The 72089-nt window shown below is 44.9% G+C and overlaps 1 protein-coding gene and 1 long non-coding RNA gene across 5 annotated transcripts; one reads left to right on the top strand and one right to left on the bottom strand.

Annotated features, from left to right (window-relative positions):
• Positions 1–19661: 19661 nt before the first annotated feature.
• On the bottom strand, positions 19662–53382 carry PRDM11 (PR/SET domain 11). Of its 3 annotated transcripts, XM_069965153.1 has the most exons (8): positions 53016–53382; positions 32550–32671; positions 30353–30456; positions 28982–29244; positions 27037–27104; positions 26546–26733; positions 24322–24951; positions 19662–24037 (listed from the first exon to the last, which is right to left on the bottom strand). In XM_069965153.1, exons 2-8 carry the CDS (start codon positions 32663–32665, stop codon positions 21876–21878), a joined length of 3531 nt encoding a protein of 1176 aa, XP_069821254.1. In that variant the 5' UTR covers positions 32666–32671; positions 53016–53382; the 3' UTR covers positions 19662–21875. The 3 variants fall into 3 exon arrangements, with proteins under 3 accessions (XP_069821254.1, XP_069821255.1, XP_069821256.1); XM_069965154.1 differs by lacking the exon at positions 32550–32671; XM_069965155.1 differs by lacking the exon at positions 24322–24951 and having other exon boundaries at positions 53016–53381.
• On the top strand, positions 53021–65141 carry LOC138787880 (uncharacterized). 2 transcript variants are annotated; one of them, XR_011362526.1, is made up of 3 exons: positions 53021–53463; positions 64649–64768; positions 64906–65141. It is a non-coding gene; the product is annotated as an uncharacterized lncRNA (long non-coding RNA). The 2 variants fall into 2 exon arrangements; XR_011362527.1 differs by lacking the exon at positions 53021–53463 and adding an exon at positions 62370–62465.
• The last annotated feature ends 6948 nt before the right edge of the window (positions 65142–72089 follow it).

The following is a 72089-nucleotide window of genomic DNA, read 5'->3' as shown; positions in this document are numbered from 1 at the left end:
TTGCTCCACTTGGGACTAATCCTGGAGCTGGTTAGTCCTAATGTTTGGAAGTATCCCTGGCATAGGAAAGGTGACACCCAGGTGACAGGGACCGCACCTCTGGGGTTAGCACGGCATAGTAGTTTCTCTCACAATCCCAACAAAACTCAGTCTCTCTGTCTCTCCAACTAACAAAAGACCCCAGGACCCCGGCCTAAGCCAGGCCTGACTGTAATCTGCAGCAACAACTCTCTCTGTATCTCCTCACTGCAGAATAATGGGACAAAAGACCCTCCCACCAGGAACTAACCTTCCTGAATAGGGGTGACCAGGACTAACCTCCTATTGGAGGGGAAAGTGCTAGAAAGAAGAGAAAGAAGAAGTGTAACAGGTGGATGGTGTGTGTGGTACCTGCACCAGAGATTGGATAAAACAGAACACAGAACAAACAGCAATTAACCCTTTACCTCCTTCAGCGGTGCCTAAAAAAGGGGAGAGTGAGACACCTATACTGGGACACTACATACTCCCCATTATAGAGGCCCTTCCTCTCTGTGCAGACCTCTGTAGTAATTGACCCTTCTTTCATGCAGACCCCATAGTAGAGGTCCACCCCCTTATAGTACATGACCCACACACACACACTATGCAGTCCCATAGTAGAGACCCTCTCTTTCTGTGCAGTCCCCATAGTAGAGGCTGCCCCTCTTTGTGCGGCACCTTATAGTAGATGATCACCCTAGTGCAGTCCCCTTTGTAGAGGTCTCCCTTTGTGTAGTCCCAAAAGTAGATGACCCACCCCACCTGTGCAATCCCCATAGTAGAGGCCCTCCCTCTCTGTGCAGCATCCTATAGTAGTCCACATAGTAGTGGTAATGGTCTCTCTGCTGCCACCTCTGTCCATATCAGGAACTGTCCAGAGCAGGAGAGGTTTTCTGTGTGGATTTGCACTCAGACTGGAAATAATATACCACTTAGTACTGGAAGAATTGAAATGTTTAAGTAGGAATAAATTACAAATTTATTTAACTTTCTAAACCCAGTTGATTACAAAGAAAACAATTTTTGCCCCTTTAAGATTTAGATTCTGATACCCTTCAGTTACACTGTTAGAATTATACTGGGTGTGTGGAGGCCTGTATTCTGTCTATGGCGGCCTGTATTCTGTCTATGGCGGCCTGTATTCTGTCTATGGCGGCCTGTACTCTGTCTAAGGCGGCCTGTATTCTGTCTATGGCGGCCTGTATTCTGTCTATGGCGGCCTGTACTCTGTCTATGGCGGCCTGTATTCTGTCTATGGCGGCCTGTATTCTGTCTATGGCGACCTGTATTCTGTCTATGGAGCAGCAGGTAGAGGCTCATAACACAGGATGCTTCTGAAGTCTTCCCTCTTACATTGCAGATGTGCCAGAGGTGAGGATAACCCTGGAAGAGACACCTGAGAGCGGCAATAGAGACATCACTGGAGAGGAGGCAGCAACCATCAGCCAATGAACACCAGGACATATAGATATCCTGACAGTGATGAAGGAGAGGATGGAGGAGACCACAATCATCATAGAGAAAATGGTCAATTTCCATCCTCAGCCAAAGAAATGAGAACTGGTGGCAATGACGATGTATGAGAAAAAGAGGGAAATCAAGAAAAAGAGACGATTTAATAGGTTCAGATTGTGGCTGAAATTACACAGAGAGAAATCTCTGACACGGAGCAAAAGGAGTAAGGAAAGGGATGAAAAATGCCGACAGGTAAATTTGTGGCTTCAAAGAAGAAGAACGACAAGATAAAGATGGAAGAAAAAACACGAAAAAAGATGAAGGAATCTTTGTGTCTGTGCTGTAGCTGAGGTTACACGCCGGCCATAGCCCCAGCCTTATATCCATTACTTATAGGCCGAGCAATAATAATAATAAACATCATCCATGGAAATACTGGTGACTTATGGCCGTTCCTTTTCCCATCTCACTCACTGATTTTTAAATAAAAGTAAATTATAAATCTATATAACTTTCTGACACCAGTTGATTAAAAAAAAGTTGACGGATTCCCCCTTTAAAATAAATGCGGTGCTATTATCTTGCTTTACTTTCTAGGGAACAGAGCTGACACGTAGTTTAGCGCCAGATCTCTAGAGGGCGCAGTAACTATTGCAGCCAGGCTATATACAGATAATAAGGGGAGGGCTGATATATAAACAGGTAAAAGAATTGTGTCATCTATATATGATTATCTAAGGACATTACTTTGTTTCAAAGCGCTATATGCAGTTTCCAAGACGGGGTGTTCCACTGCTGTTAAAGGGGTTATCCAGCGCTACAAAAACATGGCCACTTTTCCCCCTACTGTTGTCTCCAGTTCAGGTGCAGTTTGCAATTAAGCTTCATTTACTTCAATGGAACTGAGTTTCAAATCCCCACCCAAACTGGAGACAACAGTAGGAGGAAAGTGGCCATGTTTTTGTAGTGCTGGATAACCCCTTTAAGCGTGGGTCGCTCATTAACTTTATGAATGTGACATGCTCTGAAGGTGTATTCTGCACTCCCACCACCAGATGTCACTGTGTTTTATGTACTGTATGGCACAGCTGAAGGAGATTGTTTAAAAAGGGTTAACTGTCTAACTGTATGATTATCTGTGTCTATGCCACTGTTGTATGAGGTGATTCCCCCAACCAATCCCTGAGCTGGATCCCTCACACCACCTCACCAATCACAGGCCAGCGTTAAGGCCTTCCAGATTGTTCCTGCCAATCACAGAGAAGTTTCTACCCTGACAGAAATCTAGTCATTGAGTTCCAGTCAGGATTTCTCTGAGGGAGGTTCACACCAGAGGGAGCTCCTGCTTTGGTTTTCCTGTGCAGGACGGCCTGGTCTCCTTCCTCTTCGCTGTCTTCCACAGCAGTGAATGAGAGAGGAAAAGGCTGCACCAGCAGCCTTTTCATTGGCTGCAGCGCATCACATGGCTTCCAGTATGCTCAGCCCTGATTAGCTGAGCAAAGGCCCAGCCTTTTCTCACCCATTTACTACAGTGAGGACAGCGGCTGAAGATGGCGTGGACGCGGACGACGGAAAATTTGAACAGCGATTGTCACCAGAGGGATGGTAAGTATATATTCTGTGTGTGTCTGTGTTTTTGTTTTCTTTTGGGGGGGGCGCTGCACTACCCCTTTAAAAAATCCACTGCTCTGTCGTTGTCAGAAGCCAAAAAGGACAAAATTAAGACAAGTTGTTGTTCATAAACCAGATGATAATTACTATATCATAAAGGAGGAGGATGTGCCTTAAAGGGGAACTCTTGTCATTTTTTTTTTCTTAAAAAACCAACTGTTGTCAGAAAGTTTTGCAGACTTGTAATCTACTTCTATTTAAAACTCTCCAGTCATCCAGTACTTATCAGCTGCTGTATGTACTGCAGGAAGTGGTGTATTTTTTCCAGTCTGATCTCTGCTGCCACGTCTGTCCATGTCAGAAACTGTCCAAAACGGGAGAGGTTTTCTATGGGGATTTTTATTGTGTCAGACTGGAATGAATACACCACTTCCTGCTGGACATACAGCAGCTGATAATTACTGGAAGGCTGGAGATTTTTAAATCGAAGTAAATTACAAATCTATATAGCTTTCTAAAACCAGTTGATTTGAAAGAAAATAATTTTTGTTGGAGTAACCCTTTAAAATCTAGATCCTGATACCTTTCAGTTAGTGGCGTAGCACAGAGGCAGGCCACGCAGCTGATATGGGGCCCGCCCCTGGCAGAGTGTGGCCCGCCTCCATGGTACGGCGCTCAAAGTGGTCCCCAGCACCCTGCCTATCAGCACTCACAGACCAGCCTGTCTCCCCGGGACGGTGCTTAGAGTGGCTCCTCCCCTTTCCTCCGGACGGTGCTCAGAGTTGCCCTAATGGCACAGGAATCACCCCAGCCCCGTCCTATACGGCTCTCTCACACCACCCCTTTTCCCCCTGGGAGGCCACTCACCTGAGAGAGACACTCTTAGCGTCGTCCCAGGGAGGAGGGGTGGGGTGTGAGCACTTGTATTCTGTCTATGGACCAGAAGGAAGAGGCTCATAACACAGGATGCTTCTGAAGTCTTCCCTCTTACATTGCAGATGTGCCAGAGGTGAGGATAACCCTGGAAGAGACACCTGAGAGCGGCAATAGAGACATCACTGGAGAGGCGGCAGCAACCATCAGCCAAAGAACACCAGGACATATAGATATCCTGACAGTGATGAAGGAGAGGATGGAGGAGGCCACAACCATCATAGAGAAAATGGTCGATTTCCATCCTCAGCCAAAGAAATGAGAACCAGTGGCAATGACGATGTATGAGAAAAAGAGGGAAATCAAGAAAACGAGACGATTTACTAGATTAAGGCTATGTTCACACAACGTATGAGACCAGCCGTTCCGTGACCCTGGCCGGATCTTTCCGGCCGCAGAGCTCTGATGCGGGCGCATCAGCGCGCGCCCGCATCAGAGCTTACCATAGCCCACAGTGAAGCGAGCGGCCGGAGCCGCTCGCTTCACTGTGTGAACTGACAGGGCTTTCTGCGGCCGGAATTCACTGAATTCCACCCCGCAAAACTACGGCCGTAGTTGTACGTTGTGTGAACATAGCCTAAGATCGTGGCTGAAATTACACCGAGAAAAATCTCTGACAAGGAGCAAAAGGAGGAAGGAAAGGGATGAAAAATGTAGACAAGTAAATTTGTGGCTTCAAAGGAGAAAGAACAAGATAAAGATAAAAGAAAAAACACCAAAAAACGGGTGGGGTGTGAGCACCTGTATTCTGTCTATGGCGGACTAGAGTTTTTTAAATAGAAGTAATACAAATCTATATAACTTTCTAAAACCAGTTGATTTTTGTCGGAATGCCTTTTTAAAATCTAGATTCTGATACCTTTCAGTCAGTGGTGTAGCTACCATGGAGGCCAGGCAGCTGCTATGGGGCCTGCCTCCATGGTACAGCGCTCAGAGCGGCTTCCCCCCCATCCTGGGACAGTGCTCAGGGTGGCTCACTTACGGCGCTGCAATCTCCCAATCACCCTCCCGAACAGCACTCACAGACCACCCCATCTCTCCGGGACGTTGCTCGGGGTGGCTCCTCCCCCTTCCTCCAGACGGTGCTCAGAGCTGCCCTAACAGCGCATTAATCACCCCAGCCCCGTCTAGGACATCGCTCACACACCACCCCCTCTCTTCTGGGACAGTGCTTAGAGCAGCTTCTCCCCCTTTTTCCGGACGGCCCTCAGAGCTGCCCTAACAGCACAGTAATGACCCCAGCCCCCTTCCAGATGGCGCTCACACACCACCCCCTCTTCTTTAGGACGTTGCTCAGAGCATCCTGAGAGAGCCACTCTTAGCGCCCTCCCGGGGAGGAGGGGTGGGGTGTGAGCGCCTGTATTCTGTCTATAGGGCAGCAGGTAGAGGTTCATAACACAGGATGATTCTGATGTCTTCCCTCTTACAATGCAGATGTGCCAGAGGTTAGGATTAACCTGGAGGAGACACATGACAGTGGAAATCGAGCCAACACTGAGGAGGCAGGGACCATCGTCCAAGGAACCCCGGGGCACATAGTGATCCTGACAGTCATAAAGAACAGGGCCGAGGAGGCCACAAAACTCATCAAGAAAATGGCCGATTTCCACCTTTAGCCCAAGAAAAGACGACCACAGGCTCTGAGTGTATGAGAAAAAGAGGGAAATAAGGAAAAAAAAGACGATTCAATAGAATAAGATCGTGGCTGAAATTACACAGAGAGAAATCTCTGACAAGGAGCAAAAGGAGGAAAGAAAGGGATGAAAAATGTAGACAAGTAAATTTGTGGCTTCAAAGAAGAAGAACAACAAGATAAGAACAGATGAAAAAACACAAAAAAAGATAAGTACTTATAGGCTGTGCAGTCATCATTTGCGGATACATAATAAAAATCATCCACGGAAATACTGACTTATGGCCGTTCTTTTCCCATCACTCTCTATAGATTAGATCACTGTGATTCCTGCAGTTTTTAGGAAGCCATCACTATAGCTGGTGAAACACGTAGAGAGGTAAGAGCAGGATCCAGAGCGGGGCCTTTTGTTTTCAGGACAATCTCACCACTCAACCAGAGGGAGAAGGATCAATGCGATTGCAGCATCTATAGGGAAGAACAGAGGGAGACGTCTCCCCCTGTTCACGATCAGCACTCCCTCCATTGTCAGAGGTACGGTCTGATCTGCTCTGCCTGTGACAGGCACAATACAAAGCTGTACAGATCAGCACTGCTATGTATTATACACTTATGGTCTATTTATTTATTTATTTTCAGATCAACTGGTGTCAGAAGCTGATAAGGGGAGAGCTGATACATGAACAGGTAAAATCATTGTCTCATCTATAGAAGTTTATCTAAGGACGTTACTTTGTATCACAGCGCTATATATTGGTTTCAGCGCTGGCGCTGTCTAAAGCCAGAAAAGGCAGAGTTAAGAGAAGTCGATGCCCATAAACCAGGTAATACTTACGATATCATAAAGGAGGAGGATATGTCTTAAATAGATTTGTATAGATTTGTAGACTTGCAGTACTTATCAGCTGCTGTATGTCGTGTAGGAAGTAGTGTATTCTTTCCAGTCTGATCTCTGCTGCCACCTCTGTCCATGTCAGAAACTGTCCAAAACGGGAGAGGTTTTCTATGGGGATTTTTATTGCGTCAGACTGGAATGAATACACCACATACAGCAGCTGATAAGTACTGGAAGGCTGGAGATTTTTAAATCGAAGTAAATTACAAATCTATATAACTTTCTAAAACCAGTTGATTTGAAAGATAATAATTTTTGTTGCAGTAACCCTTTAAAATCTAGATTATGATACCTTTTAGTCAGTGGCGTAGCTACCATGGAGGCAGGCCATGCAGCTGCTATGGGGCCCGCCCCCGGCAATCTCCCCTGCCTCCCCGGGACGGTGCTCAGAGTGGCTCCTTCCCCTTTCCCGGTTGGTGTTGAGAGCTGCCCTAACAGTGCAGAAATCACCCCAGCCCCGTTCCAGACGGCACTCACTCACCACCCCTTCTCCTCTGGGATGGCGCTCAGAGCGTCCTGAGAGAGCAGCTTTTAGCGCTGTCCCGGGGAGGAGGGTGTGTGTGAGCGCCTGTATTCGGTCTATGGCGGCCTGTATTCTGTCTATAGGGCAGCAGGTAGAGGCTCATAACACAGGATGATTCTGATGTCTTTCTTCTTATAATGCAGATGTGCCAGAGGTGAGGATAACCCTGGAGGAGACACATGACAGTGGAAATCGAGCCAACACTGAGGAGGAGGCAGCAACCATCGGCCAAGGAAACCCGGGGCACATAGAGATCCTGACAGTCATAAAGAACAGGACCGAGGAGGCCACAAAACTCATCAAGAAAATGGCCGATTTCCAACCTCAGCCTAAGAAATGAGGTGGCAATGACTATGCATGAGAAAAGAGGGAAATCAAGAAAAAGAGACGATTTAATAGATTTAGATCCTGGATGAAATCTCTGACACAGAGCCAAAGGAGGAAGGAAATGGATGAAAAATGTAGACAGGTCAAGATGTGGCTTCAAAAAAGAAGGAAGGACAAGATAAAGATGGAAGCAAAAATCACCAAAAAAGATGAGTAAATCTTTGTGTCTGTGCTGTAGCTGAGGTTACACACCGGCCATAGCCCCAGCCTTATATCCATTACTTATAGGCCGAGCAATAATAATAATAAACATCATCCATGGAAATACTGGTGACTTATGGCCGTTCCTTTTCCAATCACACTCTATGGATTAGATCGCTGTGATTCCTGCAGTTATTAGGAAACCATCACTATAGCTGGTGAAACACGTAGGGAGGTAGGGGTAGGTTCCAGTATGGGGTGTTCTTTTTCAGGACAATCTCACCACTCAACCACCGGGGCATAACAGGGTCTAGATCAGAAAGATCAATGCGATCGCAGCATCTATAGGGAAGAACAGAGGTGGAAGTCTTCCTCTGTTCTAGTGATGTCACAACACCAGAATTTTTTGTGCTGTGATCCGTAGTTTTATTTAGTACCATGTTTTTGTGTGGTGCTGAATTTGGTGGTTTCTGCGCTTGCACCGTGTAAACCGTGCGTGATCAGGAAGGTGACAGTCTTAGGCTATGTTCACACTACGTAAGTCTCCGGACATAGCACGTTCCGTGAATAAGCGGCCGGAGACTTACGTAGTTTGCGTACAATGGAAAGTATACGATCAACGGCTGCACAGTTCACACTACGTAAGAACTTACGCCAGGATCATACGCGGCACCGTAAAAAATGAACCAGACCGTTGTTTGAGGACGAAAATGCCGTAACTTACGCCCGTAGCGTAACATGTGGTCCCGTTCGTAGTGGTGATTTCTTCATTTTTGCACTTTTCTTTGCCGATCCAAAAGGTTCTTTGGGGTGTCCGGGGCTAGGCGAAGATTTCCAAGTAAAAGACCACTGTCAGATCACTACGTAGGGCGCTCGGGAAATGTAAGTAGACTGCGGGCGTAAGTTCGCGGACCGTACGTAGCCGGCCGCAACTTACGTAAATCCCCGGCCGGAGTTTAACACGTATATGTCCGGCCGCAAAAATATGCGCCCGGACATATACGTAGTGTGAACATAGCCTAATAGTATGGACAATAACACTTCAGCTATCAGGGGAATGAAGGGAATTGGAGTCATGTAACACACACTTCAGCTATCGGGGATGATGGGGGTTATAGTCATGTAAAACACACCAGCTATCAGGAGGATGATGGGGGGGTAGTCATGTAACACACTAGCTTTCAGGGTATGATGGGATTTTAGTCATGTAACACGCACTTCAGCTATCAGGGGGATGATGGGGGTTGTAGTCATGTAACACACATCAGCTATCAGGAGGATGATGGTGGATGTAGTCATGTAACACACATCAGGTATCAGGGTATGATGGGAATGTAGTCATGTAACACACACTTTAGCTATCAGGGGATGATGGGGGTTGTAGTCATGTAACACACACCAGCTATCAGGGGGATGATTGGGGTTGTAGTCATGTAACACACACCAGCTATCAGGAGGATGATGGGGGTGGTAGTCGTGTAACACACAGGCTATCAGGAACAATACAATGCAGTACAGATCAGCACTGCTATGTATTATACACATATAAGCTTTCTGCAATAAGGTTAACCCTTTCAGATCTAGGCTAATTTTTAAAGCTAATGTATTATTAGCATTATACAGTGTTATTCTATGGCTATACACTATGCTATAGTACAGTATACAGAGTGATGGCAGAGCAGCAGTATACAGTGTTATTCTATGGCTATACACTATGCTATAGTACAGTATACAGAGTGATGGCTGAGCAGCAGTATATACAGTGTTTTTCTATGGCTATACACTATGCTATAGTACAGTATGCAGAGTGATGGAAGAGCAGCAGTATATACAGTGTTATTCTATGGCTATACACTATGCTATAGTGCAGTATACAGAGTGATGGAAGAGCAGCAGTATATACAGTGTTATTCTATGGCTATACACTATGCTATAGTACAGTATACAGAGTGATGGCAGAGGAGCATTATATACAATGTTATACTATGGCTATACACTATACTATAGTACAGTATACAGAGTGATGGCAGAGCAGCAGTATATACAGTGTTATACTATGGCTATACACTATGCTATAGTACAGTATACAGAGTGATGGCAGAACAGCAGTATATACAGTGTTATTCTATGGCTATACACTATGCTATAGTGCAGTATACAGAGTGATGGAAGAGCAGCAGTATATACAGTGTTATACTATGGCTATACACTATGCTGTAGTACAGTATACAGAGTGATGGCAGAGCAGCAGTATATACAGTGTTATACTATGGCTATACACTATGCTATAGTACAGTATACAGAGTGATGGCAGAGCAGTAGTATATACAGTGTTATTCTATGGCTATACACTATGCTATAGTACAGTATACGTGACTATGTATGACCTTCTCGCCCTCTGCCCGCTGGATGGCCAGGCTGACCTCCTTATAGCTGCCCTTGCCCACCACTCCATGTAATTCTCCATTTTTCCATCCCGTTCCCAGTTACTGCGTCCCCATAGAAGAGTATGGAGCGCGGCTCCTGAGCACAGCATCCCAGTAACCAGGCAACCGGGGACCATAGAGCAGAAAACTGCTACAACAGGTTCAAACTGTAGATCTGTAGATCACAGCGACATCTGGTGGACACAATCAGTAGTGCTGTACTAATGTGTACTCTGGGAGATATGTTCAGTGTGTTGCATTTAATGAAGTAGTTCAACAAACAAAAAAATCTTTTAAATCAACTGGTGTCCGAAAGTTCTATTTGTATTTACTTCAATTAAAAAAAATCTCCAGTCTTCCAGAACTTATCAGCTGCTGTATGTCCTGCAGGAAGTGGTATATTCTCTCCAGTCTGACGCAGTGCTCTCTGCTGCCACCTCTGTCCATGTCAGGAACTGTCCAGAGCAGCAGCAAATCCCCATAGAAGACCTATCTTGCTCTCCAGACTGGAGAATATACACCACATCCTGCAGGATATACAGCATCTGATAAGTAATGGAAGACATGAGATTTTTTTTAACATAGAGGTAAAATACAAATCTCTGGCACCAGTTGATTTAAAATATATATATATTTTTTTTTTTTAACTACCCCTTTAACTATAAGTACTCACTATGAGCGCTCTACAGTTAAAGGGGAACTATCAGCAGGTAAGACAAATCTAACCTGCTTATAGCTCCCTAGTGCACGCAGGGCGCTGAGGACAAAGGTAGGTCTGTTGCCCCCCCCCCCATTGATCTGGCCCACCACCTCTATTGATGATCATTGGGGGGGGCATGACCAGGGGTGGATCACGCCCCCTTAATCCTCTTCTCTGCAGAGGGCCTGTCCCTTCTAATGATTATCAATTGAGGGGGGGCTTGATTGGTGCTCAGGGGGATGGTAGCCCTGCCCCCAGGGCTCCTAGCGGCTTACCGGGTAGAGGATTTCTGGGTCATGAATTGCCGCTTACAGATTCCCTTTAACCCCTTTAAGCAAATGCAGCAACTGGCCAGGGATTTACTATCACTCTTATTGGTTTACTAAGACATAAAGCGGCAAACTTTGGAGCAGAGTATAAGTCATGCTACCTCTCCACCTAATACAGAGCCCCTTCCTGATAAGCCACACCCCCTTGTCGGATAAGGATCATTTTACTGCTAATTCTGAGATTTATCAAGTAGTCTTAAAATAAAAACAATCTTTGTTGCTCATAGCAACCAATCACAGCTCAGCTTTCACTTTATCACGGCTCATGAATCTGAGCTGTGATTGGTTGCTATGGGCAACTGAGGCCTCTCATGTATAATTGATAGGCCTCAATTACTATATACCACAATATGGGCCACTGTGTTATGACTAATGCAAGGGGGGCGGTGCATGACAAAGGGGTCAGGCTCCACCCCCTTTACATTAGGCATAACATATTGTCCCTTTAAGTTAGTGTTCCCCAAGCTGCGGCCCTGCAGCTGTTGCAAAACTACAACTCCCATCGGCTGTCAGGGCACGATGGGAGTTGTAGTTTTGCGACCACTTGGGGGGACGATACAGATCTTTACACAGGAACGTACATTGTGCAGGAAATAAAAAAAAAACATGAAAAATGTGTCGCCATGGAAACAATGATGCAAGCAGCAGCCGCTCATTAGAAAACCAGGCACAACACATGATCATGACTGCGGCCTGGATGTGCGCGAAGAGCGAGCGCTCTCATTAGGGACGATGTGATCATTTATCCCGAGACGGGAATAGCAGCGCGCGGCGACATGAATGCTAATACCTGCCATCCAAAACTGGGTCAGAGAACAGCAGGATTCACAGGCAGCTGGTTCATATCATACGATGCTGGAGGATCACAGGTCCCAGCATGCCTTGCAATCCTATAACATCTGTTACATGTCTAGGATTGATGGGCACCATAGCCGCTTTCTTCCATAAACAGCGCCACTCTTATGCTCAGTTTGGATGTGGTACTGCAGCTTATTTCCATTGAAGACAAATTGTAATACCACACACAACCTGAGGACACGGGTGGCGCTGGATAACCCCTTTAAAATCTGCTGCATTACAAAACAATCTCTCAGGCCATGCAATGCCAGGAGGAATAACAGAGGGACGTCACAATGCAGACTTCAGGAAGATTCAATATATAACAGGTCAAAAAAGATGGCAGCTCCTGTATACACCCAGTGACTCACAGCTCGCGTCTCCTCTCATTGTCCATGTTCTCTCTCTTCTTCTCCATCCTCCCCAGACCACCATAAAGTCTTCTTGTCACGTCTCTCCACTGCGGAGTTTTCTGCAGATCACTTCGGCTCCTTTTTTTTTCTCCAGCACCCCTCCCAACCTACAAAACTCTGCAGCCCTAATGCCCCTGCTATTTACCCCACACAGAAAATTAAACACCCCCTCCCCCTTTGCCCCACACTGTATTAGTGCCTCCTTTAGTGTAGCAGCATCGTCTTTACAATTTACACATTAAGGCTATGTTCACACTACGTACAACGGCCGTGATTTCCACGGAACTTACGTAGTGCTGCAGGCTGAAGGGATCCCGTCCGGAGTGTATACACATGGTTTACACTCCGACCGGGATCTCTAGAGGCGCAGAAAACCCTGTCAGTGCACACTATGGAGCAAGCGGATGCACCCCCATCAGAACTCTGCGGCGCTAAAGATCATCCGGCTGGTACTGGCGGATGATCCTCTCAGACACCGGCCGTTCCGTGACCCGTACGGGTCACGGAACGGCCGGTCTCTTACGTTGTGTGAAAATATCCTAAGACTATGTTCACACAACATACTTTTAATGCAATGAATTCAACTGCCGTTGTTTCACGGCCATTAAAATAATATTTATGTCATTTATTTTTGGCTGTTGTTTACACCTAGTGGGAACGTAGCTCATAGTGCCACCACATAGTAACACTTCCCCTTTGTGCCCCCCTTGTAGCAGTAGTCTCCCATAGTAGTTGCCTGCTTTCTACACCCTTTTTACCAGGATAAAAAGGAAAAAAAAAAAAAAAACAGTCAGTGTCAGACTGGCCCACCAGAGGAGCGGAGAATCCTCCGGTGGGCCCCCAGCTCAGAACCTGCAGTAACACTGACTGACATGTTATTTCTCACTGGTTCCTCATTCGTGGGCCCACAGAATCATTTCCTCTGTGGGGCCCCAGATACCCCAGTCCAGTCCGGTCCAACCATCCGTGAGCCTCTAAAGTGCTGAGGGCTGTAACGCCTCCTCGCTCCTCCTCCCATCCCTGCTTGACTGACAGTCAGCTGGATGCCAGGCCCAGTTTCCAAATCTGGTTCCTGCTTCATCCATACAAACTATGTACAGGTGTAAGATTTGGCAGCTGGCCTCCACTGACTGTCAATCAAGCTGGAACAGATGGAAAGGGGAGCAAGGAGGCATTTTAGCCCTCAGGTCTCTTTGACACTTCGATAATAAAAACCTTTTTCTGTGTTCTGGAAGCACAGCCAAATACATGAAAGCTACCATGGGGGGCGATTTATCAAACTGGTGTAAAGTATAATTGTCTTAGTTGCCCCTAGCAACCAATCAGATTCCACTTTTCATTCCTCACAAATTCTTAAAAAAATGAAAGGTGGAATCTGATTGGTTGCTAGGGGCAACTAAGACTACACCATTCTACAATTCTTCAATACTTCTACACCAGTTTGATAAATCTCCCCCTATGTGTCTTCTTGACCTAACAGCTATTTTAGAGTGTCAGCAGTTTGAAATATAGGTGCAACTATAGGTTGATTTAAAGGGGTACTCCAGCGAAATTTTTTACTTTTACAGTGCTCTCTGCTGCCACTTCTGTCCATGTCAGGAACTGTCCAGAGCAGCAGCAAAACTTCATAGAAAACCTCTCCTGCTCTGGAGAGAAAGAACTGTGTCAGATTGGAAAGACTACACCACTTCCTGCAGGACATACAGCAGCTGATAAGTATGGGAACATTTGTGATTTTTAAATAAAAGTAAATAAGAAATCTATATAACTTTCTGAAACCAAATGATTTGAAAGAAAGCGATTTTCATCGGAGTACCCCTATAAGATAGGGAAAAGCTGAAAAATTCCTTTAAGCTGGCATGGATAGACCCTATCGGGTATAAATGGGTGTAGAAAACAGAAAATTATATAAAAGTCGAAAATCTGAAACCCCAAATTAGAATTTTAACACCAAATTTAATCGGAAGAGTTATCTGTTTCCGGTCAGATCATCGAATGTTATAAAATACGGGTGGCCGGATTATATTTTACACATGCTCTATGAAATTTTTTTTTTTTTTATTTATTTATTTTTTCAGAAAACTTCCATCTGTCTCCATTTTTATTCCCGGGAACTCACTGTGCAAATGCAAAGTCCTGCCGCCCACCACCACCATCCGCGCCGCAACCGCGTGACACCCGGCGCTCCCCACCATGTGTTACCCGGAGGAACACGAGCGCAGCGTCGTGACAAAAACATACAGACGTTCTCAGGAAACCGATTTCCTTTTTATTACCATTTTTTTTCTTCTTTCTTCTTATAACAAAATTAGGGAAAAAAAAGGAAATTTCGGAGTACATAACCATTCTCCGGAAAACTGCTTTGTCTGTAGTCGGCGTCACTATAGTTAGCTGGCCGGACAAAGAAAATATGTTAAAAAAAAATAATAAAAATCGTGCTTTACATGTAAGGGTCCATTTACACAGAAAGATTATCTGACAGATTATCTGCCAAAGATTTGAAGCCAAAGCCAGGAACAGACTATAAACGGAGATCAGGTCATAAAGGAAAGCCTGAGATTTCTCCTCTTTTCAAATCCATTCCTGGCTTTGGCTTCAAATCTTTGGCAGATAATCTGTCAGATAATCTTTCTGTGTAAATGGACCCTTAGGGGCCCGATTCGCCTGATTATCGCTCCGTGGAATAGAGACAACGATCAGCCGATGATCATGTCATCGGCTGATCGTTTATTTAGGCTCCAATCTAAATCCAATCCAATCTGCGTGAAATAGCGGTGCACGACGGGCGACTGACGATTCCACAAACAGCATACTTTACCTAACCATGTTGCAGGTCTTCTCCTGCGCTCCTTCTTCCTCCCGGTCCCGCGCGCAGCAGCCGCTTCGGTGTGGCCTGTCTGAGCTGACAGACCGCTCAGCCAATCACTGGTCAGGACCACCACGGCCAGTGATTGGCTGAGCGGTCTGTCAGCTCAGACAGGCTGCTCCGAACTGCTGCTGCGCGCGGAACCGGGAGAAGGAGCGCAGGAGAAGCCCTGCAGCATGGTTAGGTAAGTATGGTGTTTAAACAAGGGCTGCAAGGACATCGGTAACGATGTCCTGCAGCCCTTGTTAAACAATTATCGGTCATGGAATAGGCCCAGTAAACGAGCACCAATCTAGCAGATCGGCGCTCCTTTACATTATTGATCGGGCCCCCATCGGCCCGTGGATGTACTGCTTGCTACCTCAGGTCAGTGGCAGCAACAGGTAAGTACTACTGGGTGCTGCGTCTGGCCCTTTAAATATATGCGCTCCTAATCAGGAGCACATACAGTTAAACATGGCCCAGTGTGGCGTATGAGTGATGTCACTCAAGCACTTGCAAAGCAGGTAGGGAGAGGAAGAAGCCGAAGGAGGGCACCACTGCAGTAGGTGAGTATGTTTTTTTTGTTTGTTTTTTAACTCTACTTTGCGTGTGGTTTCCTAAAGCGAGAGATTGCTCATTTGCATACCCCTTTTCCCCATAAAGACAGAACGTGTGATACCAAGGACAGCCGGATCTAACATAACAAGAAGTATTTATGTCATACAACTGCAGAGTCTTTGATGTTGAACATTTTGTAGCCAGCAACAGCGCCACCTGGAGGGGATAATTATACATTACACTGGTTCGGAAAATTCTTGTATTTCATCCTTATGTGACATACAATCTTACATATATTCACCAATAAAAATGCTTTGATTGTTCAGGACAAGTCGTTATATATATATATATATATAATTTTGTTTAAAGCTGCCACATAGCAAGATTATAATGACTGTATTATAGCATCAGTTGTACCTAAAACTAATGCCCCCCATACAGTGGGGATAATACGTTTTTAAGGAGTATTCCAGAAAAAAAATCAAGTATTTAAAGGGGTATTACAGGAAAAAAAAACAAAGTAGGACCTCTGTCCAACCTCGGTAATCCCCACTGATGTCCATATGGGGCCCTGGCTTCTGTGTAATGAATAGAGCTGTATGCCACGTGACCCTATGGAGCGATGGAAAGAGCTGAGTACACCAGAGGAGCGCTGTACTTGGCTTTTTCTAATGGCTCCATAGAAAACACAGTAATCACTGAACTCAGGGAGAACAGCGAAAAAAATTCCAATGAAGTACTCAATCAAGAGTCTCCAGTGATGCCCCCAAAAATTTAAATATGCAAAACAAGAGTCCGTGGAGTCTCAGTTACGAGTCTCAAAACACGGGATAGCCAGATATCTCTAGCCTGTTGCCACGGGGTGCCTCCATGATGGGGAGAGCACCACACCACCCTGATAAATAACCCCTTAAGTCCCACTTGGTTGCGAGTATTGGAACATAGACAGGGAAACAACAGGGTGGCCCCTTTTTGTCAATGTCTAACTCAAGGTGCGAGTATTGCAATCATGACAAGGGCTTGCCAAGGCAGGCTTCCATCCACAGACAGCCGTTTCAGGGTTTTTGCCCCTCATCAGTGTGGAGTAGGATTCTGGCTAGTTGGGGCAATGAAAAATCAACCAACAAAACACAGTAATCACTGAACTCAAGGAGAACAGCGAAAAAAATTCCAATGAAGTACTTAATCAAGAGTCTCCACTGATGCCCCCAAAAATTTAAATATGCAAAACAAGAGTCCGTGGAGCCTCAGTTACGAGTCTCAAAACACGGGATAGCCAGATATCTCTAGCCTGTTGCCAACGCCAACTGTTTTGCATATTTAAATTTTTGGGGGCATCAGTGGAGACTCTTGATTGAGTACTTCATTGGAATTTTTTTCGCTGTTCTCCTGTTCTCCTAGAGCTGCGGGTCACGTGGCATACGGCTCTATTCATTACAAAGAAGCCGTTCCTATGGAGCGACCGAAAGAGCAGAATACAGGGCTCTTCTGGCGAACTCGGCTCTTTCCGTCATTCCATAGGAATGAATAGAGCCGCCAGTCACATACCGACCCATACTGGCTCTATTCAGAATAGAACCGTCGGGGTCCGATACGGAGATCGCTGGGGGGTTCAGAGGTCGAATCTGCTGCGATCTCCTACTTCTCCCCTCTCTTATGGAATGGGGAAAAGTAAAATTTTCCCAGAATTTCCTTCGAAGTGATAACTGTGTTACGATGCCCCTGCACTTTATACTAACGTCTTCTGAAGCCACCACAGCCGCTGGGATAGGCTAAAAGTACAAGGTGTATGGGGGCCGTACGATACCCCAACCACAGATAATGTTGCTGTAGAGAAGAGTTTGGCATGCTGGATTTTTGCCACCTGATCCTTTTGTTCTCAGAGAGATAAGCCCCAACAAAAACTGTCTATGGGGAGGACAGGAGAGGTAACTGTCAGCTGAACAAGTGTATTGAAGGTGTCTGGCACCCTAGGGGGTGGGTAGAGCATGACACAATGTTCAATGATCACCAGAGAATCTTTTTGTCATGCTCCGCCCCCTTTGGGCATTGGCATAACATAGCACTGTATTGGCGCTGATCATTCCTTTAAACTAGTACATGTGATCAGTTCGGGTCATCGGCCTAATTGTAAAGACCCAAAATTCATGAAGTGCACCGAATCTGTCAAATACTCTTAGTAATCTGAGATAGGGAATGTCAGCTTATTCTCCTCTGCCGTCACCATGGTGCCAATCTAGCTCGGTTGTGTGGGACAGGCTGGTTGCTATGGACACATCACTGGCCATAGCAACCAATCACAATGCAGTTTTTATTTTACCTAGAATTTTGAGAAATGATAGTTCTGTTCTGACTGGTTGCTATGGGCAACAAAGTTTTAAGAAGAATCAATGCAGGAGGTTGGGTTGTCAGCAGGGCTTCCCTAGCAACCAGTCTGTCTCCAGCTATCTATTACCTGGTGTCATAGTAACCATATTATCTATCTAAATGCCATTTTACATTGGGGGAGATTTATCAAACATGGTGTAAAGTGAAACTGTCTCAGTTGCCCCTAGCAACCAATCAGATTCCACCTTTCATTCCTCACAGACTCTTTGGAAAATGAAAGGTGGAATCTGATTGGTTGCTAGGGGCAACTGAGCCAGTTTCACTTTACACCATGTTTGATAAATCTCCCTCATTGTGTCTAATGAATTAATCTACTTACAAAACTGAGCCCAGAGCTGTATTCACAATTTTTCCAGTTCATTGACTCCCAAACAGCTTAAAGGGGTATTCCTACATTTTGAAAAATGCATATATTGCTGGGGTTACAGAAAAAAAAGCTATAAACGCTATACTTACCTACCCGCAATCCCCTGCGGTCCTGTTACCTCTGTTGCTCATGCTTTCTATCTCTTTCTGAGAAGAGAAATTGGAGCAGGACCTGCCCCCTTAGCCAATCACTGGCTGTAACGGAGTCCTGTCTTGGCCAGTGATTGGATGAGCAGGCAGGTAGAGGACCGGCAAGAGCCGAGCAGTAGTTATAGTGGTATCGGGGTAGGTAAGTATAGCTTTTTTTCTATTTTTCTACAGTCCCAATAATATATAAAATGTTATTAATACAATTGCCGCATACGAGAAAGTGATTTATAAGCACAGAAAGTGCCCTAAGAAGTATAATAAAATATGGGATCCATGGTGTCAATCCCCACTGACAATAGCCTCGGAGGGTGCGGGTCCGACTTAATTTATGCACGCTGTATGTGCACAGTTTTAGACCTACTGCTAATGTGACATTTGTATTCTGATTTTTGGATAATATGTTGCTCTGTTACCTGACTGTTTTTGTATGTTGTTGGGCGCTGGTTGCGTCCTTCATAGCTGTATAGAACTCCTGACGCTACTGTTGATCTGCTCTTAATACTAGCAGTTATGTAATATATGTAACAATGTTCTTATTGTTTGGATCCTTAATAAAACTGAGTTTAAAAAAAAAAATATATAAAATGTTTGCAAACACCGCTTTAACGCAGATCCTATAATGCAAAGGCTGTTAGTTTTTCCCACAATGATAAATACGAAGAAAATTATTTCCTGCTAGAGGATTTCAGCTCTGAAGCTTGCAGAATTATAAACCTTAGTAACATAGTGTAGTGGGGCTTTTTTTTTTTTTTTTTTACTTATATATACTGTAATTTCCTTCCATCCTTCGAGGGACTTGTCATGAAGCCAGGATGTTCTGTTATTAAATATTATTATGAGTCTTATCTATTATTTGTGAATTTTCTGAAGTCGAATGAACATCCTCTATGTGTGGAGAGTCCATACCTTTTTCCAGGGATTCTATGTACAGTGACATCACTATCCATCGGCCTGGCAAATGAATGGGTATAATAAATTGCTCAGCTGGGTGCCAAGACACACTGACACAGACGTAAAATACACATATGGGACACAAAGAACTTACTGTAGGCATTTTATGTCTTTTTATTAATATTTTTTTTTTATAAAGGGTGCCTGCGTATTGCAGCATGCTAGTAACCAGGGTGACAGAGTCCGGCCTCACATCTTACATTACAGGACAGAACATAGCTGCTTTGGAAAGGATTCGAGTTCTCAGTCAGTCGCAGTTTAATGGGGCAAACTGGGAAAGCTTATATTGGTTCTGTCACTTTTCTAAACCTTTGAGGTGTCGTCCAGACATGTCAAGAGTTTCGATTGCACCGGGTGTCGGTCAACATGTCAAAAGTTTAGAAAAGTGACAGTGCTGCTTTAAAAGGGCGGAGTCACGAGGACAACCCCTTTTTATAGGCCCTAATAGGGCATACAGACGTCCCCCGAGGAGACTAGAAAAGACAATCTTTTTAAAGGGGTATTCCAGCCTTAAAGGAGTTATCACAAGGTAACACTCTTATCTTCAGCAGTTCCATCCATCCATGAATAAAGTGGTGGCTGAGCATGTATGGTGCTGATCCATTTAATCGTGATCAGAGGAGGTCACAGCAATAAGATACTTATGATCTATCCTCTGCACAGGTCCTAATCTTATGATAACCCCTTTAAACATTTATCACATATGCACTGGGACCCCCACCAACTGCTAGCATTAGGGACTGCGAAAAGTCTATTGTAGATACACTGGGGTTAAAGGGGTTCTCCAGCTTTAGAAAACATGGCCACTTCATTCCACGACCCTTGTCTCCAGTGGGTATGGCTTCCAATTAAGTTCCATTCACTTCAATGAAGCTGCGAAATTCCACCCAAATTGGAGAAAAGAGTGGCGCTGTCTCTGGAAGAAAGCGGACATGTTTTCTAAAGCTGGATAACCCTTTTAAGGTCCCCTGTTTCATCTATTGCTGAAGGTCCCGAAAGTTGGAACCCTGCCACTTTTATCCAATACAAAACCTGGTGAAGGGCCCAACACGGACTATGTGGAGAGGCAGCAGTCGCACCTTGTGATGGTCCGAGTGAGGCGACTACCTCTGCACCCCTGTAGCAAAATCCTTGCTTATCGACTATTTTGTGGTAAATGTTTACGTCAGGAAAGCCCCTTTAAGGGATTTTATTTTCTATATTTCTTATAAACGTAAAAAAAAAACTTCCTCAACAGTGATAGGAAACATATGAAGGTATTCATAGACGGCACAACCCAGAACTCATCCTTAGCTTATTCTTCTCTTCACAAAATGAATTCACTCTGCAGCAATATAGAGACGTTGCAGAGCTGAGTTTGCTATTTAACGTTCTGTTCCGAAAGCTACAGATACTGCTTCTCCGTAATATCACCGTAAATTGTGTCAAATAGCAAACTCAGCGTCGCTACATCTGTACAGATGAAGACAGTACAACAGGATTAAGAAAAAAAACTAAAACTCAACAAAAAGTTTTTAGAACATAAACTCTGCCATAAAATTCCCCCCAAACAATACAATAAGTATACATTATGTGTGATTACAAAACATTGTAAGTGTCGGAAAGGAAAGTGATTTCGTCATAAACATTGGGGTGACCTCTACAGTGTTTGTCCTTAGAACGGAGAGTCTCCCCGAGGTGCGGTTAGCTTGCTTTGGACCCGAAAGCACCCCCATTGTACCCAGGGGGACAGAGAGGCAGTGAGAAAAAAAAAAAAGTTTGCCCATTCGGTGATACTATATAGTAGATACATATTTCTGAACATAATACAGAATACAAATTAGGATAAAACATAGATTAAATTATATATATATAAAAAACAAAATCCTCATGATTTATGTGGATTTGGACTTTCCAGGGTCTCGATATACAACCTTTGTTCTGACCTATAAACAAACTGGAGGGGTTAAAAAAAATAAAAATAATAAAAACAGCAAAAAAGGGGCTTCAAAAAGGTACCTGGTGGGGATATACATGCTTCGGGGTAAAGGGTTTCGGGAGAGCTGTGGGTTCTCTGTCCTGTTTTGGCCGTAAGGAAACCGTGCCCCTTAATTCCAGCTGCCATAGATGAAAAATGTGATACGATCTGTGAGGTTTCCTAATAAAAGGCTCAGTCTTTTTGTAAATATTTAGTGGGATTTTTTTCTATTAATATATATATAATATATATTTATATATATTTATTTTTTATAATTTTTTTTATAATATACCAAAACCTTAGAGTATAGATAGAAAAAAAACATATCCAATAGCTTCAGGGCTGTAGTAACGTTAAATGTCTTGGTAATACTCAGAGCCGAGTTCCATAGAGTGAAGCATGGGTTTCTGGTCGAGGGAGGACATCTTGCTGAGCATGTCGGCCGACAAGGAGTAGCTATTCCCTGACTTTTCCTCGAACCAGCTGTCCAGAGCTCTCTTGGCATCGAAATTAGAGATGGATGGCCCGTTCACCGCTATGGTCAAGAGGTCGCTCAGCTGTTCTAACGTTAGCCTGGAGCGGTTGTTTTTGCGTAGCCTCTGAAGGGCATTGCGACCTTTTTCGCAACAGGCCGTAGAAGTGGGAAGGACTTTTAGGATTTGTACTATCTTGTTTAAGAGGTGGAATCTTTGTTTGTACTTACAGATATGGCCTATCAAATCTTTGAAACCGTTTTTGGTACAGTAGTCAGCCTTGAGCTCTCGCCATTCCATCAACAGACCGCTCCTGGTGTCGGTACCCTCCCTGCAGTCCGAAAGAAATGACGGGATGCCACTCAGGTGTTCGTATATTTGCAGCATTTCTTCCTCTCCATAGCTTATGAGCTCCTCCGTGCTCCGGGGCCACATGGACAAGTCGAAAACTTGGCAAGCTTTGACAAATATTCGACTACGGGAGTCAAACCGTTGGGCGAGGGTAAGTTGGGTCTTCTGGCAAATCTTCTCGCGGATGGACTGAAACTTTGCTTCGGCCACGCGCAAATTCTTCAAGGAGATCCCGTTGAAACTTTCCCTGAAGTTTTCTTCGAACTCCTGCAGATACTCGCCAGGAGAATCAGTCAGGCGACTAACTTCTTGAATGGCTTCTTCTATTTTCTCATCCACCTGGGACACCAAGAGGTATTCACCCTGGAAGACATAGGCCAGACGGGACAAAACCGCAATCACATCCAAAAGGAAGTAGATAAGCTTAATCGACTGATAATCCATGAGAAACTGAAGGAGGGCTAATGCGATAGCTGAGGCGTCGGCTCGTTGGGTCTGACCGCTGACGTCTTTCAAGTGGGCCACCACTTCCAGGTAGTCTTTGATCAGAGCATTTAGCACGTTCTGCTCCCCTATAATCCATTTTACTGCCCGAATATCACCCAGAAATTCTGTCTCCTCACAAAGTGTTGCGGCAGTAAGTCGAAGTTCACACATCAGGCGGGGAGAGTACCGATAGAAACTGAGTAGCTGCTTCAGGTTGTTTTCTAATTCTTCTAAACATGGAAGTTCTTTTCCACTTATTGCATCCAAAATTTCTAAGTGGGGCCTATGCACCATGAATGGTAAACACAGTAGCCAAGGCAAGGTTTTCCTGATTGTCATATACATATTTGCTCTTAGTCCAGCCGTTATGTTGGCTCCGTCAACTCCTAACCCAACAGTGGGCCTCTCATCCTGCAGACGGATACCAAGAGCTGAGAAGGCCCTGTCGACGCCTTGAAGATAGCTTTCAGTGGTAGGCAAGCCCAGCTCTTGAAGAGAGAGAAACTCTGTGGCAGGTGGACCGTCATTACTTGTGTACTGGACGTAGACTGCCACCGTATCTGCCAGAAGGTCTTCGCTTTGCCCATCCAAGATAATACTTAGGAAAGGGGATTGTCGAATACGCTCTACTAAGTCTTCTCGAAGTGCTCTGGCGATGTGATGAATCAAGATTTGACAATCGCCTTCGTTCATATACTGGTCGACTACACGGAGTTCACACTTTCTCAGTAGTTCTGCTAGAGGTCGGAAGTCATAATAAGGCCTGCCTTCCATAGCCAAGTGGTATGCTGTGTTGAAAAGAAGAGTCATGTTCCTGCACATCTCCTCTGTCTTTTCGGGGTGCATCCTGAGCTTGTAGAGCTGCAAACACTTTTTGTGGAGGTTACTTTGGCTGTGGAGCTTTATCGTGTGAATCTTAAACTGTTTCGAACCAATGATGAAGGCTGAAGTCCTTGAGGACTGCACCGTGTACTGCCTGCAAACGTGACACCACATCTCGTTCAACGTAGACGAGTACCTCAGGAACCAGAACTTTTTTAACCATTCTTGCTTGAAACGCCGGATCCGTCTACCGGAGGCCGCGGACATCTTAGAAGGCTCATCGGCAGATGCCAGTATTTCATTGGAGACCGACTCATCTGCAGAGTCTACTTCCTGATCATCATCTTCCATCATGGTGGGGGCGATGGACATGTTTTCCGGAGCTGGGAACAAAAACAAACACATCAACCCAAAAGAATTCACTTGGATGTGGAAAGAAAAAAAATTAAAGACAGGTAGTAAAGAGATTAAGAAGCATGTTGGAATGTATTTATTATGCACCATGTGACCCTGGAACACTAAAAAGTTTTTAATTACGAAAAAAAATTGACAAAAATACAAAAACATCTAGCCATAAACTAGTTTATCCTATAAAATTGTACAGCCTACGACACTGACAGAACTAACAATACTAAACATAAACTGTAGGCAAGTGCCGAGTCCATACCTGAAGTATCTGAAAACTCTGGAACCTCAGTTTTCTGAGGAAGCATCTGAGGAACTTCTGGGACCTTTCCAGACCTCAGCATTTCCACCTCGGCCTGAAGCTCCCGGATTTTCTTCTTTAACCTGATGCAGTTTGGGCAGAAGGAAGTGGTGGGGATCTCGTCTGTATCTCCAACGGCCAAGAATTCATCAGGACTCTCCACTTTGATAGAAGAGCGGTCTTCCAGGTCATCTTCCGTTAAGTTGGTCTCCCTGTCTTGACCTTGAGCAGAGGCATGAGGGACCTTCCACTCAATTCTTGTTTGGTTTTGGGCAGAAAACTTTTGGTTTGTTTTACATCTATCTCCGTGGTCCTCATATTGATACTTAGGAACCTTCTTCCCCAGTATAGGACTACTGGTCACCAAGGGATGATCTTCCATCTTAGCGGACTCCAAAGAAGCCTCTAAGACGTCTTTGAAGATTAAATCTATTTTTTTCTTCTTGGCATGAGGGTTTAGCTCCCCCTCCTCACAGCTCCGCTTGTACAGGCTCTTCCCTTGCTTAAGGGCTGTGAGTGGAAATGGGCCCTTCACATCTTCCTGGTTTTCCAAGAGTCTGTCATTGTTTTCCCTTAACAAACCTCTTTCTCCTAGAAAGGAAAATTAGGTGTGTTACCAGTTTGCCACATGTTCCCCTATTAAAGTCTTAGGAATAAAGATAAATTCTACAGGTTGACTCCAGAGGAAATGGCCATCATTTCTCTTTAAGAAAATGCACAGAAATTTTATTTTAAGCATACCTGTTGTTTGTGACAATTTTTCAGGATAACCTGATGCTGCCTGGGCTAGCTACAGGACTAAACTGATTTATTTAGCACAATTTAGCAATTAATATTCTTGAGCATCTTTATCTGATAAGATATATTACAACAATTCTTATATTTGCGTATATACGTTATTGCTGAAAGAATTAGTTTTCTAGATGCACAATACTTATTTTAAATCTAAAACACGACAAAAGAGCTATAAAAGTATAGAAACAATTATGTAACAGTAAATAGTTAAAGCCCTTTCTGTTCTTAGGGTTCAAGTCCCCAGAAAGCTGAGCCAATGCTAGGCCCTATTCCCTCCCAGCTGCAATCTGGGAAGGAATAGGTCAGCATGTGATTAATTATGCTTCAGCGCCCCCACAGGAGAAATTAAAAATTACACAGCCGTGAGGTCTGTGCAATAATATAAGGGGCAGAGCATGACAGATTCTCACTTTGGAGTCTTTTGAATCTCTTTATTAGGCACCGCCCCTGAGGTTCTCAGAAACAGACATACATAACAGAACATATACATAACATTTGGTTTCCAACTTATTGATTGATTATAAGAAAGCTAGGTACACATGGTGCATAACTGTAAAACCATTACATATACAGAGAAGAATCAGAGATAAAGGGAATCTATAATGCATGTTATTCCCACTTAATTGTGAGCCAATGAGCAGGGTAGACGTGATATGAAGCTCACCATACAGCTATGTAGTAGAAGTGCATGTTCCTTTAATATGCATTGCAAACAATGTTGAACCTCATAGGCACTTTAGGGACTTGATTCCATTATTAGGTATCGATCCACCTGGGGATTGCCCTGTCCTTGGATGGGTCAGTCCAACTCTGAATTACCAGTATCTATAGTACTGGAGTGTAATTTAAAGTGACTTTTAGCGTATTATATTAAATCGAGCACACATCACTAAATCAGAAGTTAAAAAAAAAATCCAAAGTTTGGTAATTTTATGACTTCTACTTACAGAGATATTGACATTTTTTTGTTTGTGTTCCAGCAGCCATTTTGTTAAAGGGATAAGAGCAAGTGCAAGTGGTTGTCACTTTTAATTTAGGATCTCAGATGATAAAGTGTTACTTTCTAAATCTTGGAACAGATTGACTAAATTACAGCTAATATAAACCTATAGAGTGGCACTTCCTGTGGATGTTGGCACAAAATGGCCGCCTCCACCGAATAGAAAAATGCTTATATCTCTGCCCTTTTACAATGAATATAATTACAAAAGTTTTTTCCTCAGTTGTTACTTCTGGTTTACAAACATTTGGCCCATTTTAAGCTTTGAGTGGAAATCACTTTTAAATATTCAAGTTCTAAAACATCCATATTAGATTCCCTTTAATTTAGATACATTCAAAAAGAAGGGAGAGATCAAGATGGATAAGGGTTCTAGGTGACGTTTCTTACCTCTGCTGAGGTTGCGGATGATTGTCTCCTGAGACATGCTATGCAGCCTTTTCATGTAATCCTCGCTATACCACACCCGCAGCTTCTCCCCGGGCTGAATATCACGACACGCACGAAAGTAAATCTTCTCTCTGTGCTGGAACGCCATGAGGTTTTGCTCCCGCTCCTCTCGAGATATCACCACGAATCTGGAGAACAGAGGTGTGATTGGTTCACGTTAAGAGGATTATGAGGGCTCCAATGTATGGCCTTTAATTCCTATAGAGCCCAACTATTTTACATCTATAAATGTCTACAGAATATTCCTTTAAAATCCCTTTTGGCTGATCATTAGTGAATTACACATACAGACAATCCCAGATATACTCTTAGACTCCTGAAATACAAGATTTACGATCATCAGAAAGCATAGAAAAATGTGAATGTAACAACAGCTAATAGCAATAGGAATCATAGCAACTCGTAATGATACAATGTAACAAAACACTGACCTCATCCAGTTGGCACAGCTCTCGTCGGTTCCATCGATGGATTTATACCTGTTGTCATTATCCACTATCTAGGAACAAAAATAAAAAAGTATACAGTGAGCTCCCCCTAGTGGTGACTATAGACAATGTGAAATTGATTGTCTAAGGATGCGTTCACACGTACAGAATCTGCAGCAGATTTGAAGTTGCAGATTTAAAGCAAATCCAATCTGGGCCATCAAATCTGCTGCAGATCCTGAATGTGTGAACTCACCCTTACTCTATAAAGGAAATTTAGAGGGAAACTGTCAGCCGGGAGAGCGGAGCTGAACCCTCCCTACCTCTTGATTGAGCCCCCCATACTTCCCTCTCCTGCCGGTCCCGTCGCTGTTAAATCGCCACAGCTCCTCTTCTCGCTCATTATGCAAATGAGCAGAGAGGAGTCCAATGTCCATAAGATATAACTGCTGGAATTTCCAGGTGACGGGAACGGCCGGAGGGGGTAAGTATGGGGGGGGGGGGTGTCTCTATCCAGGTGTAATGTGAGTTCAGCCCCGCTCTCCCGGATAACAGGTTCCCTTTAAATCTTAGTATCAGAAATATCGAGAAGGGATAGAGAGAGAGGAATATGCAGAAAGGAAAAGAGAGACAGAGAAATGAAGAGAGAGTGAAATAAAAAGAAAGAGAGAGGAGAGGGTAATCTATAGAGAGAGAAACAGAGATAAAAAGAAGAACTCTCTAGTTAGATGGCTGATGAAATCTTTGTGCAGCCATTAAAATCCTTTCCTATTGAATGAGGGCAACTCTAGCATGCTCCAGTCCTATTGTACCGCATTTGAATACCGGGGCTGAAGAAGTTGGATACACTCTATGGCCTATGGCTGTATCCATGTTTTCCTGGACTCCCTAGGGCTGCATCCAACTTCTTCAGCGACCGGTTTTCAAATGTCGCATGATCGGACTTGAGCATGCTTGCTTTGCGCTCATCTCCACTGGCCATACATTGCTCTTCAGCCCGATAACGATGAAATTAAAGGGCCACACCTGCGATCCTGTGACAGTCCAGCTTGGAGCTATGCGGAAGCTCATTAAACAAGGGCTGATCTTGATCAGTGCCCCGTAGGCCGTGTTTCCACATCCGCAATCATGAATGATGCAGAAACCATGTCACAATAGCATTGCCATGCGCCCAGGAATATTGCATTTGTGACCGCATGGTGGTGCTGTTTCTGCCGCATTCATAATTGAAAATGTGGGAACAGGGACTTCTCCATGTTTAAAGAGACTCTGTCGGCAAGCTTAGGCCGTCCTATCTCAGGGTAGCATAAACTAGGGTCTGACAAGCTGAACAGAATGATGTATCACTTACTGATCCAGAGATCTCCTCCTGAATAACATGGGCAATAAGTAGTCCTCTCCATTATGTGCGTGAGCTCAGTAGTCCTGGATATTCATGAGAAGCAGAAAACTCAGCCCACCAGCTGCTGATTGGCAGTTACCTATCCATGCTGTGTATAGGCAGTTAACTGTCAATCAGCAGCTGGGGGCGGAGGGAGGGGTGTGGTAATAATCCCATTATCCTGCATATTAGGAGAACGGCTGAACAGAATGATGTAGGTAATATACCGATCTGTTCAGCATTTGTCACTAGCTTATGCTGCCCTCATTTAAAGTGGCATAAACCTAGTGACAGATTCCCTTTAAAAAATAGTCATCCATTGGCCGCACATCGCTCTCTACCATAGAATGTGCGGACAATGGCTGATTAAACCAAAGGGTGGCAAGATTGAGCTAGTGGTCACGCATGGTTACCAGGGACTAGATACCAACATTTTTATGTGAACAATTGCTCAAAAAATTACATAAATATACACAAAATATATTAGAAAGTTGCAAAAAACTAATTCATAACATCCTATATGGGCCAAAACCCCTTTAAGACTCTACCGCACTTATCAGAGCTCACCAGCCAGGAGAAGAATCCCGATGACTTGTCCTGAGAGGAGATCTTCCCCTCGTACGGCCCATAGATGTGCCCTTTGGGTATGACCTCGTTTACACATCGCACTTCACTCTCTCCGGTGTCATCCTTTACCACCTCAATCCCACACGGCGCTGTCAGTGCTGCCCGGTCAGCCACGCCAACGGGAACCAGTGTGTCCGGCACCAAGATGGGGGGACCATGGCTGGGACACTCGTCTACAAAGTATTCCTGGCACAGCTCACAGACTGAAGGGGAAAAGGACCAAAATTAGCTAAAATTCCCAATACTAACTCATCATACATGTCTAGGCCACACTTACATACAACTAAACTATTAAGGTTTCAATTCAATGACTACAAGCAGAGATCCTGAAAATCTAGAGATCATCGGTACCCCCAGCGATCAGACATTTATCACCTATCCCAGGGATGGGGAACCTTGGCTCTCCAGCTGTGTCAAAACTACAACTCCCATCATGCCTGGACAGCCAAAGCTTCGGCTGTCAGGGAATGCCTGGAGTTGCAGTTTTGCAACAGCTGGAGAGCCACAGGTTGGGAACTACCACTCTTTATTACTGAGAGTAGAACAAGCAGGCTGTCAGGGCATGCTGGGAGTTGTAGTTTTGCAAACAGCTGTAGACTCTCACGTTGGAGATCACTGCTCTGTGATGACATAAGTATAACACATTCTAAGGGGAGAGGGAGAAAGCTGTAAGGGCATGCTGGGAGTTGTAGTTTGGAAACTGGGGAACTAACACTCTATAGCGCTGCTATATTTTACTAGGCGAGAGGGCATGCTGGGAGTTGTAGTTCTGCATCGGCTGGAGAGTCACGAGTTGGAAAGGTCTAGTGTCAGAAGAACAGAGAGCACTCTGTATAACACAGGATGGAGATAATGACAGGAATCCCCGCTCTAAATGGGTGTTTCCCGTGGCGGACAGGCAGAAGCGGGACCGCTGAAGCATGGGCTCTGGCGGCCAGAGAGCACTCCCTGCAGCCCTCGCCCCTGTTCATCCTGCAGCTGCCGTTATTCCCCAGGCGGTGCACAATAAGTACAAACAGCTGCCCTGCTCCTGCGGGAAACACCCATATAGAGCAGGGATTCCCGTCATTATGAGGGGGATCCCCGCTCCAAGGTTTTACTGTAGATAGTATAGCGGTGATTGTCAGTGTGTAATACATTACCTCTGTTACGCCTTCTAGAATTGTATACCTTACTTCATTTATAACATTCCTTTGGTCAATAGGGTGTGCTCTTTACACTCAGGACATATGGTACTGACAAGAGGAAGTTGTCAAATTTTCAGGAGAAAGAACTGAGGGATGGCACAACTATATGAACGGAAAAACTTACACCAAAAATCCACCTGCTGGAGGCTCTTAGACATTGCAGCGTCCCTCTTCTCCTTCAGTCTTTTGGGTTCCAAGTCCATGCAGCGCGAGTTGGACCCTGCAGAGCTGAACACAACAGAGAGAAATTAACAATCCGGATCATCATTTTTTCTCTTGGATGGTCGTCATATACATATAGACACATAGGTTAGAAGTCCGTGTAGGTGACATAGTGGTAGTTGAGCAGTGCTGGGACCCCTCTAATCATAAGAATAAAGGGGTACCCTGGCTACTCATTGCAGTGAATGTCTGTTCTGAATAAGGATGACAGTGGTTAATAGGGCATGATGGGAGTTGTAGTCTTATAACAGCTGGGGAAAAGCCCTTAAGAAACTTGCATGATGGGACATTTCAGTTCAGAATATCACAGAAACCTATGGAGCCTATAGAGGGGATAAGAATAAGTCTATTCTACTCATATCAAACCAGAGGTGTCTTTTTATCATGTGTCCATTAGGTGGCAGTATCACACCACATATAAGAATTAAAGGGGAAGTCCCACAAAAGTGTACAAAGGCAGGCAGGCAGGGTTTATTGCTGGAAAATAACAAACAAGTAAACTCACCCCTCCTTCGTAGCGCCGCTCCAAGGTCTCGTTCACAGCTGCCGATGACCTGCAGCTCTCCTAGCTGCTACATCACGTACCTGGCTGAGTGATTGCCCACTTAGCCAATGAGTGATTGGGGCGGGACACCACCCAAATCACTGATTGGTTGAGCGGGCAACTGCTTACCTGAGCCATGACGTTGTAGAGCCGGGTACATTACGTACCAGATTTCCAGCTATAGATGACATCCTGCTGCTGTGATCGGGACTGGGGAGAAGCCCAAAGGAGGTACAAGGAGGGGTAAGTTTAATCGTTTGTTATTTTCTCGTACACCCCCATTTGCAGTTTTTTTTTTTATTTTCTCAGGATTTCCTATTTAAAGGGCCAGTCTGGCAAAAAAATTTTAAGTGGTGTCAGAAAGTTATAAAGATTTGTAATTTACTTCTATTTAAAAATCTCTAGTCTTCCAGTACTTATCAGCTGCTGTATGTCCTGCAGGAAGTGGTCTATTCTCTCCAGTTTGACACAGTGCTCTCTGCTGCCCCCTCTGTCCATGTCAGGAACTGTCTAGAGCAGGAGCAAATCCCCATAGAAAACCTCTCCTGCTCTGGACAGTTCCTGACATGGACAGAGGTGGCAGCAGAGAGCACTGTGTCAGACTGGAGAGAATACACCGCTTTCTGTGGGACATACAACAGCTTATAAGTACTGGAAGACTGGATATTTTTTAGTAGAACGGCCCCATACACCTTAGATTGACGGCTGCATCTGCTGCAAGTGGCGGGTTCAGTCATCTAAAGTCTAAGGTTTATGGGGACCTTTTCTGAGCCCCCCCCCCCTACAGATAGAGCAGATAGAAGCACTGCTTAAAGGCAATCTGTCAGCGGTTTTCAGAACTGCTGACAGATGCATAAAAAGGAAAGGAAGAGAATATCAAACATACCTATAATTCAGGTCATGCAAAGTGCATCCCAGCCATCGCTATCACAAGTGCCCAGGAGGCGGAGCTTTTTCAAATCAACTGGTGTCAGAAAGTTATATAGATTTGTGAATGACTTCTATTTAAAAATCTCTGTACTTATCAGCTGCTGTATGCTCTGCAGGAAGTGGTGTATTCTCTCCAGTCTGACACAGTGCTCTCTGCTGCCTCCTCTGTCCATGTCAGGAACTGTCCAGAGCAGTAGAGATTTTCTATGGGGATTTCCTGCTGCTCTGGGCAGTTCCTGACAGGGACAGAGGTGGCAGCAGAGAACACTGTGTCAGACCACTTCCTGCAGGACATACAGCAGCTGATAAGTACTGGAAGATGTGAGTTTTTTTTTTTCCAGGGTAGCTGTCAGCATGCGGCTCAGCGCTTCTCTCTCTGGCTCGCAGCAGGATAGTTCCACTGCCAAGCAGGGAGAGAACAACCTTACTGAGCGCTTCTCCCCAATGGGACGGTTTGAGCACCCAGACCAAAACTTTTAATATGTCACTAAAACACATCAAAGGTTTTTTTTTTTTTTCTAATTTAAAGTTACAGTACCTATTTAAGACTCATCCCTCTAGCCATAGGAATAAGTGTAGAATCTGGATCCCCCATAGGACCCAATGCACTTGGACATGGACTCACCATTGCTTGTTGTACTTCCTCTCTTCCACCGGTGACCCCAATTCTGTCTTCACCCTCACAAGGTCCCCTAGGTTGGGGCTATAGGCCACCCGGCACTCCTTGCCACTTTCGCTCATGATGCCCTAGGGGAGAAGAGACAGCCATGTTACAGGTGCTGGTGGCCCTGGATGGGACGGGCCGGGGGCTCGCCATTACTCAGTAGTCAGGGGCCCATGTTAGTTTTTAAGCACACGGGTTGTAATCAGCCAGACATGGAGGAGGAGGAGGGGGGGATGGTTACCGCTAAGGTCTGGTATGTGACATGTTACAGCGCAGCCCATGGCTTATTTTTACAGCGCTCAGGAATGCAGCTTCCAACTTCTCTACCTGTAGCAGCTCCCAACATGTCTATCCCGCCCGCCGTACACTGGCACCAGGTGACCCCGCGGCCCGGTGCACTCCCGCTTAGAAAGGTATTACCCACCAGTGTACGCCTGTCTACATACTCAAAAAGGAAGAATCATTTTACAGCACTCATCCCCAGCTGTTGCAAAACTACAACTCCCAGCATGCCCTGAAGGGTGCAGGCTCTCCAGCTGTTGCAAAACTACAACTCCCAGCATGCCCCGATGACTGCAGACTCTCCAGCTGTTGCAAAACTACAACTCCCAGCATGCCCCGATGGTTGCAGGCTCTCCAGCTGTTGCAAAACTACAACTCCCAGCATGCCCGGATGGCTGCAGGCTCTCCAGCTGTTGCAAAACCACAACTCCCAGCATGCCCGGATGGCTGCAGGCTCCCCAGCTGTTGCAAAACTACAACTCCCAGCATGCCCTGGTGGCTGCAGGGAGTTGCCCTGATGGCTGCAGGCCCTCCAGCTGTTGCAAAACTACAACTCCCAGCATGCCCTGACAGCCTTCGGCTGTCCGGGCATGCTGGGAGTTGTAGTTTTGCAACAGCTGGAGGGCCACAGGTTGGGAACTACCACTCTATATTACTAAGAGTAGAACAAGCAGGCTGTCAGGGCATGCTGGGAGTTGTAGTTTTGCAAACAGCTGCAGACTCTCACATTGGAAAACACATTCTAAGAAGAGAGGGAGAAAGATGTCAGGGCATGCTGGGAGTTGTAGTTTTGAAACTGGGAAACTAACACGCTGCTATACTTTACTAGGCGATAGGGCATGCTGGGAGTTGTAGTTCGGCATCAGCTGGAGAGTCACGAGTTGGGAAACACTGGTCTAGTGTCAGAAGAACAGAGAGCACTCTGTATAATACAGAATGGAGATCCCCTGCTTTATTGTGTATTAAGAAGATGAGGACATGTTGGCGGTCCAGGCATGCTGGGAGTTGTAGTTTTACAACAGCTGGAGTGCCACAGGTTGGGAACCACCACTCGATATTACTAAGAGTAGAACAAGCACAAGCAGGCTGTCAGGGCATGCTGGGAGTTGTAGTTTTGAAACTGGGGAACTAACACGCTATTACTTTACTAGGTGAGAGAGTATGCTGGGAGTTGTAGTTCAGCATCAGCTGGAGAGTCACAAGTTGGGGAACACTGATCTAGTGTCAGAAGAACAGAGAGCACTCTGTATAACACAGGATGGAGATCCCCTGCTCTGTGGTGTCGCAAAAAGATGAGGACACGTAGGTTGTCAGGGCATGCTGGGAGCTGTAGTTCTGGAACAGCTGGAGAATCACAAACAGGCTGCCGGGGCATGCTGGGAGTTGTAGTTTGCAACAGTTAGGGATCACTGGTCTATACTATTATACCAATGACGATGTAAGGGAAGAACAAGGGACCCGTTAGGGCATGCTGGGAGTTGTAGTTTGCAACAGGGATCCCTGTCTTTAGTGTTATAATGACGGAAGAACAAGGGCATGCTGGGGGTCCGGCGTGTTAGATTTTTCCTGCAGGACCCCCGTGTTTTTGGATAGGCTGGGACATAGATGTCTGGCTTTAAGGGAAACTTTCACTATTTTTTTTTAGACTGTTATATATATATTTGTAATTTACTTATATTTAAAAATCTCGTGTTCCAATACTTATCAGCTGCTGTATGTCCTGCAAGAAGTGGTGTTTTCTCTTCAGTCTGACACAGTGCTCTCTGCTACCACCTCTGTCCATGTCAGGAACTGTCCAGAGCAGCAGCAATTCCCCATAGAAGACCTATCTTGCTCTCCAGACTGGAGAATATACACCACATCCTGCAGGATATCAGGAACGTTCCAGAGCAGGAGAGATTTCCTATGGGGATTTGCTTCTGCTCTGGATAGTTCCTGACATGGACAGAGGTGGCAGCAGGGAGCACTGTGTCAGACTGGAGAGAATACCCCACTTCTTGCAGAACATACAGCAGCTGATAAGTACTGGAAGACTGAATATTTTTATACATAGAAATAAATTACAAATCTGTATATCTTTGTGACACCAGCTGATTTGAAGGAAAAACAAAACACGAGAGTACCCCTCTAACTCCCCTCTCCTAATTCAGAACACTGCAGATTCATATGAGGTTCTAGACATGTAGGCCCGAATCAATAAAGTCAACCTGCGTCTCGGCTACTCGACAAAGACGTAACGTATCTTGTGACACAGATTTCACAGTGTGGACTATGTTGTAGATACCCACTTAAGGGGGAAAAAAAACAAAAAACTTTTCTTCTAGTAACAGCACCTCCTTGTCCTCAGTTTCCAGTGAAGTGAATGAAGTTGAACTGTAATACCACACACAACCTGATGACAGGGGGGCGCTGTTTTAAGGAGAATGCAGCCATGTTTCTCTAATCCTGGATATTCCCTTCTATACTAGGCTGGGCCCACATCTCTATCCCGCGTCCTCTCTATGCAGCCCGCACATACACAGCAGCCACACACATGTACAGGATGGATGTATCTCACCCCGCTCTCTCCACGCGGGTTTTCCTGTTGTAGACACACAGAACCTGTTTCCTCTGTCAGTGTTGCACGGCTCACCACAAGACAGGGGGAGAGGTGACACTTTCGGCCTTCCTGTTCACTTACTTCCCCCTTTTAGAGGTGAGAAGAACTTTGGCTCTTGAGCCAAATAAGTGATTCATCTAGTATATTGGGGGGGCTGTGCCATTCCTTATTACATGAGGGGCGCCCCCATCACCATGTATTGTCACAGCTGGCAGGACGTCCTGTGACCACTTTAGTCCAGGATGCTATGGGTATTCAGATGGTGGTCATCCAGGTCAGCTCCAGCGACTACACCCTGCAGGATATACTAAAGGGTTTACATATATGCACGCTCAGCTTAGCCGGGGGTACAAGTGTTCATATTGAGGAGTGGGAAGTAAGGGACCCCTCTGCCCCCCCCCCCTCCAGAGTTCTCTGTCACAAAGAATCTTCTGTCCCCTGGATTCCTCTATCCTCTTCTGATCCCCCTGTTGCTTCCATACTCATGTATCCTTCAGACCTCTTTATCCCCTTTAGACTCCTTAGTATTCTCCAGACTCCTCTAACATCCCTGTTCTGGATGTTATCTGCAGACACCTCTGTTCTCTTCTAACAAATCTGTCCACCCTCAAGACTCCTCTATCTCTTCCATACACCACTCTCCTCCCTCCAGACTCCACTGTCCCTATCCAGAACCATATGTCCGCTCCAGGCTCCTCTGTCACCTCCCTCGAGACTCCTCTGTCCCTCTCCAGAGTCCATCCCCTCAAGACTCCTCTATCTCTTCCATACACCACTCTCCTCCCTCCAGACTCCACTGTCCCTATCCAGAACCATATGTCCGCTCCAGGCTCCTCTGTCACCTCCCTCGAGACTCCTCTGTCCCTCTCCAGAGTCCATCACCTCAAGACTCCTCTATCTCTTTCATACACCACTATCCCTCCCCCAGACCCCTATGACCTTCCTCCAGATCCCTCTCCGGACCCCTCTGTACCACAACAGACTGCTCTGTCCCTCTCCAGACCCCCCTGTACCTCACCAGAGTCCTCTGAACTTCCTCCAGACCCCTCTGTACCTCACCAGATCCCTCTGTACCTCACCAGACCCCTCTGAACTTCCTCCAGATCCCTCTATCCATCTTCAGACCCCTCTGTACCTCACCAGACCCCTCTGTACCTCACCAGACCCCTCTGAACTTCCTCCAGATCCCTCTATCCATCTTCAGACCCCTCTGTCCCTCTCCAGACCCCTCTGTACCTCACCAGATCCCGCTGTCCCTCTCCAGACCCCTCTGTACCTCACCAGACTCCTCTGTCCCTCTCCAGACACCTCTGACCTTCCTCCAGATCCCTTTGTCCCTCTCCAGACACCTCTGACCTTCCTCCAGACTTCTCTGTCCCTCTCCAGAACCCTCTGACCTTTCTCCAGATCCCTCTTCACACCCCTCTGTACCTCAGCAGACTCCTCTGTCCCTCTCCAGACCTCTCTGACCTTCCTCCAGATCCCTCTGGTGAGGTACAGAGGTGTCTGGAGAGGGACAGAGTCCTTTGTCTCTCTCCAGACTCCTCTGACCTCCCTTCAATTCCCTCAGTTGCTTTCAGGCTACTGTTTCCTTAGGATTACTTTATCCCCCAGACCCCTCTGTACCTCAGCAGTCCTCTGTACCCCACCAGACTCCTCTGTCCCTCTCCAGACTCCTCTGACCTTCCTCCAGACCCCTCTGTCCCTCCCCAGACCCCTCTGTCCCTCTCCAGACCCCTCTGTACCTCAGAAGTCCTCTGTACCTCACCAGACTCCTCTGTCCCTCTCCAGACTCCTCTGACCTTCCTCCAGACCCCTCTGTACCTCACCAGAGTCCTCTGTCCCTCTCCAGACTCCTCTGACCTTCCTCCAGACCCCTCTGTACCTCACCAGAGTCCTCTGTCCCTCTCCAGACTCCTCTGACCTTCCTCCAGAGTCCTCTGTCCCTCTCCAGACTCCTCTGACCTTCCTCCAGATCCCTCTGTCCCTCTCCAGACTCCTCTGACCTTCCTCCAGATCCCTCTGTCCCTCTCCAGACTCCTCTGACCTTCCTCCAGATCTCTCTGTACCTCACCAGAGTCCTTTGTCCCTCTCCAGACTCCTCTGACCTCCCTTCAAATCCCTCAGTTGCATTCAGGCTACTGTTTCCTTCGGATTCCTTTATCCCCCCAGACTCCTCTGTCCCCATCCAGACTCCTCTGGTAGCAGCTTATCTCAAATGAGGCAGCACATTATTCTCCTGAAATACTTTGTGCTGCTGATCCCTTTCATTATCACACTATCCCTATCACATGCAGCCACAGCCTTATTCTGATCACATGGGCAGGCAGGTCAGAGGCCCTTCAAGATCAGCACCCCTATCCTGAAGTACTCTGTGCTGCTGGGCATCCCCTGCCTTTCTCTATGAAACAATCAGTGTATTCACACTGATGCCGCCATCTCCCATAACTCATAGCATTTATGAGACATTAATGATTCTATGATGGAATCGCAGCCCTAACAATTCCCTAATGTGCCGTCATTATCGGGATAATTCCCTTTACAAGGAGAGCCGGATGAGAATGATATAAAGCAGGTCTGGCAGGTCGGAAACACCTGAGTGGATAACAGATCTGTCAGCAGCATTGTGCTTTATCCTTTATCCAGAAACCAATGATATACAGTGGTACCTTGGTTTAAGAGTAACTTGGATTGAGAGCGTTTTACAAGAAGAGCTCACAGTTTTTAAAAATTGTAACTTGGTTTAAGGGGGGAGGGGCATGGTCTGCATAGCGGGGTCTACAGCACTGTGCTCTGACCCAAGAAGTCTCCCTCACCCTCCAAATCATAGCAGATCCACTTCAGGCTGGGGCTTACATCAGGGGACAGGACTGTGGAGGTAATCTCTCCATAGCTGTAACCCCTCTCTCCCTGGACAGAGAGTGCTGCTATACTATGCTCACCCTATATGCTGCTCATTCCTTTCTGCAGTCTGTCAGCCCTTGTGTTTCCCATCCTCTCCATTAGGGGCGGTCTTGGCATTTCTGGGGCCCCAAGCGAAGTTATGACTGGGTCCCCCCCCTCGACATGCGCTCCACAACAATAGACCGCTGTGTGCTGTCCCCAGTAGTATATACTCCTTGTGCGCTGCCGCCAGTAGTATATACCCCTTGTGTGCGTTCTCCAGTAGTATATAGACCCCTGTGTGTTCCTCCAGTTATGTATATGGACCCCCTGTGTGCTGCCCCTGTTGTATATGGACCCCCTTTGTGCTGCCCCAGTTGTATATAGACCCCCTAAGTGCTGCCCCAGTTGTATATAGACCCCCTGTGTGCTGCCCCCAGTCGTATAGACCCCCTGTGTGCTGCCCCCAGTCGTATAGACCCCCTGTGTGCTGCCCACTAGTATATAGATCCCTTGTGTGCTCCCCACTTGTATATAGCCCCCCTGTGTGCTCCCTCAGTGGTATTTAGCCCCCCTGTGTGCTCCTTCACTTAGATATAGACCTCCTGTGTGCTCCCCCACTTGGATATAGACCCCTGTGTGCTCCTCCAGTAATTTATAAAACCCTGTGTGGTTCCCCATTAGTATATAGACTCCCTGTGTGCCCCACCAGTATTATATAGACCCCTGTGTGCTCTCCCAGTAGTATATAGACCCCTGTGTGCTCCTCCAGTAGTATACAGAACCCTGTGTGCTCCCCCAGTTATATATAGACCCCCTGTGTGCTGCCCCAAGCAGTATATAGACCCCCTGTGTGTCTCACCAGTAGTATATAGACCCCTATATGTTCCCCCAGTAGTATATAGACCCCCTGTGTGCCCCACCAGTAGTATATAGACCCCCTGTGTGCTCCCCCAGTAGTATATAGCCCCCCTTTGTGCTCCCCCAGTAGTATATTGCCCCTCTTTGTGCTCCCCCACTTGGATATAGACCTCCTGTGTGCTCCCCCAGTTGTATATAGACCCCATTCTGCTGCCCCAAGTAGTATATAGACCCCCTGTGTGCTGCCCCAGTAGTATATAGACCCCTCTGTGAAGCCCGAGTAGTCTATAGCCCCCCTGTGTGCTCCCAGTTATATATAGCCCCCCTGTGTGCTCCCCCTGTTATATTATCCCCCCCCCCCGTGTGCTCCCCCCATTTATATAGACCCCCACAAGGACAAAGCGGCCACTTGTGACCGCAGGGAAAACACTTTCTGCGGCCACAAGAGTGACTGACAGGAAGGGAGACAATGGCTCCCGCCCTGTCAGTGCTGCTGCTGCATGTAACTATGAGCGCTCATTACGAGTGCTCATAGTTACAGTTCAGATCGCATTAGCGAGCGGGGCAGCGGCCCTGCCCAGCAGTCTTGAGCACAAGAGAGGGGCATGATGTTGGGGGCCCCAAGCGATTGCTTGGGGTGCTTGGTGCCAAAGACCGCTACTGCTCTCCATTCATACTATAATGTGCCTGCTCTCACACTCAGCTATACACACTGCTGCTATAATGTGCCTGCACTCACACTCAGCTATACACACTGCTGCTATAATGTGCCTGCACTCACACTCAGCTATACACACTGCTGCTATAATGTGCCTGCACTCACACTCAGCTATACACACTGCTGCTATAATGTGCCTGCACTCACACTCAGCCATTCACACTGCTGTACAGAAAATTTTCTGTCACTGTCCTCCTGCACAGCTCTGTAATTCTCACTTCCTGATTGGTCCATCCGGAACACCCCCTTGCTATATATTGCTATACTGTACAGTAACTTATATATCACATATCCAGCTGCTGCTGTGTTATCAGGGTTATACAGTTACTAAACATTATACACCACATGCTGATTGCTATACTGTACAGTAACTTATATATCACATATCCAGCTGCTGCTGTGTTATCAGGGTTATACAGTTACTATACATTATATACCACATGCTGCTATACTGTACAGTAACTTATATATCACATATCCAGCTGCTGCTGTGTTATCAGGGTTATACAGTTACTATACATTATATACCACATGCTGCTATACTGTACAGTAACTTATATATCACATATCCAGCTGCTGCTGTGTTATCATGGTTATACAGTTACTATACATTATACACCACATGCTGCTATACCGTACAGTAACTTATATATCACATATCTAGCTGCTGTGTTATCAGGGTTATACAGCTACTATACATTATACACCACATGCTGATATACTGTACAGTAACTTATATATCACATATCCAGCTGCTGTGTTATCAGGGTTATACAGCTACTATACATTATACACCACATGCTGATATACTGTACAGTAACATATCACATATCCAGCTGCAGTGTTATCAGGGTTATACAGTTACTATACATTATACACATCATACTGATAGCTATACTGTACAGTAACATATATCACATATCCAGCTGCTGCAGTGTTATCAGGGTTATGCAGTTACTATACATTATACACCACATGCTGATATACTGTACAGTAACATATATCATATATCCAGCTGCAGTGTTATCAGGGTTATACAGTTGCTATAAATTATACACCACATGCTGATTGCTATACTGTACAGTAACTTATATATCACATATCCAGCTGCTGCAGTGTTATCAGGGTTATACAGTTACTATACATTATACACCACATGCTGCTATACTGTACAGTAACTTATATATCAAATATCCAGCTGCCGTGTTATCAGGGTTATACAGTTACTATACATTATATACCACATGCTGCTATACTGTACAGTAACTTATATATCAAATATCCAGCTGCCGTGTTATCAGGGTTATACAGTTACTATACATTATATACCACATGCTGCTATACTGTACAGTAACTTATATATCACATATCCAGCTGCAGTTTTATCAGGGTTATACAGTTACTATACATTATATACCACATGCTGATTGCTATACTGTACAGTAACTTATAACATATTCTGCTGTTTCTAAATCTTTGTTTCATTAGTTTTACATGCTATTCAGAATTTTTTTAAAAAAAATCATTATTTTGGGGTGTGGAACCAATTGTCTGCATTTCACTGATTTCTTTTGGGAAAATTTGCTTTGGTTTAAGAGTGGATTTGGATTACAAGCACGGTCCCGGAACAATTATGCTCATAATCCAAGGCACCACTGTATTTCATATACAGAATCCTCCAGATACAGTCATTACTTACGTAATCTTCCAAATTGCCTAATAAATTTATATACCGCCTGCTGGTGACGCATACAGAGATATGGCGTGCTATACATATATATACGTGCAACTGAAACTTCAGCCATAGAAAGTGCAAGCACATAATATAATAAGGGTTATAATAGTCAGCCGGAGGCAGCACATCCTCAGCTCTAATGTTCTCAGGAAGCAGTAACCAGGTTGGTAGTTCTTCCCCCGCAAGGAGAGCAAATACGTGATACCTATCCCAAGGTTTTATCTGTTACTTACTGGTCTACAACTGGAATCTGCTAAATATTACCAGTAATAATACACAGGATATTATCTATCTATCTATATCCTGTAAGGTGTGAGGACCCCATATCCCTGTGATGTCTCCTGTGGTATCAGCATCCTGTAAGGTGTGAGGACCCCATATCCCTGTGATGTCTCCTGTGGTATCAGCATCCTGTAAGGTGTGAGGACCCCATATCCCTGTGATGTCTCCTATGGTATCAGCATCCTGTAAGGTGTGAGGACCCCATATCCCTGTGATGTCTCCTGTGGTATCAGCATCCTGTAAGGTGTGAGGACCCCATATCCCTGTGATGTCTCCTGTGGTATCAGCATCCTGTAAGGTGTGAGGTGCGGACCCCATATCCCTGTGATGTCTCCTGTGGTATCAGCATCCTGTAAGGTGTGAGGACCCCATATCCCTGTGATGTCTCCTGTGGTATCAGCATCCTGTAAGGTGTGAGGACCCCATATCCCTGTGATGTCTCCTGTGGTATCAGCATCCTGTAAGGTGTGAGGACCCCATATCCCTGTGATGTCTCCTGTGGTATCAGCATCCTGTAAGGTGTGAGGACCCCATATCCCTGTGATGTCTCCTGTGGTATCAGCATCCTGTAAGGTGTGAGGACCCCATATCCCTGTGATGTATGTGTGATGTAATAATGATGTATGTGTGATGTAATGATATGTATGTGTGATGGCGATTTATGTGTGATGTAATGATGTATGTGTGATGTGATGGTGATTTATGTGTGATGTAATGATGTATGTGTGATGTAATAATGATGTATGTGTGATGTAATAATGATGTATGTGTGATGTAATGATGTATGTGTGATGTAATGATATGTATGTGTGATGGTGATTTATGTGTGATGTAATGATGTATGTGTGATGTAATAATGATGTATGTGTGATGTAATAATGATGTATGTGTGATGGTGATTTATGTGTGATGTAATGATGTATGTGTGATGTAATAATGATGTATGTGTGATGTAATGATGTATGTGTGATGTAATGATATGTATGTGTGATGGCATGGTGATTTATGTGTGATGTAATGATATATGTGAATATAAGAACAAAAGGAGACGTTTATTGGGGGAAAACTGTGCAGTTGTGCGGAGGCTCTAGGACCCTGTTGGGCGCCTCTAGCCTGGATACACGATGAGATACGATTGGGCACCTCTACCTTGGATACACAATGAGATACAGTGGTACAGGAAGGATACAGGCTCTGCATGGCGTCCTGTAGATGGTGGCAGGTGGTGATCCTGCTCACATAAATGCTGGACCGGTGATAAATCTGGTGATCGGCAGATGAGGAAGTATTACAATATGGAGAGACATTCCAGGAAACCTGTGTGTGTCTGTGTGAGTGTATCTGTGTATGTGTGAGTGTGTCTGTGTGTGTCTGTGTGTGTGTGTGTGTGTGTATGTGTGAGTGTGTCTGTGTGTGTCTGTGTGTGTGTGTGTATCTGTGAGTGTGTATCTGTGTATGTGTGAGTGTGTCTGTGTGTGTCTGTGTGTGTGTGTGTGTGTATGTGTGAGTGTGTCTGTGTGTGTCTGTGTGTGAGTGTGTATCTGTGTATGTGTGAGTGTGTGTCTGAGTGTGTGTGTGTGTCTGTGTATCTGTGTGTGTGAGTGTGTCTGTGTGTGTGTGTGTGAGTGTGTATGTCTGTGTGTGTGTGTGTGTGTGTGTGAGTGTGTGTCTGTGTATCTGTGTGTGTGAGTGTGTCTGTCTGTGTGTGTGTGTGAGTGTGTCTGTCTGTGTGTGTGTGTGTGTCTGTGTGAGTGTGTGTCTGTGTATCTGTGTGTGTGAGTGTGTGTGTGTGTGTGTGTGTGTGTTTGAGTGTGTGTCTGTGTGCTGACCATTATCCTGCAGCCAGAAGCCACCAGAGCCAACACGTGGCCGCAGGATGTCCTGCACATATCACTGAGCTGTTAGTGTCCTCCTATCACTACTAGGGGTGACAGACTGTCCTATATGATGGATTCCACATCATCACACCAGCAGGGGGCAGTATGTTCCCCTCACGTCATCACACCACCAGGAGACAGGGTGTCCTCCCCACATGATCACATCAGCAAGGGACAGTATGTTTTCACCATCACACCAGCAGGGGGCACTTTTTCCTCCCCACATGATTACACCAGCAGGGGGCAGTGTGTCCTCATCACAACATCAGACCAGCAGGGGGCAGTATGTTCTCCTCACGTCATCACACCACCAGGAGACGGGGTGTCCTCCCCACATGATAACACCAGCAAGGGACAGTATTTCCTCACCATCAAACCAGCAGGGGGCACTATTTCCTCCCCACATGATTACACCAGCAGGGGGCAGTGTGTCCTCATCACAACATCACACCAGCAGGGGGCAGTATGTCCTCCACATCATCACACCTGCAGGGGGCAGTATGTCCTCCACATCATCACACCAGCAGGGGGGAGTGTGCCCTCATCACACCAGCAGGGGGCAGTGTGTCCTTCTCACATCATCACACCACCAGAGGGCAGTGTGTCCTCCTCACATCATCACACCACCAGCGGGCAGTGTGTCCTCACCGCATCATCACACCAGCAGGGGCAGTGTGTCCACATGACATCATCACACCACCAGAGGGCAGTGTGTCCTCATCACATCATCACACCAGTAGGGGGCAGTATGTCCTCCTCACATCATCACACCACCAGAGGGCAGTGTGTCCTAAACGCATCATCACACTAGAGGGTAGTGTGTCCTCACCGCTTCATCACACCAACAGGGGGCAGTGTGTCCTCACCGCATCATCAAACCACCAGGGGACAGGGTGTCCTCCCCACATGATCATACCAGCAGGGGCCAGTGTGTCCTCTTCACATCATCACATCAGCAGGGGACAGTGTGTCCTCCCTACATCATTACACCAGCAGGGGGCAGTATTTCCTCTTCACATCATCACACCAGCAGGGGGAATTGTGTCCTCACCACATCATCACACCAGCAGGGGGCAGTGTGTCATCACCACATCATCACACCACCAGAGGGCAGTGTGTCCTCACCACATCATCACACCAGTAGGGGGCAGTATGTCCTCCTCACATCATCACACCACCAGAGGGCAGTGTGTCCTCACTGCTTCATCACACCAGCAGGGGGCAGTGTGTCCTCACCACATCATCACACCAGCAGGGGGCAGTGTGTCCTCATCACAACATCACACCAGCAGGGGGGCAGTGTCTTCATCACATCACACCAGCAGGGAGAAGTGTGTCCTCAACACATCATTACCCTAGAAGGGGGTAGTATTTCCTCCTCGCATGATCACTCCAGCAGGAGGCAGTGTGTATAAGTATACATGGTCAAGTGTTGTGTACAGTACTAGTAGTATATAGGTGTGTTATACACAGTATACAGTTGTTGCACTATATAGGTGTGCTATGTACCGTATACAGTTGTTGTAGTAGTATATAAGTGTGTTACACATAGTATACAACTGTAGTTGTATATAGGTGTGTTATGTACAGTATGCAGTTGTAGTAGTATACAGTAAGTTTTATATGCAGTAAAAGTAGTACAGTATACAGGATGAGTTATATACAGTAATAGCAATATATAGGGTGTTTTATACACAACATAAAGTTGTTGCATACAGAGTGTGTTATATACAGTAGTATATAGCAGTAGTATACAGGGTATGTTATACAGTAGTACGAGTATATAATAGTAGTATACAGGGTGTTACACAAAGTAGTAGTATACAAGGTGTGTTATATACAGTAGTATACAGGGTGTGTTATAAACAGTAGTAGGAGTATATAACAGTAGTATACTGGGTGTTATTCAAAGTAGTAGTATATAGTAGTATACAGGGTGTGTTATATACAGTAGAAGTACATTGTGGTATACAGGGTATACAGCAGTAGCATTATATAGTAGTATACAGAGTGTGTTATACACAGTGTAGTAGCAGTATATAGCAGTATACAGGGTGTGTTATACACAGTAGTAGCAGTATATAGTAGTACACAGGGTATGATATACACAGTAGTAGCAGTATACAGGGTGTGTTATACACAGCAGTAGCAGTATATAGCTGTATACAGAGTGTGTTATACACAGTAGTAGCAGTATATAGTAGTATACAGGGTGTGTTATACACAGTGTAGTAGTATGTTGTGTACACAGCAGTAGCAGTATATAGTAGTATACAGGGTATATTATGTACAGTAGTATACAGAGTATGTTATACACAGTAGTAGGAGTATATACTAGTATACAGGGTGTGTTCTATCACTACTGTAATACTGTGTATAGCACACCCTGTACACAGCTATATACTCCTACTACTGTGAATAGCACAACCTGTATACTACTATATACTCCTACTACTGTGTATATCACACCCTGTATGCTGCTATATACTACTACACCGTGTATAACACCCTGTATACTGCTACTACTGTGTATAACACCCTGTATACTGCTACTACTGTGTATAACACCCTGTATACTGCTATATACTGCTACTACTGTGTACAACACACCCTGTATACTGCTATATACTGCTACTACTGTGTATAACACACCCTGTATACTACTACACTGTGTATAACACACCCTGTATACTGCTATATACTGCTACTACTGTGTATAACACACCCTGTATACTGCTATATACTGCTACTACTGTGTATAACACACCCTATATACTGCTACTACTGTGTATATCACACCCTGTATACTACTATATACTGCTACTACTGCGTATAGCACACCCTGTATACTACAACACTTTGTATAACACACTACTGTATATACAGTAGTAGTATACAGGGTGTGTTATACACAGTAGTAGCAGTATATATCAGTATACAGAGTGTGTTGTACACAGTAGTAGCAGCAGTATATAGAAGTATACAGGGTGTGTTATACACAGTAGTAGCAGTGTATATGGCAGTATAAAGGGTGTGTTAAACACAGTGTAGTAGTATACAAGGTGTGATATACACAGTAGTAACAGTATATAGCAGTACACAGGGTGTGATATACACAGTAGTAGCAGTATATAGAAGTATACAGGGTGTGTTATACACAGTAGTAGCAGTATATAACAGTATACAGGGTGTGTTATACACAGTAGTAGCAGTATACAGCAATATACAGGGTGTGTTATACACAGTAGTAGCAGTATACAGCAGTATACAGGGTGTGATATACACAGTAGTAGCAGTATACAGGGTTTGTTATACACAGTAGTAGCAGTATACAGCAGTATACAGGGTGTGATATACACAGTAGTAGCAGTATACAGGGTGTGTTATACACAGTAGTAAAAGTATATAGCAGTATACAGGGTGTGATATACACAGTAGTAGCAGTATATAGCAGTATACAGGGTGTGTTATACACAGTAGTAGCAGTATACAGCAGTATACAGGGTGTGTTATACACAGTAGTAGCAGTATACAGCTGTATACAGGGTGTGATATACACAGTAGTAGCAGTATACAGGGTGTGTTGTACACAGTAGTAGCAGTATATAGCTGTATACAGAGTGTGTTATACACAGTAGTAGCAGTATATAGCAGTATACAGGGTGTGATATACACAGTAGTAGCAGTATATAGCTGTATACAGGGTGTGATATACACAGTAGTAGCAGTATACAGGGTGTGTTATACACAGTAGTAGCATATATAGCAGTATACAGGGTGTGTTATACACAGCAGTAGCAGTATATAGCAGTATACAGGGTGTGTTATACACAGTAGTAGCAGTATATAGGGTGTGTTATACACAGTAGTAGCAGTATATAGCAGTATACAGGGTGTGTTATACACAGCAGTAGCAGTACATAGCAGAATACAGGGTGTGTTATACACAGTAGTAGCAGTATATAGGGTGTGCTACACACAGTAGTAGCAGTATATAGCAGTATACAGGGTGTGATATACACAGTAGTAGCAGTATACAGGGTGTGTTATACACAGTAGTAGCAGTATATATCAGTATACAGAGTGTGTTGTACACAGTAGTAGCAGCAGTATATAGAAGTATACAGGGTGTGTTATACACAGTAGTAGCAGTGTATATGGCAGTATACAGGGTGTGTTAAACACAGTGTAGTAGTATACAGGGTGTGATATACACAGTAGTAACAGTATATAGCAGTAAACAGGGTGTGATATACACAGTAGTAGCAGTATATAGCAGTATACAGGGTGTGTTATACACAGTAGTAGCAGTATACAGCAGTATAGAATGTGTGTTATACACAGTAGTAGCAGTATACAGGGTGTGTTATACACAGTAGTAGCAGTATATAGCAGTATACAGGTGTGTTATACACAGTAGTAGCAGTATATAGCAGTATACAGGGTGTGTTATACACAGTAGTAGCAGTATATAGCTGTATACAGGGTGTGTTATACACAGTAGTAGCAGTATACAGCGTGTGTTATACACAGTAGTAGCAGTATATAGCAGTATACAGCGTGTGTTATACACAGTAGTAGCAGTATATAGCTGTATACAAGGTGTGATATACACAGTAGTAGCAGTATACAGGATGTGTTATACACAGCAGTAGCAGTATATAGCAGTATACAGGGTGTGTTATACACAGTAGCAGCAGTATATAGCAGTATACAGGGTGTGATACACAGTAGTAGCAGTATACAGGGTGTGTTATACACAGTAGTAGCAGTATATAGCAGTATACAGGGTGTGTTATACACAGTAGTAGCAGTATATAGAAGTATACAGGGTGTGTTATACACAGTAGTAGCAGTATATAGCAGTATACAGGATGTGTTATACACAGTAGTAGCAGTATATAGCAGTATACAGGGTGTGTTATACACAGTAGTAGCAGTATATAGCTGTATACAGGGTGTGTTATACACAGTAGTAGCAGTATACAGCGTGTGTTATACACAGTAGTAGCAGTATATAGCAGTATACAGCGTGTGTTATACACAGTAGTAGCAGTATATAGCTGTATACAAGGTGTGATATACACAGTAGTAGCAGTATACAGGATGTGTTATACACAGCAGTAGCAGTATATAGCAGTATACAGGGTGTGTTATACACAGTAGCAGCAGTATATAGCAGTATACAGGGTGTGATACACAGTAGTAGCAGTATACAGGGTGTGTTATACACAGTAGTAGCAGTATATAGCAGTATACAGGGTGTGTTATACACAGTAGTAGCAGTATATAGCAGTATACAGGGTGTGTTATACACAGTAGTAGCAGTATACAGGGTGTGTTATACACAGTAATAGCAGTATACAGCAGTATACAGGGTGTGTTATACACAGTAGTAGCAGTATATAGGGTGTGTTATACACAGTAGTAGCAGTATATAGCAGTATACAGGGTGTGATATACACAGTAGTAGCAGTATATAGCTGTATACAGGGTGTGTTATACACAGTAGTAGCAGTATATAGCTGTATACTGGGTGTGTTATACACAGTACTAGCAGTATATAGCAGTATACAGGGTGTGTTATACACAGTAGTAGCAGTATACAGGGTGTGTTATACAAAGTAGTAGCAGTATACAGCAGTATATAGGGTGTGTTATACACAGTAGTAGCAGTATACAGGGTGTGTTATACACAGTAGTAGCAGTATACAGGGTGTGTTATACAAAGTAGTAGCAGTATACAGCAGTATATAGGGTGTGTTATACACAGTAGTAGCAGTATACAGGGTGTGTTATACACAGTAGTAGCAGTATATAGGGTGTGTTATACACAGTAGTAGCAGTATATAGCAGTATATAGGGTGTGTTATACACATTAGTAGCAGTATACAGGGTGTGTTATACACAGTAGTAGCAGTATATAGCAGTATATAGGGTGTGTTATACACAGTAGTAGCAGTATATAGCTGTATATAGGGTGTGTTATACACATTAGTAGTAGTATACAGGGTGTGTTATACACAGTAGTAGCAGTATATAGCTGTATACTGGGTGTGTTATACACAGTAGTAGCAGTATATAGCTGTATACTGGGTGTGATATACACAGTAGTAGCAGTATATAGCAGTATACAGGGTGTGATATACACAGTAGTAGCAGTATACAGGGTGTGTTATACACAGCAGTAGCAGTATACAGCAGTATACAGGATGTGTTATACACAGTAGTACCAGTATATAGCAGTATACAGGGTGTGATATACACAGTAGTAGCAGTATATAGCAGTATACAGGATGTTATACACAGTAGTAGCAGTATTTAGCAGTATACAGGATGTGTTATAAACAGTAGTAGCAGTATACAGCAGTATACAGGATGTTATACACAGTAGTAGCAGTATATAGCAGTATACAGGGTGTGTTATACACAGTAGTAGCAGTATATAGCAGTATACAGGGTGTGTTATACACAGTAGTAGCAGTATACAGTGTGTTATACACAGTAGAAGCAGTATATAGCAGTATACAGGGTGTGTTATACACAGTAGTAGCAGTATACAGGGTGTGTTATACACAGTAGTAGCAGTATACAGTGTGATATACACAGTAGTAGCAGTATATAGCAGTATACAGAGTGTGTTATACACAGTGTAGTAGCAGTATACAGCAGTATACAGGATGTGTTATACACAGTAGTACCAGTATATAGCAGTATACAGGGTGTGATATACACAGTAGTAGCAGTATATAGCAGTATACAGGATGTTATACACAGTAGTAGCAGTATATAGCAGTATACAGGATGTGTTATAAACAGTAGTAGCAGTATACAGCAGTATACAGGATGTTATACACAGTAGTAGCAGTATATAGCAGTATACAGGGTGTGTTATACACAGTAGTAGCAGTATATAGCAGTATACAGTGTGTGTTATACACAGTAGTAGCAGTATACAGGATGTGTTATACACAGTAGTAGCTGTATACAGGGTGTGTTATACACAGTAGTAGCAGTATATAGCAGTATACAGGGTGTGTTATATACAGTAGTAGCAGTATATAGTAGTATACAGGGTGTGTTATACACAGTAGTAGCAGTATATAGGGTGTGTTATACACAGTACTAGCAGTATATATCAGTATACAGTGTGTGTTATACACAGTAGTAGCTGTATACAGGGTGTGTTATATACAGTAGTAGCAGTATATAGTAGTATACAGGGTGTGATATACACAGTAGTAGCAGTATATAGCAGTATACAGGGTGTGTTATACACAGTATATAGCAGTATACAGGGTGTGTTATACACAGTAGTAGCAGTATATAGCAGTATACAGGATGTGTTATACACAGCAGTAGCAGTATACAGGGTGTGTTATACACAGTAGTAGCAGTATACAGCAGTATACAGGGTGTGTTATACACAGTATATAGCAGTATACAGGGTGTGTTATACACAGTAGTAGCAGTATACAGCAGTATACAGGGTGTGTTATACACAGTATATAGCAGTATACAGGGTGTGTTATACACAGCAGTAGCAGTATACAGCAGTATACAGGGTGTGTTATACACAGTATATAGCAGTATACAGGGTGTGTTATACACAGTATATAGCAGTATACAGGGTGTGTTATACACAGTAGTAGCAGTATACAGCAGTATACAGGGTGTGTTATACACAGTATATAGCAGTATACAGGGTGTGTTATACACAGTATATAGCAGTATACAGGGTGTGTTATACACAGTAGTAGCAGTATACAGCAGTATACAGGGTGTGTTATACACAGTATATAGCAGTATACAGGGTGTGTTATACACAGCAGTAGCAGTATACAGCAGTATACAGGGTGTGTTATACACAGTATATAGCAGTATACAGGGTGTGTTATACACAGTATATAGCAGTATACAGGGTGTGTTATACACAGTAGTAGCAGTATACAGCAGTATACAGGGTGTGTTATACACAGTATATAGCAGTATACAGGGTGTGTTATACACAGCAGTAGCAGTATACAGCAGTATACAGGGTGTGTTATACACAGTATATAGCAGTATACAGGGTGTGTTATACACAGCAGTAGCAGTATACAGCAGTATACAGGGTGTGTTATACACAGTATATAGCAGTATACAGCAGTATACAGGGTGTGTTATACACAGTATATAGCAGTATACAGGGTGTGTTATACACAGCAGTAGCAGTATACAGCAGTATACAGGGTGTGTTATACACAGCAGTAGCAGTATACAGCAGTATACAGGATGTGTTATACACAGTAGAAGCAGTATATAGCAGTATACAGGGTGTGTTATACACAGTAGTAGCAGTATATAGCTGTATACTGGGTGTGTTATACACAGTAGTAGCAGTATATAGCTGTATACAGGGTGTGTTATACACAGCAGTAGCAGTATACAGCAGTATACAGGGTGTGTTATACACAGTAGTAGCAGTATATAGCTGTATACAGGGTGTGTTATACACAGCAGTAGCAGTATACAGCAGTATACAGGGTGTGTTATACACAGTAGAAGCAGTATATAGCAGTATACAGGGTGTGTTATACACAGTAGTAGCAGTATATAGCTGTATACTGGGTGTGTTATACACAGTAGTAGCAGTATATAGCTGTATACAGGGTGTGTTATACACAGCAGTAGCAGTATACAGCAGTATACAGGGTGTGTTATACACAGCAGTAGCAGTATACAGCAGTATACAGGGTGTGTGAGGCGCCCGGGCCGGATGTCGCACACACAGCAGGAATATGACACCCTGACCTCACGGGGCCTCTTCTCTCAGGCTGCACCCACAGCCCACCTGGCCTGCGACCCCGCCCCTTCCTACTACAACTCCGCCCACCTCAGATCACATAACTAACTCTAAACTCCGCCTCCCTTACTGCCATTGGCTGCAGCGCCTGTCACTCACAGAAAAGAGGCCGAGCGCTACAGCGTACCGAGTGTTACGAGAGCGGCGGGAGCGCGCGCTGGTGAGAGGCGATGCGCGCTCCCGCTGATACCTGCACCCAGGGACCCCCGACACCCAGGAGCCCCCCAATAGTCAGCATCAGTGCCGGACGTGCCCTCCGCGCGTGCACCGGTCCCTGAGCCCCGCTGTCCGACACGCAGTCGCCCGTCGGGCCACTCGCCACATTGGCTAGTGCGGGAAACTCACCTCTGGGGGCGCCTCCGGACTGGGGGTCCCTGCCCCGGGGTGGGGGTGGTGTCCCCTCCAGGTGGGGGTGCGGGGCCCTGCGCTCAGCGGTGCCGGCTCCTCCTCTCCCCTCCGCCGCCACTGCCGCCGCTGCTGCCAGCTGTGACCACCATCTTCTTCCACAGGAAATGACGGGGGACGGAGGAAGAACCGGCGTGTGCGGGGCAGAGCCGGACCCCCGAGCACCGGACGAGCCTTAACCCCTGAGCCGCCGCCGCCCGCTGCTGCTGGGACATGTAGTGCTCAGCCCCGTGCTGACAGCTCCCGCCTAATAACCCCTGAGGAGCTGACAGCTGAGTGACAGTCCTATCCCCTGCCAGCCAGCCCGGGGGGAGTGTGAGGGTCTAGTGTGTGTACCTGGCCTCACCACCAGGGGGCAGTGTTATAGGAGGGATATCATACAGAGCAGGTATATCATGCATATAGGGGCAGTATTATAGTAGTATATCCCTGTATATAGGAGCAGTATTATAGTAGTATCATGTATATAGGGGCAGTATTATAGTAATATGTGTATAGGGGCAGTATTATAGTAATATCATGTGTATAGGGGCAGTATTATAGTAATATCATGTGTATAGGGGCAGTATTATAGTAATATCATGTATATAGGAGCAGTATTATAGTAGTATCATGTATATAGGGGCAGTATTATAGTAGTATCATGTATATAGGGGCAGTATTATAGTAGTATCATGTATATAGGGGCAGTATTATAGTAATATGTGTATAGGGGCAGTATTATAGTAATATCATGTATATAGGAGCAGTATTATAGTAATATCATGTATATAGGGGCAGTATTATAGTAGTATCATGTATATAGGGGCAGTATTATAGTAATATCATGTATATAGGAGCAGTATTATAGTAGTATCATGTATTTAGGGGCAGTATTATAGTAATATGTATATAGGGGCAGTATTATAGTAGTATCATGTATATAGGGGCAGTATTATAGTAGTATCATGTATATAGGGGCAGTATTATAGTAGTATCATGTATATAGGGGCAGTATTATAGTAGTTATATTCCTGTATATAGGAGCAGTATTATAGTAGTTATATTCCTGTATATAGGAGCAGTATTATAGTACTTATATTCCTATATATAGGGGAAGTATTATAGTAATATGTGTATAGGGGCAGTATTATAGTAGTATCATGTGTATAGGGGCAGTATTATAGTAGTATCATGTATATAGGGGCAGTATTATAGTAGTATCATGTATATAGGGGCAGTATTATAGTAGTATCATGTATATAGGAGCAGTATTATAGTAGTATATTCCTGTATATAGGGGCAGTATTATAGTAGTTATATTCTTGTATATAGGAGCAGTATTATAGTAATATCATGTATATAGGAGCAGTATTATAGTAATATCATGTATATAGGGGCAGTATTATAGTAATATCATGTATATAGGAGCAGTATTATAGTAATATCATGTATATAGGGGCAATATTATAGTAGTATCATGTATATAGGGGCAGTATTATAGTAATATGTATATAGGAGCAGTATTATAGTAATATCATGTATATAGGAGCAGTATTATAGTAGTATCATGTATATAGGGGCAGTATTATAGTAGTATATCCCTGTATATAGGAGCAGTATTATAGTAGTATCATGTATATAGGGGCAGTATTATAGTAATATGTGTATAGGGGCAGTATTATAGTAATATCATGTATATAGGAGCAGTATTATAGTAATATCATGTATATAGGAGCAGTATTATAGTAATATCATGTATATAGGGGCAGTATTATAGTAGTTATATTCTTGTATATAGGGGCAGTATTATAGTAATATCATGTATATAGGAGCAGTATTATAGTAATATCATGTATATAGGGGCAGTATTATAGTAGTATCATGTATATAGGGGCAGTATTATAGTAATATCATGTATATAGGAGCAGTATTATAGTAGTATCATGTATATAGGGGCAGTATTATAGTAATATCATGTATATAGGGGCAGTATTATAGTAGTATCATGTATATAGGGGCAGTATTATAGTAATATCATGTATATAGGGGCAGTATTATAGTAGTATCATGTATATAGGGGCAGTATTATAGTAATATCATGTATATAGGGGCAGTATTATAGTAGTATCATGTATATAGGGGCAGTATTATAGTAATATCATGTATATAGGAGCAGTATTATAGTAGTATCATGTATATAGGGGCAGTATCATAGTAATATCATGTATATAGGGGCAGTATTATAGTAATATCATGTATATAGGAGCAGTATTATAGTAGTATATTCCTGTATATAGGAGCAGTATTATAGTAGTTATTCAGGGAAGAAAAAGAGCGCTGCACCTCACACCTATGGCTGATACTAGTGCCCCTAGGCTAAATAAAAAACACATCAGAATTTTGTGTATGAATTGATCAAGCCACACTGCCCCATGTACCTCGTGCCGGTATCTGATACACATGGGTCCCTACACTAAGTCCACACCGTGCCAGTCAGTGGCCATCAACCCCGCAGGCGTGCACAGTCAGGGAACGGGGGCCATGGGACGGCCCTGCGACCCCCATGCCACAGGACCAGACCCAGATACCTCATCCAGACTTGTGCTGTTTGGGGGCGACCTTCTCCGCCGGCGGTGCTGGCTGGGTTCTGGTGTGGTGTTTTTGGGTCTGGTCCTGTGGCATGGGGGTCGCAGGGCCGTCCCATGGCCCCCGTTCCCTGACTGTGCACGCCTGCGGGGTTGGTGGCCACTGACTGGCACGGTGTGGACTTAGTGTAGGGACCCATGTGTATCAGATACCGGCACGAGGTACATGGGGCAGTATGGCTTGATCAATTCATACACAAAATTCTGATGTGTTTTTTATTTAGCCTAGGGGCACTAGTATCAGCCATAGGTGTGAGGTGCAGCGCTTTTTCTTCCCTGAACCGCATTATACTAGTTATATTCCTGTATATAGGAGCAGTATTATAGTAGTTATATCCCTGTATATAGGGAGCAGTATTATAGCTAAAATTTTAATTACTTACCGTAATTTTGCTTTCTTCGAGAATAGAGGCAGCACACATGGGATATAGGTCCCTCCTACTTACTCTCAGGACCGCCCACCTAAAAAAATACCTGACAACAGGTTAACCAATTAAACGTAATGATACCACATAAGTACTCCTTCACACCATCCACACACTGTGTTCAATAAAATAGCCGATATGATGCTAAACACACATTTATTGGGAGGGTATATTTGTGCTGCCTCTATTCTCGAAGAAAGCAAAATTACGGTAAGTAATTAAAATTTTAGCTTTCTTCTTCGTATAGAGGCAGCACACATGGGAGCTAAATAGCTAACTAAAATAGGGGAGGGTAGATCAGATTGCAGCACTTAATACCCCCGTACTGAAGGCTGGAACTCTGCTTAGATTGTCAAGCCTGTAGTGAGACACAAACGTGGATGCTGAAGACCATGAGGCTGCGTTGCAAATATCTGCGACAGGCACTTGTGCTCTCTCTGCCCATGAGGTTGCCGTTGCTCTAGTTGAATGCGCCTTCAAGGAGGTAGGTGGTTCTTTGCCTGCCTTCTTGTACGCTTCTACAATTACAGTTTTCAGCCATCTTGCTATCGTGTCTTTGGCAGCTTTTTTACCTTTGTTTGCACCAGTGAACTGCAGGAATAGATTTTCATCTCGCCTGAAAGCTTCCACCCTCGAGATATAACAGGCGAGAGTCCTACCCACATCTAGTAGCCGTAGTCTCCGCTCCTCCTCACTGGATGGATCAGGGTAAAAAGACTGTAGCAGAATCTCTTTATTGATGTTCTGTACTGAGGCTACCTTGGGTATAAAAGATGGAATGGTTCTCAACAGTACGCCTTCAGGAACAAACTTAATGAAGGGTTCTCTGGAGGATAAGGCTTGAATTTCGCCAAGTCTTTTAGCAGACGTTATGGCCACTAGGAAACACGCCTTTAGGGTTAGCCATTTTACTTCTACCTCTTCCAGAGGTTCGAACGGAGAGTCCGTTAATGACTGTAAGACAATTTGCAAATCCCATGTCGAGGTTGGTGGTTTCACTACTGGCCTCAAATTCCTCAGAGCTTTGAAGAACTTTGTTATTAAAGGCTCTCCTGCAAACACACCGTCCGTAAAAGAGTTTATGGCCGTCATGTGCACTCTCAGCGTGTTAGCTCTTAGGCCTTTTTGAAATCCATCTTGGAGGAATTGAAGTACAGCAGGTAGAGATACAGTCTCATGGTCATTCTGCTGTCTCCATGATGCAAACTTCTTCCATAGTCTCGCATACAGCTTATTAGTAGATTGCTTACGGGCTGATAATAAGGTATTGATCACGCCTTCTGACAACCCTCTTAATCTGTATCTTGTCCTCTCATGTTCCACGCAGTTAAATGCAGCCGTGAAAGCTGAGGATGAAGGAACTGCTTCTGGGAGAGGAGATCCTTGTGCAAAGGGAGAGTCCAGAACTCGCCTCTCGATAGACGCAGGAGTAATGGAAACCAGGGTCTCCGAGGCCAATAGGGTGCCACCAGTATTGCTCTGGGTTTGTCCTGCATAATCTTCCTCAGGACCCTCTCCAGTATTGCTGTTGGGGGAAAGAGATACACAAATTTCTTCTTCCAGGTCACTGAGAATGCATCTAGAATTTGTGGATTGTCCCTCGGATCCAGCGATGCAAACTTCTCTAGTTTGCGATTCTGTCTGGTCGCCATTAAATCCCAATCCGGCATTCCCCATTTGTCTGTTATTTGGCGAAAATACTTGTCGTCCAGAACCCACTCGTTGGGACTCAGTAATTTGCGACTTAGTAAGTCGGCCTTCACATTCTGGACCCCTCTTATATGAAGCGCTGTAATCTTGAGAAGATTTTCTTCCGCCCAGGCCATCATCCTCATGCATTCCCTTTCGAGAGCAGGGCTCCTCGTCCCGCCCTGCTTGTTTATATAGAATACAGTGACTGAGTTGTCTGACTGTATTAGAGCTGCTCTCCCCTTCAGCAGAGGTGCAAAATGCAATAATGCCAGCCGCACCGCCTTCATCTCTCTCAGGTTCGATGATAGTCGAGTTTCTGCAGGAGACCACGTCTTCTGTACCCATCTGTCTCCCAAATGGGCTCCCCAACCGGTTGCAGATGCGTCCGTGGTTAGGACTAGGGATTCGGTCAGCGCAAAGCTGTTTCCCCTGGACAAGTTGCGGTGTACCAGCCACCATTTCAGCTTCTTCTTTGTCCATTTGGAGATTGCTAAGGATCGATTTAGTGATGCTGGACTCTTGTCCCAAATGTCGAGAATTTCTCTCTGCAGAGGTCTCATATGAGCTTTCGCCCAAGGGACTGCGTCTATAGCTGCAGTGAACATTCCCAGCACACTCATCGCTTGTCTGATTGTCACTGAACTGGAGCAGATTAGGTGACGGACTTGATTCTGCAGAGCATTGATCTTGTCTGGCGGCAGGAACAATTTCAACTGATTTGCATCTATTAGGAGACCCAGGAACTTCTTTATTGGGGCTGGGTGTAGTTCTGATTTCTTTAGATTGATTAGAAATCCCACTTCCTGCAATAACTCTGTCGTCATCTGAAGATGTAGAAGGAGGCGATTCTGAGAAGATGCAATTAACAACCAGTCGTCGAGGTATGGAATCAGTTGTATCCCCTGCAGGCGAAGATGGGCTACTAAGACGATGGCTACCTTCGTAAAGACCCTTGGGGAGGAAGTGAGACCAAAGGGGAGGGCACAAAACTGGTAATGCTGTATTTCCGTGCCCACCTGTATCGCCACTCTCAAGTATTTTCTGGACAACGGATGAATGGGGATATGGAGGTATGCGTCCATTAAGTCCAGTGAGACCATGAGGTCCCCTTTCTGTATCAGCGCTGTTGCTGATCTGATCGTTTCCATTCTGAACTTTTCCTTTGCTACAAACTGGTTGACATAACGCAAGTCTATGATTAGACGCCATTCTCCCTCTCTCTTTGGGACGGGAAAGAGCATCGAATAAACCCCTTTTCCTCTTTCTCCTTCCGGAACGGGTTCCAACGCTCTCTTTCGAAGAAACTCTTGCAACAGAGATGGCACTACATGATCTTTTGGATGGTTTATGAGTAGCCTTTCTTTTGGTCTCTTTAAAAACTTTATCTTGTATCCTGTTTTTATTACTTCGAGAACCCACTTGTCCGTCGTCACTCTTTCCCATGCCGGAAGGAAATCTTTTAATCTTGCACCGACTGGCTGAGTGACTAGCCCCCTGGCGTCAGAACTCTGACTTGGTGTGCACGGACTGTCCTTGCTTAGGCTTACGGTTCTGAGCGGGTTTCTGAGAGCGTCTGGTGGTGTTGGTGGTAGAATTTTTTCCACGAAAAGTATTTCTACCTTTTGCTTTGAAAAACTTGTACGGTTTCTTTTTCTCCGTCTGCGGAAAGGCCAGACCTTTACCACGTTTACACTTCTCCAAGATCTTCTCTAATTGAGTGCCGATTAACTGCCCTGGCTCAAAGGGTAGGGAGCAAAAGTTATTCTTAGAACTGACTTCTCCTCTCCATGGCTTTAGCCAGACAGCACGCCTGGCCGAGTTTGTAAGTGCCAAGTTCTTAGCTGAAATTTTGAGAACATCAACTGGGAAATCACATAGATAGTCCGCTGCAAGTTTAATACTATTAACCTGCTCCAGCAACTCTTCCCTTGGCACTTTGTCCTCGATGTCTCTGGACAGCCTGCTCAACCAAACTCGCATGGCTCTTGCAACCGGTACTGTAGAGAGAGCCGCCTTACTTAGATCAGCTGAATTGCAATATGTCCGTCTTAATAATACATCAGTTTTCCTGTCACTTGCATCTCTGAGTAGTGAAGAGTCATCTGATGGCAAGAGAATATTCTTAGACAGTTTAGACACTGCTGGATCTATTTGAGCCGGTTTCTCCCAGGATTCTGACTCCGCCGGATCAAGACGGTACATAGCTCTGAACCTGGAGCCTAACTCTATGCGCCGATCCGGTCTTTTCCACTCTCTTTCCATGACAGTCTTGAGAACTGGATGACCTGGTAGGACTGTAGATTTTCTGCGTGGAAAATAATATAAGTTCTCTTTCTCTTTCCTAGAAGATTTGTCTCTCTTCACTTCAATTATGTCTTTGACCGCCTTAATTAGTCCATCAGCATTTTCTTTCTTAAATAGAAAATAATCTTCTGAGACCGGAGTCTCAGATTCAGAGTCAGTGGAATCCTCTGTCTCAGAGTCGCCTGAATCAGAAGGCTCTCTCGAGGGGGATTTCTTAGCCTTCCTTTTGAGCCCTGAAGTAGAAGGTGCTGAGGTTGAGGTACTAGGCATGTGGGTCTTGAACCACGAGAAAAAAGCTTTGGCCTCATTTATAAAAGCTGATGTCTCCTCCTGGGGTGCTCCCCTTCTCTCCGCCTCTTGCTCAGCACATGGTTCACAGGTAGCTGAAGGTAGGTCATCTGGCAGGGGTTGTTCACAAACCTCGCAAGATCTGTGCCTAGATTTGCTTCTCCTCTTGCTAGCAGATGAATGGCTTGACATCTGCAAAAAGTATAAACAAGTGAGTGAATGTGCAACAACCAAGTTGTACCCCCAACCTCTGGCGTCCTAAGCACCTTATAAGCAAAGTATCCGGCTGCCTCGCACATAGAGGTGCTGCAAGCCGGCATTCCGCTCCTTAAATACCTTAGGGGCGTGACCACGTGGTGCATACGCTAGGTGATGACGCACTTCCGGTCCGCGATAGAACCGGAAGTAAATTGTACTCCCGATCTGAGATACAATACCCCCAAAGGCAGGTGGTTACCAAACAAGACTCCCTAGGGAACGAAGGGACAGTCGGCATAAGTAAAAAACAATCTTACCAGCCTGATTTAGCGCTGGCGGAGCGTCAAATGACGCACTTCCGGTCCGATGGAACGCAAACCGGAAGTAATATGGCCGCCCTTGAACCGCAAGCCGGAACAGCGCGCTAGTCTAATGCCGAGGAACACACAGACATCAGGGAATGAACATACTTTCAAGCATCCCCAAGGTAAGACAGAGACTTACCATTATTTTGCAGGGCCGTCTATTCAGAAGTCGAGGCTAGCCCTGCAAGTACTGAAATGAGCAACTTAGCCAGGACACAGCCACTGGCCGATGCATATAAGGGCCATATAAATGCCAGAGCACAAGAATGGCATGGACACCTTATAGTTACTGCAATGCAGTAAGTGCTCTGGCCAGGGTTTCCCACTTTGGCCACCCTGTAATAAAAGAAAAAATACATACATTACAATCGGTGGGCTCTAGCAGGTGAGATACAAACCTCACCTGCCCTCCTGAATAGGAGGACAGAAAAAAACACAGTGTGTGGATGGTGTGAAGGAGTACTTATGTGGTATCATTACGTTTAATTGGTTAACCTGTTGTCAGGTATTTTTTTAGGTGGGCGGTCCTGAGAGTAAGTAGGAGGGACCTATATCCCATGTGTGCTGCCTCTATACGAAGAAGAAAGTAGTTATATTCCTGTATATAGGAGCAGTATTATAGTAGTTATATTCCTGTATATAGGGAGCAGTATTATAGTAGTTATATTCCTGTATATAGGAGCAGTATTATAGTAGTTATATTCCTGTATATAGGAGCAGTATTATAGTAGTTATATTCTTGTATATAGGAGCAGTATTATAGTAGTTATATTCCTGTATATAGGAGCAGTATTATAGTAGTTATATTCCTGTATATAGGGGGCAGTATTATAGTAGTTATATTCTTGTATATAGGAGCAGTATTATAGTAGTTATATTCTTGTATATAGGGGGCAGTATTATAACAGTTATATTCCTGTATATAGGAGCAGTATTATAGTAGTTATATTCTTGTATATGGGAGCAGTATTATAGTAGTTATATTCTTGTATATGGGAGCAGTATTATAGTAGTTATATTCCTGTATATAGGAGCAGTATTATAGTAGTTATATTCTTGTATATGGGAGCAGTATTATAGTAGTTATATTCCTGTATATAGGAGCAGTATTATAGTACTTATATTCTTGTATATAGGAGCAGTATTATAGTAGTTATATTCCTGTATATAGGAGCAGTATTATAGTAGTTATATTCCTGTATATAGGAGCAGTATTATATTACTGTAGTATATTTCCCTGTGCACCAGCAACCAGTAGTGGCCTGGTAATATGCCAAGGTCCTGTCCTAGATGGATATACCTTAACTGGCAACAAGATGAAGTCCGCAGCAGCTGTGTCAGGCTCCATGTGCGGAGCCATGACCCTTAGACTTAGGAGTAAGTTATTAACAAAGGTTGTTTTAGGTGAAAGGTTTGGATGAGCACCAGGCTTTGGTGGGTCCACTATGACGGTAGAAGAGCGGCCGCAGCTTCCGGTCTTTAGGAAGTTGGGTAAGAGCTGGGCAGGGATTAAGCCTCAGAAATGACTTGTTTGCTCTGATAATATTGGGAAATGTTCATGGAGAGCAGTAGGTGACCAAACAAATGTTTGAAATCTCATCCACTTTGCTGCTATGTAAATGCTGCAGGTTTTTTTTTCACATGAAAATCTCCTGTTGGTTTTGCATTGAGCGGCATACGATGGTGTATTGGCCCGCGCTCCCAGCGCCACATGCCCTGGTGTTTACCCAGTCAGGGCAGAAACATTTCATACCTGCCTGGACGATTCCTATTGTTCTCTCCAGATGCTTTCAACAATAATCACATTACAAAGATATAATAGAAAGATTCCAACCTATTTATGCACTCTTGATATATATTTGACATTTTAAAGCCACTTAAAGGGGTACTCCTGAGACAAAATGCTTTGCTTTAATAAAGTTATATTGGTGGCAGAAGTAACCTACCAAACCTTCTCCTATGTCACTATCCTTACCTACCAAACCTTCTCCTATGTCACTATCCTTACCTACCAAACCTTCTCCTATGTCACTATCCTTACCTACCAAACCTTCTCCTATGTCACTATCCTTACCTACAAAACCTTCTCCTATGTCACTATCCTTACCTACCAAACCTTCTCCTATGTCACTATCCTTACCTACCAAACCTTCTCCTATGTCACTATCCTTACCTACAAAACCTTCTCCTATGTCACTATCCTTACCTACCAAACCTTCTCCTATGTCACTATCCTTACCTACCAAACCTTCTCCTATGTCACTATCCTTACCTACCAAACCTTCTTCTATGTCACTATCCTTACCTACCAAACCTTCTCCTATGTCACTATCCTTACCTACCAACCCTTCTCCTATATCTCTATCCTTACCTACCAACCCTTCTCCTATATCACTATCCTTACCTAGCAAACCTTCTCCTATGTCACTATCCTTACCTACCAAACCTTCTCCTATGTCACTATCCTTACCTACCAACCCTTCTCCTATGTCACTATCCTTACCTACCAACCCTTCTCCTATATCACTATCCTTACCTACCAAACCTTCTCCTATGTCACTATCCTTACCTACCAACCCTTCTCCTATGTCACTATCCTTACCTACCAACCCTTCTCCTATATCACTATCCTTACCTACCAACCCTTCTCCTATATCACTATCCTTACCTACCAAACCTTCTCCTATGTCACTATCCTTACCTACCAAACCTTCTCCTATGTCACTATCCTCACCTACCAAACCTTCTCCTATGTCACTATCCTTACCTACCAACCCTTCTCCTATATCACTATCCTTACCTACCAAACCTTCTCCTATATCACTATCCTTACCTACCAAACCTTCTGTCACTATCCTTACCACCAACCCTTCTCCTATATCACTATCCTTACCTACCAAACCTTCTCCTATATCACTATCCTTACCTACCAAACCTTCTCCTATGTCACTATCCTTACCTACCAAACCTTCTCCTATGTCACTATCCTTACCTACCAAACCTTCTGTCACTATCCTTACCACCAACCCTTCTCCTATATCACTATCCTTACCTACCAAACCTCCTATGTCACTATCCTTACCTACCAAACCTTCTCCTATGTCACTATCCTTACCTACCAAACCTTCTGTCACTATCCTTACCTACCAAACCTTCTCCTATGTCACTATCCTTACCTACCAACCCTTCTCCTATGTCACTAACCTTACCTACCAAACCTTCTCCTATGTCACTATCCTTACCTACCAGCCCTTCTCCTATGTCACTATCCTTACCTACCAAACCTTCCCCTATGTCACTATCCTTACCTACCAAACCTTCTCCTATGTCACTATCCTTACCTACCAAACCTTCTCCTATGTCACTATCCTTACCTACCAAACCTTCTCCTATGTCACTATCCTTACCTACCAAACCTTCTCCTATATCACTATCCTTACCTACCAGCCCTTCTCCTATGTCACTATCCTCACCTACCAAACCTTCTCCTTGTCTCTTACAAACATATTAAAAATATTTGGACCCAGAACAGATCCTTGTGGCCACCACTTGTAACCAGTCTCTGCTGAGAATACACTCCATTACTAACAACCCTCTGATATTTATTCTTCATCAACCACAAATCCACTGAACTATCCAGGGATTAAGTCCATTTTTCTCTTATCATCTATCAGCTCTTTATAGGGAACCGTATGCCAGTCTTTGCTGCAGTCCAGATAGGCGATATCCCCGGCACCTTCATCCAGCACAGTGCGATTCCTCTGACATGGTTCCATCAAATTGTTGATTTTTAGGTGATCCATTATCTTTTTATTTAGAAGTGTTTCCATAATTTTTACTACTACAGATGTGAAGCTCGCTGGCCTGTAGTCACTGGGCTCTTCTCTCCTCCCCTTTTTGGGTATAACATTGTCTGTTCTCCAATCATCAGGAACATCTGTTAGCAGGGATTGGCTATACAGACCTGTCGGGGCAGTTGATCCGAGTGCTTTAAGAACCGTGGGGTGGACATCATCTTGACCTAACACATTAAACTTTAAACGGGCAAGTTTCTCTGAAACACCGGCCTTTGAAAACACTGGAGCTGAACCCATACAACTGGAGGCGATGCTATGTATAATGTGGTTGTGAAAACACTGAGCTAAAGTAGCTATTGAAATAATCAGCGATCGCCTTATCTTAATCAATAAAGGTATTATCCCCATTACTTATTCGTGAAATGCTGCAGTTTTTCTTCCTGTCACTAAGAGTTTTACAGCATGTGCTGCCACCTAGTGTACTTTAGGAGTTTTACAGCATGTGCTGCCACCAAGTGCACTTTTGGAGTTTTACAGCATGTGCTGCCACCTAGTGCACTTTAGGAGTTTGTACAGGCACGTAAAGAGTGTCACTATTTCCAATGCAATGTAATCCAGCATTCCGAGGTCCCACACGTCTGATCCATTGATACTTTTTAAAGCTGAACTGCCTGATAAGTATCTTGTAGATATTTGGTAGATTCCATGTTTGCATTGAACACTACTGGACTTACCAAGAATAGGGATGGTCCAAACCTGCCGAGGTTTGGGTTCATATGAACCCGAATGCTCGGCATCAGATTCCCACTGTCTGCCTGCTCTGTGCAGCGGGTGGATACAGCGGGAGGACCGCCTGGAAAACTGGGATACAGCCTATGGTTATGGCTGTATCCCAGTTTTCCAGGTGGTCCTCCCGCTGTATCCACCCTCTCCACGGAGCGGGCAGACAGCGGGAATCATTGCCGAGAGTTCGGGTTCGTACGAACCCGAACCAGGTTCGGACCATCCCTAACCAAGAACATTTTAGAAACATACCCCTGCTCAGTATAGTTAGAAAACTTACAGCGCTGTATGTAAATGGGGGCCAACTAGTCATCTAGGTGTTGTGGCTGGGGCAAGTAATCAAAGTCCCCTGGGCTTGCCAGCACTGTAATCATGTCCCTCTGGGCTCTGTATCAGTACCATACATACACACAGTAGGCGGTCTTCCAACTCTGATCTCGTCATTATGGTTGACATGTACAGTACAGCAGCATCGTATTCCCGCTGAACTACACAAGTCGAGTTGGAAGACCACCTCCTCCGACATATAGCCGTCTTTCCCATTGTTAAGGGTAGGTGGCTGCGCGGGGGCCCATGACTCCTAGTGGACCCTTCTGCCCAATGGGAAATAAGGCTATGCGTCTGTCTGTTAATCTGCTGAGGGCCGCCAGCGAACTGGAGGGTCCGGCCACAGCTAGACAGTCGTCACACAGATGTTAGCACTGTACATAGACCGCCACCTGACCACATAACTTGCTCACAGTGACTGAATGACACAAGCCTTCCTGTGTACTGGTAAACTGGTCTTCCCGGGCTTACCTCCTGCGCACAACGGACCTGATTTGCATATCGGAATAACGGTGAAAATAACGGGACTAGAGATTTAAAAAAGTACCATGTGAGCTGGTTTGGCGCAGCGCTGCGGACCTGGTGATATGTAACACATAATATAGGCAGTAAGGTGGTATATTCCCTTTAAGTCAAGTCCTGTGACTTCATCTGGTTTCATCAGAGTCTTTGTGTACTTTTTTATGAGATCCCACAGTACTGGTTGCCTCGTCTGGTCACTGTGACACAGTATTAAACATCGGCAACACGTGGCCATAGGGTAAATGTTGACTTAAGATTCCCTGGAGATTTTTTATCCGACATATTAGCTGCTCATTATAAGACCTTCATAAGGGATTGTACTAAACCTTTAAAGTATGTCTGTCACATCAGGTACTTTTTCAGGATAAGATGACGTGTAGTAGTAATAATAATAATTATTTGTATAGCGCCAAGTAAAGAGGTACTCCAGGGGAAAAAAAACATAGTTTTCAAATCAACTGGTGTCCGAAAGATATACAGATTTGTAAATGACTTCTATTTAAAAAAAATAAATAAAAATAAAGTCTTCCAGTACTTATCAGCTGCTGTATGTCCTGCAGGAAGTGGTGTATTCTTTCCAGTCTGACACAGTGCTCTCTGTTGCCACCAATGTCCATCTCAGGAACTGTCCAGAGCAGTGTCAAATCCCCATGGAAAACCTTTCCTGCTCTGGACAGTTCCTGACATGGACAGAGGTGGCGGCAGAGAGCACTGCATAACTTCCTGACATCCTTTAATTTGGAAACCTGATCCTTCAGTGAGGTGGTCATCTCTCTTGAGATGGACGTTAGCAGTATTTGCAGACTGAATGATGGGTTTAGGAGGGAAAAAGATGAGAAAGAGGCGTATTTCTGTAATAAAATATATTATATATATATATATATATATATATATATATATATATATTACAGTTCTGTTTAACATATACAGTTTGTTGAAACAACAGTGACTGTTTAAGGTGAACTGTGCTGTGCTGATTGTGCTGATATGGTTCCTGGCTGCAAAGTTTAGATCTCCATCCATCTACATCAGGGATGGGGAACCTTCGTCCCTCCAGCTGTTGCAAAACTACAATTCCCATCATGCCTGGACAGCCGAAGCATTAGCTTCGGCTGTCCAGGCATGATGGGAATTGTAGTTTTGCAACAGCTGAAGGGCCGAAGGTTCCCCATCCTTCATCTACATAGGTAGATTAAAAAGAGAGAGAGATGAAACAACAGTGTCTCCTTTCCCCTCTACTGCCCAAGAGGCTGTCACTGTTATTTTGTTTCCCCTCTCCTTGGCCAGGTGGTCACTGATTGGCAGTGGTGGGTGAGGTTGCAGATTAGGTTTTACAGCTTGCCTGTCCACAGAAGAGACAGATTATGTGACTTTGGTCTTTTGCAATTGGGGGCTATCATCCGGTCAGGTTCCTCTAACCTGCTGATAGTTCCCCTTTAAGGTGACAATACGATCATTTTTACTCATTTTGCTACTTCGACATTCAACATTGATTGTAACAACTACATGAATGTCTCCTGCAGATACAATATACAAGGTATGGACGACTTAGTAACAAAACGCACCCTCCTTCATGTTGTCACATCTTTCCACCTAGAATTGAAGGGCATGGTTTTTATTTCCTCCCCTATGACCCTTGCGCCAATATCCCGTCCCTTTTATTTCCTGCACAGAGTAGCAGATGACACGGACTAACCCACTCTCTGTGGAACCCATAGCAGTCATATAGAGTTATAGTACGTACTGTACTGCACTGTGTAATAAATCCACTCCTGCACTCAGGATGATTCTCTTGTCTCTCTTACTCCCGCCTTCGCCCCAGAATATTTATCTGACTGAAGAACGCCATCAATATTACATGTCAACCATCAGTTCACACTACACTGGATTTGCCGCCACTTGACCTACATAAACTTCCAGTGCACCATAAACCCGTATACTAAGTGTGGGAATACAGAAAACCTGCAGAAGCGTCATCCGTAGGCGATAGAACGTGTGTAAATATGACACCGGCTCGTGTGGATTGTATCTCAAGCAGAATCTACCAAGCACCTAAAAAAAAAAAAAAAAAGTTGGCGAGACGCCGCTGCCATGAAATATGTAACAGATGATTGGATCCAGCGCTCTAAAAATAAAGTGTTCCCAGACTCCAAAATCTGCTGTTTTATGGAAAGAGATGTCGCTAAGCAACTACATATTTCTGAACCAACGTGGGGGCCACAAAATATAAGTTATTTCGCATCAGCAATAAAGTTTATTAAAGATTTACAAGTGAAAAACAGCACGCTCTGCCATCCGTACATAGGAAGAACAAGCCGCAGAGGCAGGAGGATAAGGCAGGCCTACGCCGGGGAGAAGAGGCCAATGTGTGCCTTCTCCCTGCCATACGCAAGTACGCAATGTCCCCCATAGACTCCCAATAACAGACCAGCTATATCTCCTGATCCTCAGCAGTGCGACCCGATGGCATCAATACCTTTTTAGATGTCTGATGACATGTCAAAAGTTTTTTTTTTTTTGACAGGTACACTTTTAAAAAATTATTTGTAGGATTGGATGGAAAAAAAAATGCAATTCTGTCATAGTTTCCTGGGTTATGTTTTTATAGAAGTATACGTAGTATACGAAGTATACATTATTGCACAATGCACTGATTGGCTGACCAGGACGTGCAGATGCCTGGAGCCCCCCGAAGCAAGCTGGAGCGTGGGGCAGGTACAGTAGGCTCCGGCCGGCGGGGGGTTAATGGGGCTGTCAGTTACATACTACATCCATCCCGCTGTGAGTATGCCTTCCCATAGAAACTAACAGGAAGGAATCCGCAGTGAGAAATCCACTATGGGTCCAATGTGTGTGTATGTACCCTAAAGGATAAAATCCTAGAGAATACCTAGGCCTTATTCACACATCCCGTAAAATTGTCTGCGACCACGCACAATTTTAGGGCCCATTAAATCCTATGTGTGCTTTCATATCATCCATGCCATAATCCGTGATAGGACAGATCATAGTGTGGATCGTGGCACAGATGCCTCTCCCCTGCTCCTGTCACCTGCTTCCATCCCTCCCGCTCCTGTCTCTCCTCGCTCCTGTCACCAATCCTGTCTCTCCCCGCTCCTGTCACCAATCCTGTCTCTCCCCACTCCTTTCACCTGCTCCCATCCCTCCGGCTTCTGTCACCGCTCGGGTTTTTCCCTGCTCCTGTCACCTGCTCCCATCCCTCCCGCCTCTGTCACCGCTAATGTCTCTCCCTGCTCCTGTCACCTGCTCCCATCTCTCCTGCTTCTGTCTCCGCTCCTGTTTTTCCCTGCTCCTTTCACCTGCTCCCATCCCTCCGGCTTCTGTCACCGCTCGGGTTTTTCCCTGCTCCTGTCACCTGCTCCCATCCCTCCCGCCTCTGTCACCGCTAATGTCTCTCCCTGCTCCTGTCACCTGCTCCCATCTCTCCTGCTTCTGTCACCGCTCCTGTTTTTCCCTGCTCCTTTCACCTGCTCCCATCCCTCCGGCTTCTGTCACCGCTCGGGTTTTTCCCTGCTCCTGTCACCTGCTCCCATCCCTCCCGCCTCTGTCACCGCTAATGTCTCTCCCTGCTCCTGTCACCTGCTCCTATCCCTCCCGCCTCTGTCACTGCTAATGTCTCTCCCTGCTCCCATCCCTCCCGCTCCTGTCTCTCCCCGCTCCTGTCACCTGCTCCCATCCCTCCCGCTTCTGCCACCGCTCCTGTCACCGCTCCTGTCTCTCCCCGCTCCTGTCACCTGCTCCCATCCCTCTCGCTTCTGTCACCGCTCGGGTTTTTCCCTGCTCCTGTCACCTGCTCCCATCCCTCCCGCCTCTGTCACCGCTAATGTCTCTCCCTGCTCCTGTCACCTGCTCCCATCCCTCCCACCTCTGTCACTGCTAATGTCTCTCCCTGCTCCCATCCCTCCTGCTCCTGTCTCTCCCTGCTCCTGTCACCTGCTCCCATCCCTCCCGCTTCTGTCACCGCTCCTGTCTCTTCCCGCTCCTGTCACCGCTCCTGTCTCTCCCTGCTCCTGTCACCTGCTCACATCCCGCTTCTGTCACCACTCCTGTCTCTCCCCGCTCCTGTCACCGCTCCCATCCCTCTCGCTTCTGTCACCGCTCCTGTCTCTCCCCGCTCCTGTCACCACTCCTGTCTCTCCCCGCTCCTGTCACCTGCTCCCATCCCTCCCGCTTCTGTCACCGCTCCTGTCTCTCCCCGCTCCTGTCACCGCTCCTGTCTCTCCCCGCTCCTGTCACCTGCTCCCATCCCTCTCGCTTCTGTCACCGCTCGTCTCTCCCTGCACCTGTCACCTGCTCCCATCCCTCCCGATTCTGTCACTGCTCCTGTCTCTCCCCGCTCCTGTCACCTGCTCCCATCCCTCCTGCTTCTGTCACCGCTTCTGTCTCTCCCCGCTTCTGTCACCGCTCCTGTCTCTCCCTGCTCCTGTCACCTGTTCCCATCCCTCCCGCTTCTGTCACCGCTCATCTCTCCCCGCTCCTGTCACCTGCTCCCATCCCTCCCGCTTCTGTCACTGCTCCTGTCTCTTCCCACTCCTGTCACAGCTCTTGTCTCTCCCGATTCTGTCACCGCTCCTGTCTCTCCTGCTCCTGTCACCGCTTCTTTCACCGCTCTTGTCTCTCCCCGCTCCTGTCTCCTGCTCCCATCCCTCCCGCTTCTGTCACCGCTCCTGTCTCTCCCCACTCCTGTCACCCACACCTATCTTCCCCGCTCCCATATCTTACCACTCCTGTCTCCCCCACTCCCATCACCTGTTCCCTTCTCCCCCGCTCCTGTCACCACTCCTGTCAGCCCCTGGACAACACCAGTGCCTCCTGACCCCCAACCCAGCGCATCCCAACAACAGACTGTTTTTCAAGGAGTTAACAAAAATCACGCTCCTTGAAAAACACTGGACATGTGAATCAGGCCTTAGTCTCTGCTTCTCAATTTGGCCCATAATCTAACTGCACAATGAGTCCACACCCATTGCTCACCACAATAGAACACAATGCCCCCCCCCCCCCCCCCCCTTACCTATGGGGGACTTCAGGTAACTGGTCAGTGAGCACAATAGTGTCTACTAAAGAAATGTTCTTCGGCCTCCTAAGTTATGGAGGTTTGTTATGGTCACGGATCACTCCACTTTATTCAGAATACTTTTGCTCCTAAATTTTTTCTGAAATCCGCATTCCTAGCTGCCTATGAATGTTCGCTCAGATATGTAATTTGGTGATGAATTGCTATTTATTCACTGACTAAACCATAATTACATTGTTATTCTCCCTCTACAGCTGATGTGTGATGTGTATGCAGAACAATCGGCAAAGAATTTCCACGAACAATCCGTCATTCCTTAAACGAAAGAAAGATGCCTTAGTGGTGAAATGTTCAAAAAGTAAAAAAAAAGGTAAAGAAAGCAAAGAACAAGTCGCATCAACCTTGAATATTGTTACTTGACGTGCCGGAATTTGTTGCATTGCTCAATCAGTCCTATGTGTACACCATCTATCCTTAAAGGGGTAGTTCAGCACAAAAAAAAAATCTTTCAGATCAGCTGGTAAAAAGTGGCAGAGATTTGTAATTTACTTCTATAAAAAAAATCTTGTCTTAGCTGCTGTATGTCCTGCAGGAAGTGGTCTATTCTTTCCTGTTTGGAGAGCGGGAGAGGTTTGCCATGGGGATTTG

Source organism: Dendropsophus ebraccatus, chromosome 4 (assembly GCF_027789765.1).
Source record: "Dendropsophus ebraccatus isolate aDenEbr1 chromosome 4, aDenEbr1.pat, whole genome shotgun sequence".
Lineage (NCBI taxonomy): Eukaryota > Metazoa > Chordata > Amphibia > Anura > Hylidae > Dendropsophus > Dendropsophus ebraccatus.
This window is presented reverse-complemented; position numbering and strand designations above follow the sequence as displayed.

What these genes read in the sequence shown, in the direction of transcription:
- PRDM11 (XM_069965153.1), bottom strand. Translation starts at nt 32,665, where the DNA reads ATGAGCGAAAGTGGCAAGGAGTGCCGGGTGGCCTATAGCCCCAACCTA. An exon ending in CGGGATTCTTCTCCTGGCTG is followed by an intron (nt 27,105 to 28,981) that starts GTGAGCTCTGAT and finishes TTTTGTTCCTAG; the next exon opens with ATAGTGGATAATGACAACAG. An exon ending in AGAGTTTTCAGATACTTCAG is followed by an intron (nt 24,038 to 24,321) that starts GTATGGACTCGG and finishes TTTTGTTCCCAG; the next exon opens with CTCCGGAAAACATGTCCATC.